At 41.3% G+C, this 72,089-nt stretch overlaps 2 protein-coding genes across 7 annotated transcripts in view; both read left to right on the top strand.

The window, feature by feature from the left end:
• The first annotated feature begins 33,755 nt into the window (after positions 1 to 33,755).
• GOLGA7 (golgin A7) lies at positions 33,756 to 49,799 on the top strand. Of its 3 annotated transcripts, none has more exons than XM_046648612.1 (6): positions 33,756 to 33,813; positions 34,030 to 34,162; positions 38,559 to 38,711; positions 44,779 to 44,880; positions 45,905 to 45,967; positions 48,387 to 49,799. In XM_046648612.1, exons 2-5 carry the CDS (start codon positions 34,052 to 34,054, stop codon positions 45,950 to 45,952), a joined length of 414 nt encoding a protein of 137 aa, XP_046504568.1. In that variant the 5' UTR covers positions 33,756 to 33,813; positions 34,030 to 34,051; the 3' UTR covers positions 45,953 to 45,967; positions 48,387 to 49,799. The 3 variants fall into 3 exon arrangements, with proteins under 3 accessions (XP_046504568.1, XP_046504567.1, XP_046504569.1); XM_046648611.1 differs by having other exon boundaries at positions 33,797 to 33,887; XM_046648613.1 differs by lacking the exon at positions 33,756 to 33,813 and having other exon boundaries at positions 33,927 to 34,162; positions 45,900 to 45,967.
• A 12,867-nt stretch (positions 49,800 to 62,666) lies between these two features.
• GINS4 (GINS complex subunit 4) overlaps positions 62,667 to 72,089 on the top strand; it is a 13,468-nt gene continuing 4,045 nt past the window's right edge. The window contains exons 1-6 of one of the 4 annotated variants that reach the window (XM_046648856.1): positions 62,667 to 62,861; positions 63,528 to 63,642; positions 68,316 to 68,402; positions 69,094 to 69,207; positions 71,639 to 71,736; positions 71,904 to 71,992. In XM_046648856.1, coding sequence (XP_046504812.1) covers positions 63,547 to 63,642; positions 68,316 to 68,402; positions 69,094 to 69,207; positions 71,639 to 71,736; positions 71,904 to 71,992 — 484 coding nt within the window. In that variant the 5' untranslated portion in view covers positions 62,667 to 62,861; positions 63,528 to 63,546. Of the gene's footprint in view, positions 62,862 to 63,527; positions 63,643 to 68,315; positions 68,403 to 68,534; positions 68,664 to 69,093; positions 69,208 to 71,638; positions 71,737 to 71,903; positions 71,993 to 72,089 lie in introns of those variants that run through there. The other 3 variants (XM_046648857.1, XM_046648855.1, XM_046648858.1) reach the window with 3 other exon arrangements.

Here is a 72,089-nt window from a genome sequence, read left to right as displayed (position 1 = left end):
TGCCCTGTGCCCTGGAGGAGTTTTCTTGAGAAAGCGTGAACATAAAAACTTTGGGAGACATTCATGCAGTTACACACCAATAAACACGGACCGCTCATCAGGTGTCCAAGGCCCCCGGCCCCTCCACGCTCCCGCGCCTGCATCGTATCCTCCCAGGCCTCCTCTCAGTTCCTCTAGTCCACCATGCTCCTCTTTTTTTCCGGGCTTTGGCACATGGTGCTCCCTCAGCCTAGAACACCCCCCCCCCCCCCTTCTTGTCCTGGATAATTCCTACTCCTCTTCTAGAACTCTGTTCAAACATCACTTCTTCAAGGATCCCTTCTCAGACTGGGTTGGCTCCCACAATATGGTCTGTAGCATCCTGTGCTTCCTCTTTATAGCTCTTGATCACAACCGAAATTTGTAAATTCCATAACTTGTTGTTTTCCATCTGCCCTCCAGACTGGAATGGAAGCCTCTTGTCCTCTGTCACATGTCCTGTGCTGAGCGCAGTGCCTTACATGTGGTAAGGACTACGAATACGTGCCCATAAACCATAACAGTCTACTACAACCTGTGCATGCGGAGAACCTCCGAAGTATCCCTGGTTTAAATCATCTGAAGAGATTTCAAATGTATCTTTGCCCAAGCCTCACCCCCAGAGAAACTCTTTTTAATCGGCCTGGTGAGGGCCTGTGCATGTGAAGCATCTGAACTTTCCCAGGTGTTTCTCGTACGCTGCCAAAGGTGAGAATCTACGACGAGTCTCAGTGATACGGGCTTGGTGAGCCCAGGAATCGACAGACAGATTTCTTGGACTCTCAAGGTCTGGAGGCAGTGCTCCTTTATTCAGAGAATAGCATGGAGTAGCATGGGGACAGGACCCATAGATAATAAAGAGCTGCAAGCATGGGGACAGGACCCATGGGCAGTGAAGGGCTGCAAGCATGGGCACAGGACCCATGGACAATGAAGGGCTGCAAGCGTGGGGACAGGATCCATGGACACTGAAGGGCTGCAGGCATGGGGACAGGACCCACGGGCAGTGAAGAGCTATAAGCATGGGGACAGGACCCATGGACACTGAAGGGCTGCAAGCATGGGGACAGGACCCTTGGGCAGTGAAGGGCTGCAAGCATGGGGACAGGACCCTTGGGCAGTGAAGGGCTGCAGGCATGGGGACAGGACCCTTGGGCAGTGAAGGGCTGCAGGCATGGGGACAGGACTCATGGGCAGTGAAGGGCTGCAGGCATGGGGACAGGACCCATGGGCAGTGAAGGGCTGCAGGCATGGGGACAGGACCCATGGACAGTGAAGGGCTGCAGGCATGGGGACAGGACCCATGGGCAGTGAAGAGCTGCAAACATGAGTTGAGGGTAGGGCTAAATTTACAAGGCATGGGTATGTGAATTATGGCTTTACAAGACAAAGACTATTTTAAAAAGTCGTTAAAATGGTATCATTGCAGGCGGGGTCTGGTTATCGCGTGGGCATACAACTTAGGATAAGGATCAGATGGGATCAGGTCAGGACATCCTATGCTTCCCGGAGGACGGTGTAGATCAGTGTATGCAGGGCAGGACGCCTTGGGCTTCTCTCCCTGGGGCAGCCTTGATCCTCATCATCGGAGCAGGTGAGCGTCTCTTCGCTCTGGGTAAGCGGACTCAGCGCAGAGCAGAAAGCCTTGGGCCTTGCGTGCCCCTCTGCTTCCTTCCCTGCCTGCCCTGTGTGACATGTGTAAATGCTTAGTGACAAATTTGACACAGCCCAGGCCCCAGGGCCAGGCTGAGGAGGGGTTTGTTTTTACAGTACCAACACTTGACAGATTAAAATCTAAAGTTGGAGACTGTTTACATCTTTTCTGCTGTTTTTCTGGTGTTTTGGTTTGCTGAAAGGCCGCTGGCCTTTTCAGAGGTCTTAAGGAGGCCATATTAACACTCGTTATACTAAACAGAAGCATTCCAGGGCCCCGGACGGAGCACACACAGGGCTGGCTGCTCACTTTCATTTAGTTAAACTGTTTTTAAATAATGTCATTAGATTCAGAGTCCATTTATCTGTAGCATACGGATTTTCCCAATATATAAACCATGTCCAAACTGAACCATCTCTCAGCAAAAGCTGTTTCCCGTTACTGATGTTGTTTCCACCTCAGTCCGGGACAGAGTGGAAATGTCCCGCCAAGGATAATGTCGGAGCTTGAGAAAGTGTTGTGAGGTCAGTGTGGTCCTTGGAACAGCAGCATTGACGTCACCTGGGAGCTCATCAGAAATGTGACCTGGGAGCTGGCCCTCAGACCCTGCCCCAGACCTCCTGAGTGGTCCTGCACTTTCATGAGATCCCCGCCGGTGAACCACAGGCACACTTAGAGCTGGGACACGCTGGGATCAAACTCACTGTGCACTGGAATCACAAAGAGATTTTTTTTAAACATTAATGCCTAAGCTCCACCCCAAGAGAGTTTGGTTTAGCTGATAGGAGATGTGGCCTGAGCAACAAGATTTGTAAGTTCTAATGTGAAGCAAAATGTGAGAATCTAAGCCAATCGCCTCTTTTTCTGCTGAACAAACTGAGGTCCAGGGAGATAAATGACTTGTCCAGGCTCCCAGTCAAGACTCAGTTGGGTGAGCACGTGACAGCAAGAGCTCTTAGGTCCACGGTAGAGACGCAGGCGCTAAACTGTGCGATATTTTTTGTTAGTGCCTGTAGCGGGTTGAATAGTGTCCCCCAAGAAGAAATGTCCAAGCGCTAACCTGTTGCCACATGTGAATGTGGCCTCATTTTGCACATCTCAAAATAAAATTCTCCTGGAATTAGGGTGGGCCCTAAATCCAATGATGAATGTCTTTATAAGAAGAAGAGGAGACACAGAGAAGAAGGCAATGTGAAGACGGAGGCAGAGATTGGAGCATGTCCACAAGCCAAGGAATGCCAAGAATTGCCAACAACCCCAGAAGCCAGGAGAGAAGCGTGGGTCCGTTCCCCTCTCAGCGCCTCCAGAAGGGATCAGCCCTGAGACGCCTTGGATTCAGAATCTGGCCTCTGAGCTGTGAGAGCATAAAGTTCTGTCGTGTAAGCCACCCGGCTCGCGGTGACTTGCTCCCGCAGCCCGAGGAAACTCGCAGAGCCCCCTTAAGCTTGTCAGCTCATCTGATGCCAATCTGGGCACTCCAAAAAGCTGTGTCGGCACCCAGCCCTGACCCAGTTCTTGCCAAACACGGCAGCCCAGAGAACACCCACTGCTCAGAACCGTTCAAGGGCTCTCGTTCAGAGTGACACTAATGAAGCCTGAGTTTCATGGCCTGGCATTTGCCAGGAGCCCTGGCAATTTTGTTTCCACAATTTTGTACTTTTTTCTTAGCGTGAGACCCTCAAATTTTATATGCTTCAAAAACCACAAAACCTGACTCTCCCTGCCTCTAGGGCAAAAGGTAAAGTTCTTAGCTGGACAAAGCACCCTGCCATCTAGGGTCAACCATCTTGCCAAACTCATCTCCTCCAGGTCGCCTACCCAAGGCCTCCCTTCGGCTCAGCTAGGCCTGCTCTGCATCCCGAACACGCTGGTGCCTTCCACCTTCAAAACCATGGTCCAGTCCGGTCATCTGCTTCTCTAAGTTTGTGCTTTCCACAAATCCTACTGCAAGCCCAGTTCTGCTTGGATACCATTTCCTGGCCCCTCTGGTCAGTGGAAATCAACTTTCTTCTGCAGAACTCTCTACTTTGCATTGCTATTACCTTTCCATATATTCATTTCTCCCATAAGTGGCCAGTTTGTGTCTGCGAACCTCCAAGCATTTGGGAAAAGAAAGGGGCCAGAAAAACAGACCTCCTAGGCGTGTCCCGCTCTGCACCTTATCTTTCTGCCTCTCCAAGAGCTATATAATTCCAAAGGCTCCTCCCACATGGCAATCCTGAAGCCCCCACAGAAGTCAGGCCGCTCACTTTCTTATTTCCTCTCCTGTTGCTGTCTTGGTGAGGTTCGCATCCTGGGCTGCAGGCAAACCTCAGTATCTATCTGCATGTCCCAGGGCTGTCTAGAATATCCCCAAAGGGCAGGGTCTGGGCATCCCAAATGGGACAGACCTTAAATCTGTCCTGCATATGAGGCGAGACATGAGGCTCCACCACAGCCACCTCTGCATCTCCAAACCAGACAGAGGACACCTGGACTCTGTAAAGGACACACCATCTCTGAATAACTTCAAAAGGAAAGATGGCTTGGATAGCTTCCCAAATGACATTTGCTTAATTAGCACCTTGGTTCCTGTAGGAACCTAAGAATTTCTTGTTGGCCACATCACTTTATTTGGATAATGAAGGAAAAGATGACCCTGGAAAGCTAGACTAACTGGGGACATTTGGGATGACCTAGGCAAAGATTCGTTTGCAGCCACCCATGAGCTAAACTATAAAGGCATAGAAAATAGGATGGAGATAGCTAGCTTACATTTCGCATTTCTTGTGGTTCTATAGTATTCCCTTAATGATTTTGATTAGAATGCCTTTCTTAGCCCATGTTTATCAAGGTGACAGTTTGCTTTTCCTCCCCACGTCAAACTCCTCACAGATATTCATACCGGATTCTTGCTAATTGTGCTCTTCTCTGTTGGAGAGATCCTGAGATGCTACAGTTCACCTTGGTGGAGAAGTATGAATGCCCCAGGAGGAACAAGTTTAAGGTATTATCATTCACTCATTTGTGCCCCCATACTGTGACAGCAAGAGGACACAGACTTTACTCTCAAGACACCTTGAAGAACCCATGGTCAAGTGGGGAAATCTCACACTGTTGCCATCATTTTGCATCCACATGTCTGAGCGCAATAACAGAGACATAAATCATATAACACAACATGACAGCAGCACAAAGGAGACAGCATCTCACATGTTCCCTGTGGGACAGGTTCAAACATTCACAGAGGGAAGGAAAGTGGCAGATACAAAAAACTATGGAAGAAACACATGATTTAGAGGTTGGATCAGTAGTGTGGCATGGGTTAAAGTTTATTTCAGAATGAGAGAGTTGTGTGAGAGAGTTCAATGGTTTCTAACCTTAGTCTTGGTTAGGATAATGAATGTTCTTGATATACGTGAGTAAAGGGATTATAGACTGTCACTCATATCTGAGCAGAGGGATTTTAATTACCAGGAGGTCACGGAGTTAGCGCGAGTACATGACTGAATGCCTGAGCAGTGACCCTGGACAATAAGGGAGTTGCCAGAGTGAGGGAAAGTGCGTACTCCACTCAGCAGAACTATGCTTGCAAGAAATAGAACCACTATGAGTCAATTTTTTTAAACATAAAAGCCAGTGTCTAAGATGTGGTTAGAATTCAAGGACACAGAATAGCAAAGACCCAAGCACCGAGAGAGAACACAGGACAAAAAAGAGGGTATGAATCGAAACGGCCCTGGACTGTAATTCCTGTGTGTAGTCCAACCCCCCCAAGGTAATTTTAATTGTAAGTACAAACTACAAGGTCTACAAATGACTGTCCTGGATAGTGTGAGTTTTTATGCAGAGTTTAATATTAAAAATTCTTTGTTCAGTTTTTGTTTGCTGATAATTATCCCAAAGCCTCTTCTATTCCATATTACGTTTTGCCTTAATTTTGACACACTAAGCACTTGAAGGAGGAAGCAAGCAGATGTTAGCTAAAGGATGCCAAAGGTTTGAAGGAGGAAAGTTGGGGCTCCCAGGAATCTACCCTGAGGACACAGGTCAACAAATACATGAATGACATGTATGCACATTTACTCATTATGAAGTTATTCGTAATAGCAAAAGGTCAGAAACACTACAAATGTCCATCCAAAAGAGACTGGTTAACTAAACTGTGGTGCATCTAGCCAGTGCAGGTTTGTGTAAGCTTAAAGAGACGACGATCTCTAATGAATGGGTATGGAATGATTTCCACGATCTTTACTAAAGAAAAAGTCTAGAATAATGTAAATTAGGACATAAAGTATACATCCTTGTATGAAAGAAGGAGAAAAATATGCACATTTTTGTTGCTGTTATTGTTGCTTCAAAAAGAAACACAGGAAATATAAACCAGAAACAAATGAAAGCGGCTGCTTCTGGGGTCAGGAGGTGCAGAATGGGGAGGCAGAGAGGAGATCAAGGATTTTCTAAGTTTAATTTTTATATTTTTGACCTTTAAACTTTATTAATATTTAACATACTCAAAAGCTAAAATTAAATCAAAAAGGGAAAAACCCAAAACCGTAAAAGGAATATAAACAGAAACAAATTAATCTAACTGGTTATCTAATTAATGATATAACTGTACTGTGAGAGATGCTATTTTTTTTTAATTTTTGGTGTGGGTGGGAGGAAGATTGGCACTGAGCTAACACCCATTTCCAATCGTCCTCTCTTTGCTTGAGGAAGACTGTCACTGAGCTCACATCTGCGCCAATCTTCCTCTATTCCATGTGGGATGCCACCACAGCGTGGCCTGACAAGCAGTGCTAGATCTGCGCCCAGGATCCGAACCTGCAAACCCCAGGCTGCCAAAACAGAGCACGTGAACCCAACCAGTACGTCACTGGGCTGGCCCTGAGAGATGCTATTATTTTGAGTAACTTTTGAATACTATACTCTGTACATCCTCAATGGTTCTATTCTCTCTGTATGACAATATTCTAAGGACAAAAAGTCCTGCAAAGAAACCTTAAATTTCATTTGGTAAATTTATTTTTAGTAGCAATATTATGATTATAATCATGAAACTATTTTGTGTATATTACAAGATAAAGAAAATGTTGTTCTCTAAACCAAGATTTGCAGAACAAGAGAGCAGAGATACCTATACAAAATTAAGAAACTAAAGAAAAAATCTGAAATGTTAGGTGACATTTGGAAATACCAATATATACTCAGTTTTTAAAACATTCCTTCCTAGCTCTGTCCACGGAAAGGACCTAGAAACTGTGACAGTAACAGTGAACACACCTACCTCGCACCTGGATCTTTAGTGGTTTCTTTTTCAATTGTGGTGAAGTACATGTAACGTAACATTTACCACCTTAACCATTGTTGAGTGTACAGAGCAGTACTGTTAAGTCAGATCTGGGCTTTTAATACCATTCCCCATTAAGAGAAATCAGGGTTTTCTAGAAATGGCTGATTCCCAGTCCGGGAGACTGAGACATCGTAATATGCCGGAAAGCACTCAAAGACCATTGAGGTCAGATCAGGACACAGGAGTCAAGTGGAAGGCACTCCCACTGCCTAAATTTTGGAAAATTTAAGCATCAAAAGTGACTGTAATTTATTGTAACATATTAAAAAAATAACATGCGTGAGTCCACAGTGTTCCTCAAAAAAAGGAGAGACAAGTGGAGGGAGGGTGGCCATGGAGGAAAGTTCTGCTCTACAGAAGGCCAAATAATACTGAAGAAATGCTATACTTAGAAAAGTACCACTCTGCAACCTCCAAAGTGATCAATGAGTCAGGTCAGGGTCGTCAAAAGATGCTAAAACTATTTGGTGAGATGTGGCTGGGAGCGGGAAATTCTCAGGGTGCCAAAGTATCACCCCTCAGATCGCAAGGGCAGGAATGGACCTTCCAGTTGCAGATCTCTCTGTCATCACCTTCAACCGAGTGACCATGCACATCACCCGCAGGGGACACGCTGCTACTGTGTGTCTCCTGATATAGTGCAATACGAGGGACACAGCATCACCGAAGAGTTATTCTTGTAAAAATGTTTAACCAGAGTCGAATCAGTCTAATCAATCTAATTTTCATTTTACAGGAAATGCAGGGGATAGAAGGACAGATTAAAAACATCCTGAAAAAACAAACAAATCCAGAATGTAGGCTATTCTATAAAATATCTCAACTGGCCTCCCGAGAAAGTCAGTGCCATGAAAAAAAGAGTAAGTGATGGACTGTTCTAGATTAAAAGGGACTATAAAGGCATAAAAAACAAAAGCAATGTGTAAATCTTGGTTCAAAAGTAACCAACGAAAGACATCGTTGGGACAATTAGGGGAAAATATGTGTCTGTATAAAATTTTTATGTATGTATGTAGATATACACACACACAGAAAGAGAAAGAATAAAATAAAACAGATAAACTGACTGCTTCAATGGATCTCTCTGACCGATCCAAAGCCACCTGAGAGGGGACTAAGGAGCTAGAGGATATGCCAGAGAGTGATGAGTCGGTGTCATCTGAGCTAAAATCATCAGTTCTCTGGAATGCAGCCTCCCTACTGACAGCAGCTTGGAGGCAGTCCCGTCATTTCTCAACTGCCCTTTTCAGAAAATTGAAATTAGAGCTGCGAGCCTCACAGAGGGACTCTCTGAGTCTTCACTAGTTAACATCTGTAAATATCACGGGGCTGAAAAGCATTATTAAAATCAGATGTGCAAATATCCACATCAACACGTGCCTGAGGTCTATAGGGAAACGAGGACCAGGCTTCGGCAAGTCAGGGTGTTAAAGGGACTTAATCAGAGTGGTGGCTCTTGTGAGGTTCTCTTTGGAACTCGCCCTTCCAAGGGTATGGCTGGGGAGCAGGACCCCTGCCAATGGCACCGCATTTCCACTCAGAGAGCAGTGAGGTAATGTGGGGAATGAACGTGGAATGACGGGCTCAGAAGACCTGCATGTGTGTTCTAACTCTGACGCATTTTTGGCCAGTAGCTGGTAGAGCAACCCATTTTCCCTGTCTTGGGTTGAGAGTCACTTCATTTTATCACAGGTCTTGGCTGAGCCTTAACCAAGCTGCATAGTTACATTAGATAGATATTAGCAAATGTGGTTAAAACCAACCGATTCATCTTTCTAGCCTTCCAAAGATCTGCACTGTGGCTCAGCCACGCTCCAGACCTCAGCCCCGTCTGGCCCTACCTCATTATTGTTACTATCCTAACTGTAAAATCGGAGACTGGTGAAAAAGATTTATACTTTTCAAGGCACCTTGATAACGAGGATCTCAGCTGGTCGTCCCAATAGTCCCATGAGATAGGCAGAGCGGAAAATAAATGAATTTTGCAAGTGAGTAAACTGAGGCTCAGACTATCCTGGCCAAGGCCCTGTAACTGGTACATTACAAAGCTGGCAAGAGAATTCAGTCCTTCAGTCCATGTGCCCCCATGGCCCTGGGCCTCACAGTGCCTTCCTTCCAGCACCACTTCTAGTCCTGACCCCTTTACCTAAAACCCAAACCAACCCCATTCTGTGGGCCACCAAAAGCCTGCAACCTCACCCCAAGCTCCCTCGCTGCCAGCTCCTCTCTCCACCCAGGCTGTCCGGTGAAGCTTCCAAACTTCCAGTGACCGGCAGGGAAATGTGCAGGCGATAAAATGGGGCCAAAATCAGGGTGTAATGGAGACAAAAAGATTCCATTGCCTATCTTTTTCCAGGTTCCAGCCTCTTTGTTGGAGGTTGGGGACAAAAAGCTTTTGCATGGAAGAACAGAATTCCAGGTCAAGAAAAAAAGCTTGGTGTTGATCTAATCCAGTGGTTCCTAAACCTGGCTTCCCATCAGAATCTGCTGGAAGGTCTGTTAAAATAAAGATTCCTGTGCACCACTTGCAATAGGTCTGCAGGTGGGCCTGAGAATCTGTATTTCTACAAAGCTCCCTGGGGGTCCCAGCTGCATGGGGTGCACTGAGCAGCAATGTGCAGCCACTGTCAGAGTATCGAGGGGACTCTCCAGCAACGAGACTGATTCCCAGAGTGGAAAGAGACTTGCCCAAGGTTGCACAGGTAGACAGTGATTTACAGCTTTATAATCAAATTCACACACATTATCACACTAGGGCCTCTTATCAGCCCTAGAATGTAAGTGAGAAGCTGCATGTCCTATTCCTTCTGGGAGAGGAAGAAGGGCCCCTTGTGCTCGCTAAGCCCCCTCTCCATATCAGTTTCCTAGGGCCGCTGTAATAAAGTACCATAGACTAGGCAGCTTAAACAAAGAGATTTATTCTCTCACGGTCCTAGAGGCTAGAAGTCTGAGATCAAGGTATTGGCAGGGCTTGTTTCTTCCAGGACCTCTCTCCTGGGCTTGTGGACAGCCACTTCTCCCCGTGTCCTCACATGGTCCTTCCTCAGTGTGTGTCTGTGTCCTAGTCTGCTCTTCCTATAAGGACACCAGTCCTATTGGATTAGGGCCCACTCCCATGAGCTCATTTTACCTTAATTACTTCTTTAAAGTCCCAGTCTCCAAATGCTAAGGTACTAGGGGTAGGACTGCAACACGTGAATTTTGCAGGAACACGATTCAGCCCATAGCAGTCTCCCTTCTCCAACGCGGTAAAATTGCTACTTGATTTAGACGAAAACCAAGTAAGTAGGAAATAAAAACTACGTTTCCAAATTTAATATTAATTAGGCATTTTTATTGCTTTTTAGGTCCAAAATATCTTTTGAGATATTAATGCAGAGAAGTTTCTAAGAAATGCTATTTTTAAGACTAAGGGCTTAAAATCTATGTTAAAATTTATCATCAAAGAATGCTTTAATTCACCAATAACTAATATTGCCTCTCTTTATAAAAATCTAATGGGTTTTAGGAGCTGGCCCAGAGACATAGTTGCTAAGTTGGCACGCTCCACTTTGGAGGCCCAGGGTTCGTGGGTTCTGATCTTGGGCATGGACCTACGCACCGCTCATCAAGCCGTGCTGTGGTGGAGTCCCACATACGGAATGGAGGAAGATTGGCACAGATATTAGCTCAGGGCCTATCTTCCCCACCAAAAAAACATCTGATGGGTTTTAACTTTAAAAAGGAAACCTCTAAAAATAGATGTAAGAAGTGGAATAAAACACAACATTTTGGAGCAGCTGAGTTGGTGGAATAACAACCATCTTAATGTTTCATTGAACAAAATAACCTTTGACCTTGCTTGTGTCTCTTGAAGGCAGGATTCCGGAGGTCAAGGGTTAATTGGCCTGGAAATGATAATATGTTTATCAGCAAAATAAACTGAGAAATAATGTGTGAGTTAAGGCTACTCTGTTCTCACTGTCTCAAATTCCCAGCAAAACACAATGAAATTGACAATCCATGCAGTCTTTGCACAAAAGAAGAATATTTATCCCTTTTTGTGGACTGAAGAGGACTGTGCCAACACAAACTTCTGCTTTTTATCTTCTGAGAGTCCAGAACAACAGTGCTATCTCTGCCCCAGGGACATGTTTTTAGAAGCATTGGATCCTCTTCACACAAAATTAATTGATGACGTGCTTTCAGTCTTTCCTAAGTGCCCCCCTCCCTGATGCTCCCAACCCTACATCCACCCGCAGCTTGCTAAATAAAGCAGTTCTGCAAAATCTGGCTATGCTGGGATACTGTAAAGGGCCACCCCATTAGAAGTCTGCAAAGCTAGGTTCTATGTCAAACTTACCACCTTCCATGCAATTTGGGGCAAATTAATTCAACTCTCTGGGCCTCAGTTTAACAATCTATAAAACTACAGCATGAGACTCAATGACCTCTTAAGTCTTTGCAAGGACTTTTGTATTCTTATTTTTTTTTAAGGGAAAAATATGAGACCTTGAAAAATGTACTCAAGTCTTAGCTGTCTGACAGAAGAGGAAGGAAGAGGAGAAGGAGGAGGAAGGAGGAGAAAACCAGCAGGAAATGACTGAACTTTCCTCCAAGCAAGCGTCGCTGCCCGGCGGTGGCTGGAGCCCCCTACAAAGGGAGCATTTGACAGGGGAGTCACTGCAACACACATCACAAGTGGAGAGGAGCCTGAGCTGATAGAAGCTGAACTGGGACTAGAACTCAGGTCTTCTGACACAAAGCACGGTGTTGTCGCTATCTAGCCGTGTGACCTTTGGAAAGTCACATAAACATCTCTGGCCCCGGTTTCTTCATCTACAAAAGGAGGGAGTTAGATGGCTTCTCTCTTCTCCAGGATTGCATTAGTGAGACAGCTGGTATTGTTAATTGATAAGGAAGTGGTTCAAAGAGGATCCATCTGTTTTTAATTAAATTCCATTTGCGACATCTTTATAAATGCTCTGGGTCCAGGAGATAACATATTAGGAGATGCTGAAAGCGTACATATTGAAGCCATATGGCAGTGCATAAAGGACAGACCCAATTAAACAGAGTTAAACCAGTGACTGGTGAGAACCAGGAAGCGTATGCTTTGAGAGATTTGGGGAGGGAGTTAAAGCTTATTGGGCATCAGAAAAGTTAGAGAGTATTTTCAGTGGAAATTGGATGTTAGCAGAAACATCATTATAGGAAATTGACACTCTGGACTCTGACAGACTAAAAGGAAGTAACGAAAATTGAAAAACAGAAGCCAGAAGTGAAATAGGAGAAATGGTTGGGAATGTCATCCCTGGGGATGTGCAGTGGGAGGGAGAGGCACAACCTGAAGCAGATGGCAATTCCCACACACAACTGACACTTACCCATGGGTTTTGTTTTTTGGGTTTTTTTTTTAATCCATAAACTTTATTTTTTAGAGCAGTTTTAGGTTCACAGCAAAATTGCGTGGAAAATACAGAGTTCTCACGTGCCCTCTACCCCTACGCATGTACACATCCTTCGCCAGAGTCCTGCAGAGCGTTGCAGTTGATGAAGCTACATAGACACTCCATTATCACCCATAGTTTACATTAGGGTCCACTCACGGTGTTGTACATTCTGTGAGTTTTTAACAAATATGTAATGACATATATCCACCACTGTAGTATCATCCATAATTGTTTCACTGCCCTAAAAGCCCTCTGTGCCCTGCCTATTCATCCCTCTCTGACCTTTCACCCCTGGCAGCCGCTGAGATTTGACTGTCTCCATGGTTTTGCCTTTTCCAGAAAGTCATACAGTTGGAATCATACAGTATGCAGCCTTTTCAAATGGGCTTCTCTGACTTAGTAATATGCACTTGTTTCCCCCATGTCTTTTCATGGCTTGATGGCTCATTTCTTTTTAGCGCTGACTAATATTCCATTGTCTGGATGGGCCACAGTTTATTGATCCACTCACCTGCTGAAGGACATCTTAGCTGCTTGCAAGTTTCGGCAATTAGGAATAAAGCTGCTATAAATATCCGTAGGCAGGTTTTTGTATGGATGCAAATTCTGAGTTCATTTGGGTAAATACCAAGGGGTATGATTGCTATCTGTGTGATACAGTTTGGTAAGAGTAAGTTTGGTTTTGTAAGAAACTTCCAAACTGTCTCCCAAAGTGGCTGTACCAGCAGCAATGAATGAGACTTCCTGTTACTCCACATTCTCTCCAGTGTTTGGTGTTGTCAGCGTTTTGGATTTTGGCCATTCTAATAGGTGTATAGCGGTAGCTCATTGTTGTTTTAATTTACAATTCCCTAATGACTTATCACATGCTTACTTTTAACGTGCTTACTTGCGATCTGTATATCTTCTTGGTGAGGTGTCTGTGAAGGTCTTTTGCCCATTTTTAAATCAAGTTGTTCATTTTCTTGTTATTGAGTTTTAAGAATTCTTTGTATATTTTGGATAACAGTCCTTTATAAGATGTGTCTTTTGCAAATATTTCTCCCAGTCTGTAGTTTGTCTTCTCATTCGCTAGACCATGTTTTTAAAATAGTCGACATCTGGTTAAAATGAACAAGGTCAACTTTGAAGGGGAAAATAAATGAGAAAGCTCGCCCCCTGAAGGGAGCACGGTGGAGGGGGGGCAGCAGAGGGAAGGGGAGGGTGGTGCACAGTGCAGTTCTGTCTCAGTATATGTGTTCCAGTGTATATACCCAAGATGTAGATAAAAGTACCAAAATAGCTTTCCCACATCGTACGGGAAACTCATTCCAGCGAGAACAGATAAGTGTCAGAGGGATGCTGGGAGGCTTAGCACCATGTGCCTTAGTTTTCCTCTCTTCTTCCCGCTCTTCATAGTTCATCTAAAACATTTTCTAGGAGGAGGGGGAAGCCCTTATTTCAGCAAGCTTATCTGTGGCTTCTTCCAGGAAGCTTTCTCTAGCCTTCCAATTTGATGGCCTGCCTTTGTATACTCTGTACTGTACTGATCAGAGGCTTCCCCGTCATCATTCTAATGGCCTGGACTCTTATCATAGCCCTCACTAGAACACAAGCTCCCTGAGGCAGGAGCCACCTGCCTTGTTTCCAGATATATCCCAAAATCAAGCACAGTACCTGGAACATTACCAACTCTCAACAAATATTGGTTGTGTGAATGAATGAAGTAAGTACTGGAACATGAGACACTCGTATTAATTCGCTAGGGCTGCCATAACAAAGTACCACAAACTGGGTGGCTTACACAACAGGAATTTATTGTCTTACAGCTCTAGAGGCTAGAAGTCTGAGATCAAGGTGTCAGCAGGGCCATGCTCCCCCTGAAGGTGCTAGGGAGGGATGTGTTCCAGGCCTCTCTCCCAGCTTCAGGTAGCTCCTTGGCTGTGGCAGCATGACTCTAATCTTCACACAGCAGTCTCCCTGTGTCTCTGTCACAAGCCTGTCTGTCTCTGTGTCCAATTTCCCCTTTTATGAGGACACCAGTCACGTTGGATTAGGGCCCACTCTGATGACTTTATTTCAACTTGATTACCTCTGTAAAGATCCAGTCTCCAAATAATGTCACATTCTGAGGTACTGGGGAGTTAGGACTCCAACATATCTTTTTTAGGAGGATGTAATTCAACCCGTGACACTCATCTAGGGACTTTGAAATTTATCATGTAGGCAGATAGGTCCTTTAAACAAGAGTGTGACACAATCAAATTTGCATCTTGCAGAGGTGTGAAAGGTGGACTAGAAGCATGCAAGACTGAAGAAGGAAGCCAAGGTACGTCCAGGGGAGAAGTGATGAGCCCCCAACAAAGGCAGTAGCATTGAGAATGGGTAGAGAACAGAGATTCAGAGATATTTTGGAGGTAGATAGGCAAAGGTGCAATGACTAATTGATGGTAACTAAGCAGAGAGGGGATGCCGGTCACTAATTTAGAGAATTTCAGAAAGTGGACCAAGTAAAAGAAGAGAATTAGCTCAGTTTGGGGCTTGCAGAGTTTGAGGTGTCTTTTACCCCAGTATCTGTGTCCTTGGATCTCTACCCAATCAGTGCAATGCAGGACAATTTATGATGCCCTCATCCCTAATGACAAAAAAGATAAATACCTGTGGATTGCTACTTAACAAATAGACCTTAGTATTTCTTAGAATTTTTTAACTTTTCATTTTGAAGTAATTATGTAAAAAGTTGTTTAAGAAAAAAGTCTTATATATCTTTTACCTACCTTCCCCAAATGTTACCATCTTACAGACCCATAGTGTAATTTTCAATCAGACTATTAATTAATTGTATGATTATCAATTAAAACTGTATTATTAGTTGATTGTATGATTAATGTTGGCATATAATATTAATTAATCCTCAGACAATCTGGACTATAGACTGTCTTCAAGGCAACAATTATTTAAAGAAATTCAGAACAAAGCCTGACATAGGAAGCATTCAATAAATACTTATGAATGAATGAATGATAAGTAATGTTAGAAAGGGAAGCAAACCAACATCCAGTGAGTTACCAGAAGCTCGGTTAAGAACTTTACCCGAGTTATCTCATTTCATCTTCATTACAACATGTGAGGCCAGCAATTGTCTCTGATTTCATACAAGGAAATTAATGATGTAGAGTTTTTGCCCATTAAAACATGCTGGATGGATTAAAAAAAAAGAAGAAGAAGAAGAAGAGAGACCAATCTCAAGGAATAAATGTAGCTTAGAGATGGACCACAGGGCAGGGCTCTCATCCTTAGAAGCGTGGGATGAAGAGCCCATTTTCCACAGGGACACATCTCACCTGGCAGGACATATGACATTCCAGAGAACACCTGGCTTTTAACGACTGCAAACCCAGTCATCCTCCTTGATTCCATTAAATCCTGAGGCAATTGGTTCTGACTGTCTGCTCACTTTTCAAAGGGACGTATCAGGTGGAGCAGAACTATGCAGGGAAAAGTAGGAAAAGTTTGTCCTAAGGGTTCCCCTCCCCCATTTCCCCTTCCCAAGTCCTCCCCCTAACTGCCAGATAGAGATGATCACATAAAAGCCTGCTCTACCTCAGACCTCTCCCTTCTTTCTCTGCCTGGTCCAGGCTCATCCAGCCTTTGTCCTGTTCTCCGTGGCCCTGCCTGGTGACTGACTAACCTGACAGCTACTAATGGGCGATGGAGAAAGGTAACTTTTCTGTAGATTCGACACAATATGGGGCTAACTTTTTGTTCTGGACTAGCTCTTAGTGAAATTGTGAATGTGTGATGACATCCCAGAGAAGCATCTACTACCACTTGCTCAGGCCCTTTCCCAGGCCCCCGATGCCTTTAGGCAGCCTCAGGACCCTCAGAAAACCCTCTGGGAGCTCCCGTGGGTTATTCTCTGTACCCCAACTATTTCTTTCCACACTTCTCCACAGAAAGAAAACTCGTTCACAACCTGTTGTACCCTCCAAGGCCCTCCAGGCTTCTAGGAAAAAGAGTCATCAGTCTAGACTAACATATTCATGAATATGAACATGTCTCAGAGAAGAAATTTGCATTTCATCAATTGTGGCTTCCTGGTTACAAGGTTTGAAATTAGAGAAGCAAATCTAATAACGGAGATGTATTTTGGGGTAGGAAGGCCTTGGGCCATTTCTTCAATTACATAATGATTTTTTTTTTTTTTTTTTTTACCTCTATTACTCAAGGACGCTGCATATTGGTGACTTAAATGATAGAGTAGAAACTCTGCTGGCTAAATATAGGGGATTCACTAAATTAGGCAAGACACAAATAGGACTGACTTTTAAGAGTAAGATGGAGTTTAACAGGGATATTATGCAAGTCCCATGTTAAAGAACTGAAAGCATACCATGGACAACGTGGAGGTCACATGGTTCAGCATCACCCAGCAGGAAAAGGTGTGAGGGGTTCAGAGGGCGAGTTGAGCATGCAGTGTTTCACACAGTGCAGGGTTCAATAACATGTGTGCATGGTGGGTTAGAATGCAGAGAGGATTCTAGAACATACCAAGCAGGGTTCTGAGCCTATGGCCACTAATGTGGCCTTCTCAGAAAACATCCTCTACAAGGCCTTCCATCTTCTCTTTTCTTTTTCAGGGGGCTCTTCCATTCGTTCATGCCTCTTGATCCTTTCATAGCCCTGAGTTGTTCAACTCCTTCCCTCTATAAATGAGTCTCCATGACCAAATGTTAAGAGGAGAGTAATTTTACTCCCCAAAAAAGCAAAGATCTAAGTGTGCATCCTTTCTTCAACACATCTAGTACTCAGGGGGAAAAAATTCTTAAATTTACGGTCTTAATTCCCATTTTGTCAATGTCCTGGAATGCATATTACTATGAAGATGGTATAGCGATTAATCCTTTGTGTTTGATGGATATTTCTCCTTTATAAGAAAACTAGTCGTAACTTGCAGTGGACTTGAAAGGACCTTCTGGGGGCAATTGCGAATTCTTCATCCTAGAAGTCACAAAGATAGTTTAAATAGTGCCCTACTCTAAGAAGGGTGCCTGGACCAAACACTTGCCAGGCCCTTCCAACTCTAAGGAGATACTATTCTAAGGGAGATTATTTTTCCTTTTCATTTTTACTTTTGTCAAAACTCACTTTGAATCAGGTTCCACAGAGACATGGAAGCTTAATCACCTATCCTACATGGTGATGGTGTGTTCCCAGAGCCCTTCTTAGTCTTCCCAGCCATGGCTAGCTACAAAATTTGTGAAGATCAATGCAAAATGAAAATGCGACCCCCATGTTCAAAAATTAAGAATTTCAAGATAACGACAGCAAAACAGTTAGCAAAGCACAGGGTCCTTGTAAGTACAGAGCCCTGTGCAACTGCACAGGCCGCAGGCTCGCAAAGCCAGCCTCGCTTCCAGCTCTATGACTTTAAACTGTGCCGGTGGAGAGAGAGTATGAAATCTCCAAACCCCCTGCCACCACCAGCCACTTCAGATCTAAGAAGCCTACAATATTAGCCCAAACAATAAGGGCAAAGGCCTCCTATTAATGACATTGTTCAATCTACTCTTCTCCCTCACAATGAAAGAAACAAAAATGCAGGCAAGAGCAGCTCTTTCAAGAAGAAAGTGTTCAGCACAACTGTTAGGCATCTGTTCAGCCTGTTTCATGAAACTGGAACACATGTCGCTTTGGATGGTGGGATTTTAATGGGAAGGAACAGATGCTGTCAACTCAGGTATGCTAATAAGTTTATCCCAAAATGCAATTAAGACCTGCAAGCTTCTAAAACAGAAGCTGACTTGAAATTACCAAAAAGTGCATGAAAACAAAGAGACAATGATCCTTAGAGTTCTGTCCACTCTGCAAGTGCACCCTAGAAGCAAGAAATGAGAACCAAGAAAATGGATCTAGTCTGTCCATATAGTTCTGCTACAATGCTTTAGAAAGAAACAACAAGAATGAAAAAAGCAATGTTTAGATGAAATGGGGGGCTTGTTTAGCAACATGAGCATGGCCAAGGAGAATAGTTTAAAATGCCTTTAGTATAAGTACAGCTTTCAATTCATTCAAATCTTTATGAAGGCCTTTGGAGGAAGTGGTTGGACACAAACAGAACAAAGCTCAGGAGGGATGATAGTTGAAGAGAAGAAGTAAATGGCAGTGTGGAAAGCTGTTTGTGAGCAAGGCTGAAAATGATCTCTGGGTCAAAAGTTGAACATGAGTCAGTGACACAGAATAGGACTCTGTATTGAAAAGGTAGCTTTGTTCTAATCAGAAAAAAACAGAATTTAAAATGAAAGGACTAAAGACCAGTCTCTGATAATGTTCAGCACAGATTAATGCTCTTTTTTGGAGTTCTGTATCTAGTTCTAAAGACCAGAAGTTCTGAGAGTCATACAAAATGACTGAAGATTTGGAAAAGAGATCCTACCATACATTACAAAGGAATTGGTTCATTTACCTTGAAGAAGAGACAATAGAGGGCCAGGTAAAAGGATGTAGGATTTTTATCACTCTCTCTCTCTTCCATAAAGATCTTTTACCCTCATCGCTACCTTGGCCTCACCCAAGCAAACACCAAATTCTGGTTACTCCAGGTGTGTTAGTCAGGGTTCTCCAGAGAAATAAAGCTTATATAGAAAGAAATACATATAAAAGGATTTATGATAAGGTATTGACATATGCAATTATGAAGGCTGAGAAGTTGCCATCTGCAAACTAGAGACCCAGGAAAGCTGGAGGTATAGTTTGAAGACCTGAGAGTCGGTGAGTCGATGGTATAGATTCCAGTCTGGATCTGAAGGCCTGAGAACCAGGAATGCTGAGAGGAGAACCAGATCAACGTTGCAGCTCAATCATTCAGGCGGAGAGCAAATTCAGCCTTTTTCCACTTTTTGTTCTCTTCAGATCCTGGATGGATTGGGTGGTGCCCACCCACATTGAGGAAGGCAATCTGCTTACTCATTCTACCAACTCAAATGCTAATCTCTTCCAGAAACACCCTCACAAACACATCCCAGAAATAATGTTTAACCAGCTGACTGGTCATCCGTTGGCCCAGTCAAGGTGACACACAAAATTAACCATCAATACCAGATATACTCATCATTTCCTGGACACAGGTGCTGGAATGTCCTCCTTCAAGCTGACCTACATGTTGTAGTCTCTCTCCTCCCTCCTGGTCCCACAAGAATGTAAGCTTTGATAGGACTTACTCCATGCTTTAGTCATCCTTTCATCCCCAGCTCTTATAAGTAAGTACTCAATAGATATTTGTTGAATGAATTCATGTTCAAAGCTTGAGAATCTGTCATGGACAAGGTAATATAATAGATAATATATAGGGCTCAAAAAACTTGACACAGAGAAAGCACTCATTTCAAAAAGGAGGAAAGAATGAATTTTCAAGACTCTAGACCAGTAGCTTGACTTCAGCCACTTAAAATATTAAAGGATTTTTTAAAACATGTAGAAGAATGAGGTGATCTTTTGGAGCTAGCATAGATTCATGGATCATAAATTACGTCTGATTCATATTATCACCTTAGTTTGACCAGAGTTACTAGATTAATAGATATAGTAGGAATTATATGAGACTATGAATATAAACTACTCAGCCTAGCTCCTGACACAGATAGCTCAACAAATAATGGCTATTGGTATTATCATGTTGATTTTAGCAAAGCATTTGACTATCTCTAATGATATAATCGTAATAATCATAAAAACAATAACTACCATTTATTGACTATTTATCATGTGCCAAACACATCCTAAGTGCTTTGCACAAAATATCACATTGAAGCCTCACAAGGTACGTATACTGGGTTGAATAGTGTCCCTGAAAATCCATGTCCACCAGGAACCTCAGAATGTGACCTTATTTGGAAATAGGGTCTTTGCAGATATAATCAAGTTAAGATAAGGTAATACTGGATTAAGGTGGGCCCTAAATCCAATGACTGGTGTCTTACAAGAAAAGAGAAATTTGAAGACACGGAGGAGATACAGGGAAGAAGTCTGTGTGAAGATGGAGATTTATGCTGCCGCAAGCCAAGAAATGCCAAGGTTTGCCAGCAATCACCAGAATGCAGAAAAGGCAAGAAAGGATTCTTCCTTAGAGCCTTCAAAGGGAGCACGGCCATGCCCACACCTTGACTTTGGACTTCTAGGCTCCAGAACTCTGAGAGAGTAAACTTGGGTTGTTTTAAACCACCCAATTTGTGGCACTTTGTTATGGTAACCTTAGGAAGCTAATATAGTAGGTATTATTATGCTCACTCACAGTGAAGAAACCGAGATGTAGAAAGGTTACACATCTATGCAAGGACACAAAGCTAGGAAGTTGTAGAACCCAGATTCCAGCTTAGGTCTGTCTAACTCCAAAGCCCCCACTCTTAACATGTAAACTGGTCCACAGATTCATGCCTGGCTTGTCTTTTGCCAACCAAGAATGCTATTCAATATATTTACATCAACCTGAAGAATTCTTTAATTATGTCCACTCATTCATTCATTCACTCATTCATTTTTGTAGAGGTGAGGAAGGGGCCTGTCCCAGACCCTGTTCACCTATTAGTGAATATTATCAAAAATAGCTAACATTTATGTAGCACTTACTATGTGCCAGGCACCATTTAAGCAGCTTATGTATATTAGCACATTTATTTCTCAAACAACTCCAAATGAGGCAATGTGAAGACTAATTACAAGAATTCTTCACCTTCACACCCCAATTCTTCGCCTCTCTCTATACCCATACCCCTGCAATGTGACTTTGAAGGTCCTCCCATGAAGAAGTGATGGCGCACCTTTCCCACCCTTTGAATAAGAGCTGGCCCTGTGACTTGCTTTGGCCAACTGAGCAGTGGAAGTGCCTGTGTGCCAGATGGGAGCCTCAACCTCAAGAGGACCTACATGCTTTCCCACTGCATGCCATGAAAGCACCCCAGGTTAGCCTGCTGGAGAAGGAGCTGAGGCATTTCAGCTAATGGTTAGCCCACCCCAAGAAGCAGAGCTGCTTACTTAACCTGCACCTGACCACAGACAAGCCTACCTCAGACCAGAAAAACTGACCAGCACAGTCAGTTCAAATAGCCAACCTGCAAATTATAAACTAAATAAATGATTATTGTCTTAAACCACTAAGTTTCAAGGTGGTTTGTCAACCAATGAACATAGGTAGTTACAATAATAATAGTGTATGATTCCTATTTTACTGAAGAAGCTGAGACACAGAGTTATTTAGAAATATCCCAAGGTTATAGCAAAAAAGTGTCAGGGCCAGAACTTCAACTCAAAGAAACTGGCTCCAGAATCCAATCTCTTCACCACCACAACATCCTGCCTCTCAAAGAGGGATTGTTTATAAGATTGGTCAATGACACCAAGCCAAGAAAGATGACTAATTACCATAGATGATAGAATCAAGATTCAGAATAATCTCTACAGGCATGACCCAAAATCTGCTGATCTATAAGATAAAACTTCACAGGAAAAAATATATAAAGTCCTGCATCTGAGTTTTTAAAAATACAGAAATGAAAAATAAGGGAGGTCTGATTTAAAGGAGGTCACATGAAAAATTAAGAGGGATTTTAAAGAAACAAAACTAAGAGTCAAGCATGTGATGCCCCGCATTAATGAGGGTGTGGTGCCCAGGCCTCAGGAAACACTAGTGCTGCTGCATGTGGTATGATTAGAGAGACATTGATAAACTGAGGTATAACAAGGTCAAACAAAAATTCTATTACATGAGAAAGCATGAGACTAGGGTGGGGAGATTGCACAAGTCTGTGAGCTCTTAAAGCACCTAAAGATTTGTCAAATGTTGAAGAGGAAGTGGATTGATTCTGTGACACACTGGGGAGAAGGTAGAGACCAGTGACTGGAAGTGTAGCAGTTTTATCAGGTGCTAACAGGAAATACTTTTATTTTTTCTCCCACTGCCCCTTCCAGCCTGCTCTCTGGACTTGTTCTTTCTCATCCCTCAATGAAATCTCCAGCAGCTCCCATAGCTTTCCTGGGTCTTTTCAGTCAACTGAAGTGTTTCACTTCAGTAATTAAAATATCCCTCCTGTATAACATCAACACTCCAAACTCATTTAAACTTAAGGCTTCTCTCCTCCCGAGGTTGGAAGCCTATAGAGGTTTGGGGAAGGAGGCATGGTTGGGTTAGTTTCTCTTCCTTGCTCCATCTCCCCCAAATTGTCAGTCACCATATTTGATCCTTTCATGGTCAAACCCAAAGAGAGAGGAGATTAGAGGAAAAGGGTAAAGAGGTAAATGTAGTTGCGATCTGGTGATAGTGCCCTCTTGGGGCCAGAAGCACAATTACATTTCTTCTGCAGGCTGTTGGGGGCTTCCTCCAGGAGTCTGGCTGGGCTCCCTTAACCGAAGCAATGCCTCTCCTCTCATGGGTAGCTTACAGGTTTCCCCTGGCTACCCATCCATCTATTTGGATCCTTTTTCCTCTCCAGGAGTTCCTCTTTCATAGAATCACTTTTACAAAGACCCAGACCAGCTCCTTTCTGCATGATCATTTGGTCCCTGTAAAACATGCACTTTTGCTGCACCATCAGAGAAAGCGCAGCTCCCTTCCAATGCAGTCTCTTTACTAGGTCACCAGCAGGGGCCATCTACAGACACAGCCTCAGCCTTCAAACATTTCAGGCACGAGTTCCTCAAACTCCAAGGAATTCACTAGAAGCTCTTAGAACAGTCATCTTGAATCCTTCTATACTTCTTTGAGGGGAAATGCCACAGCATTCCAACAATCCCTCGAAGAAAGAAGGTTCTCAAGGCTGGCAGAGAGACAAGGGTGATGGGGTGGTGCTGCTAGGACGGGTTTGACAATCTCCTCCCTGTGTCCTCAGAGCAGTCAGGCACTCAGCTGCAGCCAGTGTTCTCAGCACTTAGAGCCTTTGTGCAACTCCGAGAAAAATGCATTCCATTCTAACACGCCATCACAGAAGGTACAGGGAAGCAGATTTCCAGCTAATAGAAGGTTACCTTTCTAACAAAAAAGATGTGTCCAGATCATAAAGTTGTAGTCTACCAGTTTCTAAAATTAATTGTCAAACAGAGGTGATGGAAGGAATTTCTGCACAGAGTGGGAGGTAACATCTAACATATTCTTCCTTGCTCTAGAATTCTATTATTTCTATAACAGTGTCCATCTCTACACTTAAGAAATGTATATATTTTTTTAAAAAGTAATCCCAAGGGTCATGAAAGAGAGTGCATGATTATGTAGCACATATGGTATTCAGACTGCTCAGGAGAATTAAAAGGAAGGAAAGCTCTTGATAGGGTAGACTTTAGTTAGGGAAGATTTCTCTGCAATTGTAGTACTTATCCCATACTTTTAACAAAATTTGTTTTCTGGACAAGAGTGTCTTTGGGGAAGTCTAGGAGTCCAGCAGAGAAGTCCCAGCACACAGGTGAAGCAAAGAAAAAAATTGGGGATTGGATGCATTGAAGAGGGTAAGAGTAACAGCTTCACTTTACCTGAATCCGCTCCCCCAAGGTGCACAGAAAAGTGCAGAGAGAGACCTTCTTGGTCTGTAATTTCTTCTACTCGGGAAAGTGAAAAGAGTGAGCAGCCAGCTTCCCCAGATGTGTGAAATGTTACCAAAGAGGCCCACTTCTTTCTCACCCCATCCAGAGTACTGAACTTTATTAAGGGACAGCCAGAGCTCTCAGAGGGCATCAAAGGCACAGACTCCATCAAGAAGCCTGCCCACAAGTCACTGAGGACACCATGCCTGGGGATTCCCCTAGCTGGCCCACAGGTACCCCCAATGCGCCACATGCCTCACACACACACACACACACACCCCATGGCTGATCCCCTGTGCACGCCTCTGAGAGCAGTGAGTGTGAGCCTTTGCAGATGGCTATTGAGCACATGCAGAAAGCCAGCCTGAATGTGCAGGATTGGGAGAAAGAACAGAAACTTGAGCATTCAGCACCACCCTATGGAAGGCAAACAGGAGGCTGTCAGCACTCAGCCTTTCTTTGCAGGACTGAGAATTTTCCCTGAAGAAAGAATAAGAAATATGAAGCAAGCATATCCACAGAAGGTCTAAGAAAGCCTCAGAATCCCTGGCAGGGCTGATAGAAAGTAACTATCTCCTGAAGCCAGTCAGTAAAGCCTGCAGCAAGTCACTTCTTGAAATGCAAAGACAGCAACATAAAACTTCAAGAAACATGAAAAATCAAGGAATGATGCTACCACCACAGGAACACAATAATTCTCCAGTAACAACCCCAAAGAAATTGAGATCTTCAATTTTCCTAACAAAAAATTAAAAAATAGTTGTTTTAACTAAGCCCAGTGAACTACAAGAAAACACAGAAAAAAATCAGTGAAATCAGAAAAACAATATATGATAAAAATGAGAAGGTTAAGAGAGAGATAGAAATCACAAAAAAGAATCAAACAGAAATTCTACAGCTGAAGAATACAATAAATGAAATGAAAAATGCAATAGAGATCATCACATCAGACTTAATCAAGCAGAAGAAAGAATCAGCGAACTTGAAGACAAGTCATTTGAAATTATCCAGTCAGAGGAGGACAAAGAAACAAGTATTTAAGAGTGGATAAAACCTATGTGAATTATGGGATACCATCAAGTGAAACAATCTATGCCTTATTGGAGTTACAGAAGAAGAAGAGAGAGAAAAGGGGACAGAAAGCTTATTTAAAGAAGTAATGGCTAAGAACTTTCCAAATCTGGGGAGAGATTTGAACATCCAAGTTCATGAAGCTCATAGGTCCCCCAAAAGTTTCAACCCAAAAAGTTCTTCTCCAAGACCATTATAATAAAACAGTCTAAATCAAAGACAAAGAGAGAATTTTAAAGCAACAAGAAAAAAAATTCTTGCATACATGGGAACTCCCATTAGGCTATCAGACGACTTCTCAGCAGAAACCTTGCAGGCCAGGAAAGAGTAAGATAACATACTCGAAGTGCTGAAAGAAAAAACTGCCAACAAAGAATATTTTACAGGGCAAAGTTGTCCCTCAGAAATGAAGGACACATAAAGACTTTTCCAGAAAAACAAAAGCAGAAGGATTCATCACCACTAGACCTGCCTTACCAGAAATGATGAAAAGAATTCTTCCAACTGAAATGAAAGGAGACTAACTAGTAATATGAAATCATATGAAAATAAAAAACACACTAGCAATGATAAGAATATAATCAAATTCAAAATACTCCAATATTGTAATATGGTGTGTGAGTCACTTAACTTGAATAAAGGTTAAAGGGCAAAAGTATTAAAAATAACTATAACTACAATAATTTGTTAATGGCTACACAATATAAAAAGATGTAAATTATGACATCAGAAACATAAAATGTGGGTGAGAGTAAAGGGATTTTTGTATGTGATCAAAGTTAAGTTATCAACTTAAAATAGATTGTTATAACTATAAGATGTTTTATATAAGCTTCACCATAACCACAAAGCAAAAACCTACAGTAGACACACAAAAGATAAAGAGAAGGGAATCAAAGCATACCACTACAGAAAATCAACAATTTACAAAGGAAGACAGCATGAGAGGAAGAAAGGAACTACAAAACAGCCAGAAAACACTTAATAAAATTGCATCAGTAGGTCTTTATCTTTCAGTAATTACATTAAATGTAAATGGATTAAATTCTCCAAATAAAAGGCATAGAGTGGCTGGATGAATTTTTTTAGAAAAGACATAACTATATACTGCCTATAAGAGACTCACTTCAGCTTTAAGGACATACATAGGATCAAAGTGAAGGGATGAAAAGATATTCCAGGCAAATGGAAACCAAAAGAGAACAGACATAGCTATAGTTACATCAGACAAAATAGGCTTGAAGTAAAAAACTGTAACAAGAGCAAAAGAAGGTCAGTTTATGATGATAAAGGGGTCAATCCATCAACAGGATACAACAATCATAAATATATATGCACCCAACATCAGAGCACCTGAATATATTAAGCAAATACTAACAGATCTGAAGGGAAAAATAGATAGCAATATAATAATAGGAGGAGATTTCAATAGCCCACTTTCAACAATGGATAGATCATCCAGACAGAAAATCAATTGGAAAATCAGACTTGAAATATACTTTAGATCTGATGGTCTTAACAGGCATATAAGAACATTCCATCTGACAAAAGCAGAATGTACATTCTTCTCAAGCACACAGGAACTTTTTCCAGGATTGATTATACGTTTGAACACAAAACAAATCTTAACAAATTGTAGAAGATTGCAATCATATCAAGTACTTTTTCTGACCATAATGGTATGAAACTAGGAATCAGTAACAGAAGGAAAACTGGAAAAGTCACAAATATGTGGAAAATGAACAACACACTTCTGAACAACCAATGGGTCAAAAAAGAAATGAAAAGGAAAATCAAAAAATATCCTGAAACAAACAAAAAAATGAAAATACAACATATCAAAACTTATGGGATGCAGCAAAAGCAATTCTAAGAGGGAAGTTTATAGCAATAAACACCTACATTAAGAATAAAGATCTAAAATTTTTATTTTAGATAAATATTTGTTTATAGGTCTCTTTAACCTAACTTTATACCTCAAGAAACTAGAAAAGAGGAACAAACAAATCCCAAGGTTAGTAGAAGGAAAGAAATAACAAAGATCAGAGCAGAAATAAATGAAACAGAGACCAGAAAATAAATAGAAAAGATCAAGAAAATTAAGAGCTATATTTTTTAAAAGATAAGGAAAATTAACATCTTTAGCTAGAGAAACTAAGAAAAAAGACAGGACTCAAATAAATAAAATCAGAAATGAAAGAGGAGACATTACAAATTGACACCACAGAAATACAAAGGATCATAAGAGTCTACAATGAACAATTATATGCCAATAAATTGGATAATTTAGTGAAATAGATCAGTCCTAGAAACATACTACCTACCAGAGCTGAATCATGAAGAAATGGAAAATCTGAACAGACCAACAATGAGTAAGGACATTGAATCGGTAATCAAAAATCTCCTAACAAACGAAAGCCCAGGACCTGATGACTTCACAGCTGAATTTTATCAAACATTTAAAGAAGAGTTAATACCAATCCTTCTCAAACCCTTCCAAAAGATTGAAGAGGAGAGAACACTTTGAAATTTATTCTATGAGGCCAGCATTACCCTCATACCAAAGCCAGATAAGGACATTACAAGAAAAGAAAATTACAGACCAATATCTCTGATGAACATAGACGCAAAAATCCTCAACAAAATACAACCAAACCAAATTCAAGAGCACATTAAAAGGATCGTACACTATGATCAAGTGGGATTTATCCCTGGAATGCAAGGATGGTGCAACACATGCAAATCAATAAATGTGATACACTCCATTAAAGAATAAAGGATAAAGATCATATGATCATCTCAATAGATGCAGAAAAAGCATTTGACAAAATTCAACATTCTTTCATGACAAAAGTTCTCAACAAATTCAGTATAGAAGGAATGTATCTCAACATAATAAAGGATATATATGGCAAGCCCACAGCTAACATCATACTCAAAGGTGAAAAGTTGAGAGCTATTCCTCTAAAATCAGGAACAAGACTTGAATGTCCACCCTCACCACTTCTACTCAACATAGTAGTAGAAGTCCTAGTCAGAGGGATCAGGTAAGAAAAAGAAATAAAAGCACCAAATCAGAAAGAAAGAGGTAAAATTGTCTTTGTTTACAAATAACATGATATTATATATAGAAAACCCTAAAGACTCCACACAAAAAAATTGTTAGAACAAATAAATGAATTCAGTAAAGAAGGATACAAAATCAATATACAGAAGTTAGTTGCATTTTTATACGCTAACAATGAGCTATCAGAAAAAGAAATTAAGAAAATAATCCCATTTACAATTGCATGAAAAAGAATAAAATATCGAGGCTGGCCCAGTGGTGTAGAGGTTGGGTTCACATGCTCCACTTTGGCTGCCCAGGGTTCACAGGTTCAGATCCCAGGCATGGACCTATACACTGCTCATCAAGCCACACTGTGGCAGCGTCCCACATGCAAAATAGAGGAGGACTGGCACAGATGTTAGCTCAAGGACAATCTTCCTCAATTAAAAAAAAAGGGGGTGGAGGGAGATTGGCTACAGATGTTAGCCCAGAGCCAATCCTCCTCACACACACACAAAAAGAATAAAATACCTAGGAATAAATTTAACTAAGGAGGTGAAAGACCTGTAAACTGAAAACTATAAGACATTGCTGAAAGAAACTGAGGAAGACACAAATAAATGGAAAGATATCCTGTGTTCACAGATTGGAAGAAGTAATATTGTTAAAATATCCATACTACCCAAAGTGATCTACAGATTCAATGCAATCCCTATCAGTATTCCATTGACATTCTTCACAGAAATGGAAAAACAATCCTAAAATTCATATGGAGCTACAAAAGACCTCAAATAACCAAATCTTGAGACAGAATAACAAAGCTAAAGGCATCACACTCCCTGATTTCAAACTATTTCACAGAGCTATAGTATATAAAGCAGTATGATATTGGCATAAAAACAGACACATAGATCAATGGAACAGAATAGAGAGCTCAGAAATAAACCCATGCATATACAGTCAAATAATCATTGAAAAAGGCACCAAGAACACACGATGGGAAAGGATAGTCTCTTCAATAAGTGGTGTTGGTAAAACTGGACAGCCACATGCAAAAGAATGAAAGCAGACTCCTATCTTACACCATTCACAAACATTAACTGGAAATGGACTGAGGACGTTAATACCTGAAACAGTAAAACTCCTAGAAGAAAACATAGAGGAAAAGCTCCTCGCCATTGATGTTGGCAATGATTTCTTGAATTTGACACCAAAAGCACAGGCAAGAAAAGAAAAAATAAACAAGCATAACTACATCAAACTAAAAAACTTCAACACAGCAAAGGAATCAATCAATAAACTGAAAAGGCAACCTACAGAATGGGAGAAAATATTTGCAAAACCATATATATGATAAGGGGTTAATATGCAAAATATATAAATAATTCATACAGCTCAATAGCAAAAAAACAAATAATCTGATTTTAAAATGGGCAGAGGACCTGAATAGACATTTTTCCAAAGAAGACATACAATGGTCAACATGTACATGAAAAGGTACCCTACGCTAAGCGAAATCAACCAGACAGAGACAAATACTGTATGATCTCACTTATACATGTAATCTAAGAAAAAAAAATGTCTAACTCACAGAAACAGAGAGTAGAATGGTGGTTACCAGAGGCTGGAAGGTTGGGGAAATGGGGAGATGCTGGTCAAAAAGTACAAGCCTTCAGTTATAAGATGAATAAACTCTGGGGATCTAACATACATCACGGTGACTATAGTTACTAATTACATGTTGTGTACTTGAAATTCGCTGAGAGTAGACCTAAAACATTCTCACCACACACAAAAAAGGTAACTATGTAAGGTGATAAATGTATTAATTAACCTGATTGTAGTAATCATTTCACACAGTGTATGTATATCAAATCATCACATTGTACACTTCAAATATATACAATTTTATTTGTCAGTTATCCCTCAATAAAGCTCAAAAAAAAAGATCTGGTGAGTGAATGAATAAATGAATGATCTAATGAATGACTGAAATGTAAATGGAAAGACCAGAATTTGGTTTAGGCCAAGAACGTGTGAAAGGTCACTCTAAGAGAGAGAACAGATAAGTGAAGCTGTGGTGGCAGAAACAAACAGGAGAGGGTTACAGAGAGGTCAGTAAACACAGCAGCCTGAATAAAAATGAAGGGGCTGTGTGAGAAAACAAGACAGCCATGTGGTTAAATTAGGTAAAAATCAGTAGGTTTAACCAGTTAGATCCAACAGACGTTAGGAAAATGTTCTAGTCTCCCAAGCAGGGGACCAATGCTATGAGACTGGAATTGTAGAAGGATTAATCTTTAGAGATAAACAGACAATTGACTCTCCCAGCTAAAGATGGGCCAAGGGAAATGGTTTAAGTTAGAGTAAGGAAACTAGATTAGATATAAAAGGTCATTATGTGGAAAGTCTGTGAAATCCTTCCTGGAATCCTTAGAAATCTGTTGTTAGAGTTTCTGCTACTAGTCAGGGAATGGTTTAGAAAATTTTTCAAGGGCATTTCTATGCCATGTTTATAAGTTTCTTTGATAACTAAAATTGAACATGTATTAGTCGTACAGAATTCCAAAATATGCTCAAATGCATAGCATAGGTTGGGGTCATTCTAAACCACTCAATACCACTAACAGTACACCAACTGTAAAAGGAAGAAGAGAGGGAGGAAAGAAAGAAGGAAGAGAAAAAGTAGGGGAAAGAGGAGGAGAATGAAGACTGAAGAAATTCCAATGTTTTAGCTATACCATAGGCCTTGACCTAAGCACATCTACAAAAGTGTTTCATCAATGTATTGTCATCCATCAGGTGTATCAAGGCAGAAAGACAGCTGGGGAGCCATTGGGTAAAGCTAAATCACTGATCCAGTCTCAACCACTCTCTCCTGGAGACAAGCAATTCTATAGTCACACTTCTATCTCCCTCAGTAATTAGGCAGAACCTCAACCCCCATCACCAGTCCCTAAACAAACATAAGTGCAGGAGAGAGGCCACCACACTCAGCTAACTGCTGGTCATTTGGAAGACCAGATTTCACATCTTTGGAGCTAACTTCCCAGATGTGGGTTGTAAGAGGCGAAATTTATAGGCTGTGATAAGTGGGCTAAAGAAATATAACTTTATTTTCTCTTTATTCTCTTTATTCCTAGTTTGTAGCAAGGGAGGAAAAGAATCTTAAATTTGAGCATTCAAGAAAACTTTCCTCCAAACCTTCTTTTTACCTGGGTTACGTTTTAAGCTCAGTCAATTCTGAGTTTCTCTTCTCCTGGAAGGAGAAGTATGAGTGTGTTGGGCAGGGGGTAGGTGATGACACAATATAATTTACTGTCCTTCAGTTCCTCTTTCTCCCAGCTCCCTCTTCCCAAGTATCAAGAATTGAGCTGTACCTTCTCTCCTGTTTCCTGGAGTGAAAAAAAATTTTTGTTTCACCACCTAGTCTTAGTGGCCAATGTCTGCCTGGAAAACTCCAAATTAAAGACAAAAGGAAAAGTACACTGAAAAATATTTCCAAAAATATTACCCTTTCTGCTCAATGTATGAAAATTGTCTGTTTTCTTTGTCTACTCCACTAGACTGACAGCTGGAGGGTAGTGACTGCTTTACCTGTTTGAGAGTGTTCTCAACTGCAAGTATTGAATACACAGGAAAACAACTCCTATGAGATCTTACTGAGTCAGTAAGGAAGCATCAACTGCAGACACAAAGACTAGTAGACATTTAATGCAAAACAGGATCAGACGAGGGAAAAGAATGGAAATTCCAGAAATAACCATATACACACACATACACATACAAACAAGTGATTTTCGACAAAGGTACAAAGGCAATACAGTCCAGAAAGCAGAGTCTTTTCAACAAATAGTGCTGGAACAATTGGATAATTATATGGCAGGGAAAATGAACTTCAATCCATAACTGTGGTGAGCAGAATAATGCCCTCCCCAAGATATTCAAACCTTTATTCCCCAAACTCATGAATATGTTAAGAGAGTGAAAAGACAAGCCACGGACTAGGAAAAAAATGTTTGTGAATCATATATCTGATATAGGACTTTTCTTTAGAATATATAAAGAAATAGAGAGAGAGAGAATAGATTAAAAAACTCTTAGGAAAACAAACACAAATTTAAAAACGGCAAAAGATTTGAACAGACACTTCACCTAAGAAGGCAGATGTTCAAAATCATTAGCCGTAGAAAGGTGAAAAATGAAAATTACAACCACAAGGAGACAGCATAACACAAGTGTTGACAAAGATATGAAGCAACTGGAATTCTCTGGTTCTGGAACTGCTGGTGGGAATGTAACACGGTACAGCCATTTTCTCTAGAAACAGTCTGGCAGTTTCCTAAAAAGTTAAACATACTTATCCTCGGATCCAGCCATTCTACTCCTAGGTATTGACCCAAGAAAAATGAAAAGCTTTGTCCATACAAAGATTTGTAACTGAATGTCCAAAGCAGCTTTATTTGTAATAGCCCATAACCGGAAGAAACTCAAATGTCCATCAATAAGTGAATGAGTAAACGAACTGTGGGATACCCATACATATCCAGGTACAAAAAGAAATGAAGTCTTATAGCACGACAACAAATGAAACTCAAAATAGTCTATGTGAAAAAAGCCAGACAAAAAGAGTACACACTGTGTGATTCATTTTTTATAAAATTCAAGGGAATAGAAACCAACGTATAATGACAGACAGCAGATCAGTGCCTGGAGAAAGGGGCTGGGGAGGAGCGGGAAGGCGTGATTACAAAGCAGCATGAGGAGCCTTCTGAGAGTGATAAATGATCTTGATTGAGACGATAGTTTCGTGGTTGCATACATATGTCAGAATTTATCAATTTTTTCCATTTTAAATATGTTCAGTTTATCGTATGCTACTTATACCTCCATAAAGCTGTTTTTAAAATACAATAGTAGAACACTTTAAAAATATATAAAAGGTGGTGCTATCAAGTTATATTAGCCAGGCACCACCAGATAAAGGTGAGGTGGGGTTCTTTGGCTGCCTTGCAAAAGTATGCTGAGTTAAGTGAGGGCACCAGTGACCTTGAATAAGAGAAGAGCTGCTTGTCCTCTCAGGTCACCAGAGGGGTGTCGGCTGGAGGTGCTGGATGATCATCTTTGGGGTAGGAGGAAAGACAACACCTCAGAGAAGAGTTGGAGGAGCGAGGGTTGACAATGAGCCCAAGCAGGTTCTTCGTCCTCCCTTCCTCCCTCGCTGTTGCCAAACGGATCCCCAGCAGCCTGCTTTCTATTTCTAAATTTATGTGAGCGTTTGTTTAGTATAGAGTCGAGTATCTCACGTGTAAGCTGAGCCGCCCAATCAAGAGTGAAAACAACCCCTACAATCAGTGATCCGAAACTACCGCGCCACGATCAAACCGGAACTGATGCAACCGGGAAACGCGACTCTCAAACCCCGCAACTTCCCGGGGGCTCGGGTCTCCCCGGGCCGCCCCGCCCTCCAGCCCTGCCGGCCTTCTCCTTCCGGATTGACTCCTCCGGGTGGGGCGGGGCAGGAGCGGAGTCGGCCCGGGGAGGCCGCAGCGCGCAGTCTCAGTAGAGACGCTTTACGGCCGGAGGAGAGGGTGGTTCCTAGACTTGAGGCAGGAGGCCGAGCTGAGGGGCGGGGAAAGAGGCGTTTTGCGGCAGGGACGTAAGTGACGGCGCAGGCGGCGCGACAGCAGCTGGAGGGCATAGGAGGCGGGTTCGTGTTTCCCGGGCGGAACCCGGCTGTGGGGGGCGCGGGGCCTGCGCCGGAGTGGTGGCCAAAGGCCCGCGGTGACAGCATGGGTGAAGGGGAGGGGGGCGGGGGAGGCCCTGAGCTGCCTTGGGCGGTGGGTGGGTCTGAGGGGCTGGCGGGCTGGCGTGCTGGGTCCAGGCCGGGGATCTGACGCGTGGTTGGTGTCCCCCGACCCCACAGCGCGGCCCGTCCTGTCCTCGCCATGAGGCCGCAGCAGGCGCCGGTGTCCGGGAAGGTGTTCATTCAGCGCGACTACAGCAGTGGCACACGCTGCCAGTTCCAGACCAAGTTTCCCGCGGAGCTGGAGAACCGGGTAGGCAGCCTGGCTCCCCGCACCTGCTCTGGGCGAGGGAGGGAGACTCCCCAGGGGCGGGAGGGGTATGGGCTGACGCCTGGCCCATGAGTGTCTCGCGGCTCTGGGAGGGGCAGGCAAAGAGGGGCCTTGGCCAGAGGTTACGAAGAGGGCCGCTAAGCAAGACCTGGTGTTTGGAGGAGGAGGAAGAAGGCCAAGCGGCCGAGTGTGGTGACCTCATAGAAGTCTGATGCCCGGTGCCGGGAGTCTGTACCCCGCTGTCCCCCGCCCCACCCCCGGGTTATTGACGAGAGAATGAGGACCTACTTCCTGAGGCTCCAGGCCACCTAACTGAGCATGCTGGAAGCGATCTCCTCCTGCCTCGCCACGCAAGGGGAATCATCATCGTTCTTGTGACTGGCGTTTGTGGCCGCTGTGCTGGTCGCGCTGCTCGGCAGAAAGCGTTTATGAAGTGCCATACCAGGCGGTGCAGACAGGCCTTCTTGGAGCCTGCAAAACGTAGAGAATTAGATGGGCCTGGACAGAGAAATAGCTCAGAACAAGGCCTTAAACTTCTCACTCCCTCTTATGGTAACTGGAAACCACCTGTGTTATGTTGGCTTGCATCTCAAAATTGTCGTCAGGATATAGGTCCTTTGGGCAACTTTGCATACAGAGATGAAGAGTGGGATGTGTTTCCCCTTTCTTCAGACTTAGCAAAAAAAAAGTATCGTATTTTAAAGGTACAATGAAATGAGTATATGTGAGTGCGTGTGTTTTCTTGTGTCCACGTGGGTTCACCCACCCAAAGAGAGACCCTTGGTATTGAGCCATGTTACCTTACATTCAGTTTCCTTTTCAGAGGTCAATTTCTGGTTAGATGGGAGCAGGTTTTGTGGCTCTTTCCTTGTCACAAGGAGGGTGAAGGGCTAAGAGGTGATTAGGCATGCTGTGGGTGTGGGGCTAAGAAATGCTGGTCATGGAATAAGTGGGTGTAGATGAGTCTGTACTGGAGAAATGTGTAGCAGTCATTTAAAATTAGCTTTTATCCAGGTAGGTTGTTCTGCCTGATTGCCAAGGTTGGAAAATCAACAATGATCAATTATAGTGTCCTTCAGCTTGATTTATAACCGTGGGCAGGTTAGTGGCCCAAGTATGTTTCTTTAAATGCAATTAAAGATCAAACGTGTCTTATAAAGATGGTTTGTAAATTAGGTTGTTTGTGAAATGCCGTATAAATGCTGCAGTTTGTTGTCACGGTGTTATGAGTTAACTCAGCCTGACACTAGGTGGACGTTTCCACAGTGGTTGGAAGAGGTAGAAATTGAGCAAGTTAGCTATTGGCTAAAGCTACCGAATGTTGTTTTTAAAGTAGTTTAACATGGAAGTTAACTTGTCTTACATGGTAGGACTTCTATGAAATAGATCAAATGTTTTATTTTTAAGTTTATTATAGAAACTCTGACTTATGCTATCTCTGTACTTTCAGGTCAGAACATAAACTATTCTTTTTCACCACACTTATTTGGATGTTACAAGATTCTTTTGTTTAAAGGTTTTAAAGTTAAACTTCCAACTCCTACTTGAACCAAATGTATGTATGCAGAATCAGCCATTAATCTTCCACTCTGTGTGTGGCAGAGCCTTTATTTTATAGTTGGAATACAGAAATAGAGTGTCGTCACAGTACTTACTGGTTCTTACAGGAAGTTGATGTTTCTGAATTCTGGAGTCCTTTTACTTCTTTGACTTCATCAAGCCCAGAACTGCCTGTGATTCTGAGCACTACACGGAATGGTATACGGTGCTATTCAATTGTGCCTTTGAAATTTTTTTTCTTTTTAAATGTTTGGGTGAAAACACTAGCTTATACTTTAAACTGTTTGGGAAAGCTTTGATTTTTTTTTCTGCGTCGAGATTAAATTTAAATTACAGGTTTAAATTTTCCTTGCTTTGTTTGATGGGAAATTGAAAGGTTTCTTTCTTTGTTTCTCTACTACTTACCCCAGAAATTGCACTGATTGCTCTGCCGCTGGGGCTGATTTTCCTGGTGAGAGAACATCACACTTGGCAACTTAATAGAGGAAGAAACTAATAGACAAATGTTTTGTGTTACTTAAAGCATTAAACACAGACACATTTGTACTCTTTAATTTGGGAGTGAGGACAAGTTCTGTCTGTTAACAAGTTTACTTTCTCCACTGCCTGTGAGAATGTGATACTTTGATGCCTAAGAGCTTTGTTGCCAGGACGGCTCTTGAAAAGAAGCTTTATTCTCACTTCAGCCAAAATACAGACATCATAGACACCCTTGGTCTGTGGAGAAGAGAAGAGGTGAACTATAATTGAGGCGTTTGTTCCCCTGCGTACCTTCAGAAATATGTGTCTACGTCTGGTCAGTAGAAATTACCTTTGACTTGTGATCACTTTAAGCTTAGCCCCACGCTTTCTACCATGTAGTTCAAAAAGAAACAAATTCTGAGAAAACAAGCTTGATTCCTGTTTCCATTCTGACTTTCACTGTTTATGGGTCCAAATCTGTATTGGGCTCCAGCTTCAGGTGTCTCCAGGTTTTGGTACAGCTCCCGTACCAGTGTCCAGGTACCTGGGGGGAACACCAACAGCTGTTCTGCACGCGCCTGGAGGGCGTGAGAGAGACGCCCATGTAGGTTCTCTTGGGCCCTGTGCGTTAAGTGCATCTTCTGCCTTTATTATTGCTTCCTATCATGCTTTTTACCCTTTTTAATAATCTTTCAAAGAAATTCTTGGGTTTTTCTTTTTTTAGCTTTTGTTCCTTTTCTCCTTTTTATTAAGCTTTTTTTAAAGTCCTTCACCTTAGTTTTGGGGGGATTTTTTGTTTGTTTAGGTGATGATAACAATTTAACATTAATATTTGTTCACTGGGCTGTTTTTCTAAGTCTGTTTTCAGGGAATGAGAACTCTGACATAGGTTCCCCAGATGACCATTCTTGACATACCACATTTTCAAGTGGTGGCTCAGTGAAGGAACGCTGCCCGGGTCTCAGCACCATCTCCACCTACCCAGCTCTTGTCAGCAACTCTCATATTCTGTGAAATTAAAAGTAGTCCCTTTTTAAGAACAGGTAGAGCCGCCACCACTTTAAAGTTTACATACCATTGTAAAGTTTTTTTCATGCCGTTGACTTATTGAGTCCTCAGAGTTTTCCACACGAAGGACAAAACGATGATTACAACTGCCTCTAGCCTAAAGCATTTTAATAGCTTAAGGGTGATGAGCGTAAATTGTTTTATACTTTAAAAAATTATGTTCTTGAGAATATTTTGTCTCAAACTGTATATTGAGGTTCTTTGATTTTTTTCTGAGTCTATTTCTATATAAAGACTAAGTAGAGGAGAGAATTCTTAGTAGTTATTAGGTTTAGGAATAAGGGAGATAATTTGTGAGAGAAAGCCTGGAGTAAGGACAGATAAATTGCGCTTTGTTACCAAGAATGATAATATTGGGTGAAATTCTCTACTAATGGATCTTGAAAGTTCTAAGGTGAAGTATTGAGATTTGAAATCTACAAAGTATTGTTAGAAGAAAATAAAGTGATATTGGAAGAAGAAAGTAAAAGCAGATGATTAGAATGAAAAATGGATGACAGTAGTATTAGTGTAAATGTAAGATAATGGTGTCACTTAATAGAAAGAAGTAATAGGAATGACTTGGTATGAAGAGTTGTATGGTAGTTTGAGATTTTGCCTTGTTCACTGTGAACTTTTCCTAAGCAAATAGTTACTTTAAAAGAGATGGGAGATTGAGTAAACAGAATACAGAACTTACAAACTTGCACGTTTTGATCCTTCTGCTTAAAATGTCCTTTCCGTTTTTGCCTAGTAAATTCTAGTATTTAGGGACTCAATTTAAGATCACCCGCTCTTTCCAGATAGAGGGAACATCTCCCTCCTTTTGTGCCCCCACTGTACTTTATATATGCCTTTATTACAGAATTCTGTCAATTTATTGCATTTTTATGTTTACATATCTGTTCTGCTTGCAAGACCTTAAACTCCTTGAGGACTGAGACAGTGTCTTATTCATTTTTCTCTAGGGTCTGTCATAACATCTTATGGTAGGTGCTCAGTAAATGTGAATATAAGTGAATGGAAAGATGGAAGGATTGTATAATTTAATTAAGTTACTTGAACTTCAACATAAAGAATAAAGAAGCACCATGTTGAGCATGAAGATACCCAGTATCCATAAGAAGGATAAAATTAAACGCTAAGCAATTCCAGTAACTTAGGTCGAGATTTAATCAGCTGAAAATTGTTTGTGGACTGTTAGATAAGAATGTTGACAAAATAGCAAAGTAAATTAGTGATGGCAAGCTTTAGTGAGTTGCTGATCTTTTTTTCCAAAACTTATTTTTAAATTCTTTCTTCCATACAGATTGATAGGCAGCAGTTTGAAGAGACAGTTAGAACTCTCAATAATCTTTATGCAGAAGCAGAGAAGCTTGGGGGCCAATCATATCTTGAAGGCTGTTTGGCTTGTTTAACAGCATACACCATCTTCTTATGCATGGAAACTCATTATGAGAAGGTAAGGCTGCCTTTGTTTTCACAAAATCTCTTGAAATCGGAAAGAAGGTGAGTTTATTACATGTTTGTGTTTATGTGATGACAATTGCCATAAACTTTAAACAGGCATTTATAAATAATAATAATTCAAATTTTATTATTATTCCTATGTGTGTTCCAACTTGGAGTTGACATCAGTGTTCGAATTTACTTGCACTTAGGAAGAATGTAGAAAATCTGTGTTCTCATTCTACCCAGCTTTCTGAGAATCGTTTCACTGTATTTCCCCAAATTTCTCTCTTCACGCTTGTCCTCCCACCTCTCTTTCCAATTGCCTTCCAGATGCAGAGTTGCTGGTTTCTCAGCTTAGATGTCTAAAAGTCAAACCACATACCTCCCCATTTTGTTTAATAGCGCCCTGTCTTTTTTAGTACAATCTTTAGACGTGGGGGATGAAGAAGAGGGAAAAATGTATCAATTGTCCAAGGCTGAAATATTTCCCATTTTCCCATTCATTAACTTTTCATGATTTCTTCTGCGACTATCCTAGTTTATGCCTGTATTACCTCTCTCCTAAACTGATGAAATAGTCTCCTGACAAGTCTCATTCTGGTCTTTTACTTTTCCAAACTGTCTGCTGCTGTCTTCAGAAAACACAGCCTTAGTTCCGCCGCCACTCCTCCTAAGTCAGAGGCCTTTCCTGGCTTTCCATTTATTGCCACTGAGTAGAGTTCAAGCGCCTTCTCAAGCTGACCTCCAGCTTACCTCTCCAAGTCTATCCCTCACCCCTTTATCTGTCAGCCAAACTTGATTATCGTTTGTCACTAACGTTACCCTCCGAAGTTCTCCTCCAACTACAGCACCATTCTTCCCATGGCCAGATCTCACCAGTGCTAACGCCCACTTCATCTAACTTGTCCCTACTCTTCCAGTTGAATTGTTTCTCTGTAGCTCCACAACATTTTGTTTGTCTCTGTTTTCCGGCACTTACCGCTGTCTACTTTGGAATGTAGCAGTTTACATTCTCATCTTATTTGCCCTTCAAGTGTGTATTTTTCTTGAGGTCAAGGACAGTGCCTTAACCATTTTGTATGGTCACCTCTTCATGCCTGACACCATGACTTGGGTTTATTAGGCACTCGTTGAATGTGTGTTAAATGAATGACTTTAAGTTAATCACAGCAAACCCCTAATATCTCATTAAATTCTGACCATGTTTAGAAAATGAAATGCTGTAAGAATATCTATTTAATACCCTACCTGGTAGAGGTGTCCTTGTGATTGTCGTGCACTCTGTAGTGGAGAGCAGAGACAGTTGCAACCGAAATATTTTGAGTTATTTGCTGGAAATGCTGCCATATTCTTCATTAGCATCCTGACATGAATTCCCTTAGTGGTATCATAAAACTGTATCATGTAAAAGGGTATATTTAGATAGCTAAATTAGTAGTTTGTATCCTTCTATACATCACACAGAGAAGCAGCTTTCATTCCTGTTTAACATTCAAAATCAGCAGTTATAAAGGACCAGTATCCTCTTTCAGGCTATGTTTTGTCTTAGCAGCCTCTCTTCAGTATTGCATTTGGTGGGTAAAGGAACAGGGGATTCATTCATTTGATAAATGTTTTCTGGAAGCCTACTATGTGCTAAGCAATGTGCAGAGAATATAACTGAATAGAGCAGACATGATTGCTGACCTTGTGGAGTTTATAATTTAGTAGTAATAACTGATAATCAGGAAACAAAACCAACAAAATTGTGCATTGTGATAAGTGCCTTGAAGAAAACAGACTTTCCTATGAAGGAATATAATACGAAAGACGTAATTTAGGTTGTGTGGGCAGAAAAGCCCTCTGAAATGGTGACATTTAAGCTCCTCCAAGAAAGATGAAAAGCTTGAGGCCATTTGGGCAAAGAGATCAATGTACGCAAAGGCCAGTTTGCATACATTGCAAATCAGTGTATGCAAACTGGCCTTTGAAGGAGGGCCAGTGTGGGAGGAGAGGAGTAGGGAGAGAAGGGCTAGAGATGAGTTTGAAGAGGTGAGGAACATCTGTATCCTGTAAGGAGTGTGTAGTCCAGGGAGAGAAGTTTAGACTTTATTTTCAGTGCAGTGGGAAGCTGCTCAAAGGTTTTAAGCAGGAGAGTGATATGATCAGATTTTCATTTTAAAGAGCTCTCTTTGCCTTGTGGGGAAAAAGGTATAAAAGTAGAAGTAGGGAAACTGGTTAGGACACTCCACAGAAGTCTAGGCAAGAGATGATGATAGCCCAGACCGGGAGTGGAGCATTGGAGACGAAAGGAAGGGAGCAATTCCAGGGATTGCTGATGGTAGAACCAAGGAGCTGAATGTAGGAGGGCAGGGTAAGGCTGAATTCATGTGGGTAAAAACTTGGTCTCCCAGGGATTGTCATTTAAAGAATATATAATATTGCCAATTTAAGGTAGAAATACATCCTCCAGAGTATTTTATTCATGCTTAGTGGAGTATTAGAAGCTTCAGTTGTCATTTCACTATACCTCCTAAATTTGTTAATAAGATTTTAATTAACCTTTATTTCTCAGTGTACACTTGTTGAAATAGATGTCGATACCTCCTTCTGACATCAGTTGTAAAAAGGAAATTGATAATTGGATACCAGCCAAGTCGGTTACTATTTATGTGATCATGGACAAGTTAATCTCTAAGTTCTCTCAACTGCAAAATAGGTCTTAGAGTTAATAAATTGCTTTGCATATGCTAGATGCTTAATAAAGAGTGTTTTCTTAAGTTAGATTTTAAAACTAAGTTAGCATGTATATATGTTTTAATTAGATATTTCTGAACTCACGTATGCAATTTTTTATTTCAAGCATAAGTAGTTTTTTTTTAGCAGCAGCTAGTTTATTTAGCTGCTAAAACATTTAGCAGCTCTTAATTAAATCCTTTTGATTTATTAATCTTGGAAGGCAGTTCTCAGGATTAGAAATACAATGGAAATTGATTGATCCCAATAGATGTTTTAACTTGGGTTCATCGGCAATATATAAGATACTCCAAGTGAAATTAATCAAGACATCAAAATTTAAGGCATGGTCACATTTTTTAAATAGGTGATTTTATTTTAGAAACTGGGCATGAATAACTAGATAATACAAAGTGACTAATTTATAAATGGTCATGTAACCTGCCTATACTTTTAAAAGAAAACTCTTCAAATGTTTATTTATATTTCTGATAAAATAATAAAAGTATAAGAACAACCTTCCCCTCTCCTTCTCTCCAATTTATCCCTTAGGAATTTCTTTATAAGAAGACAGGATTGAGTCATTTAGCCTTTATTGTTTTAAACATTAAAATTTCTAGTCTGTAAACAATAAGCCGAATATGATAGTGCTTACACTTTGTCATGTGGGTTAAATTTTTTGAAATTGTAAATAGGCCTTTTAAAACTCACTAGAACAATCATGCATTTTTTTCCCTATAAAGTGCTAATTATTGATTTAAAATGAAGATAAAGACTTCAGTGTTATTTCTTCTTTGTTGCTGCCCATTATAATTAGGGAACAAATGGGCTTGTAGAAGGTTCTCTTCTCAGTGGCTGTCTGCCTTGTTCATCAACTAGAAAACATCTCTCCTGCTATGTGCTGTAATCTGTAAAAGGAACATACTTAGAAGGAACTTAGATATTTTCTGAAAATAAGATAATCGTGTTCTTACTTATTCTCACTTATTTTTTCTTTTTTTTATTCGCCCTGAGCTGACGTCTTTGGCCAGTCTTCCTCTATTTTGTACATGGGTTGCTGCCACAGCACGGTTGATGAGTGGTGTAGGTCCATGCTCAGGATCCAAAACTGCAAACCCAGGCTGCCAAGGTGGAGCGCACAAACATAACCACTACGCCACCGGGCCGGCCCCCAGGATATTTTTTCTTGAGGGTCTCGTACGCTTTCTCCAGTTGAATATCTCAAGAAGGTTAATAGTCTTTCCTGAGGATTGATTGTGTTTAGCGTTGTAAATATTGTACATATTGACATTTTATTGAGGATTTGAGAATAACAGAGAGAATTTTGTTCAGTATTATGGTTTGTTTTGACATTGATTTTACCAAAAATAAATTATGAGTAAAACGTCAACACATGGTTTCTTGGGGGTGAGAATGGTGCTCTGTCCTGTCTGGGATGCAGTATGAGTTTCCTCGTAACAATGCCTTCCTATTGCTGAAGAGACTGAGAGTTTAGCAGCATCTTGTTTAGGAAAGTGCTGCCTTCACCAAAGGTAGTGTAAGAGGATTTGGAACTTAGACAAAAAGAAAACTGATCATTTTCTTTCTGAACTGATAGCCAAGTGCACATGAATGTTATTAAAGTTTAAATAAAAGCCTTGCACAACAAAGTTGTGCTTTGAATCAAATAAAGGAATGCTCTTTCTTTCCTGGTAACCTGTACCCAGGGACAGAGGGAGGAAAGCTGTTCTGAAGGAACCCTGTCTTCGAAACAGCCAGGCAGGCTTTTTTCTGAGTGTCGCCTAGTACAGGTGGACTGGGGCGAGGGGAGACTGGCTCTCCAGTTTCCAGTTCCGGCAGGGGAGCCAAGAAGGAATGGGAGAGAAGATGGAGAGTCCTGAGTGGGGCACTGTTATGGGCCATTGCATTCTGTTCATATTTTAGCAGGATTGACAAACTCTGACAGAAAGACAGTGTGCCTAAGATTTTTTTTTTTTGCTCATAAAAACCAAGTACAACTCAAAATCTTTGATAGCTTGAAAATAGGAGAATGATACTTGTGTTACTTCAGGTAATAGGTGAAAAGAATCTTTTCTTTAGAAATAGTATTAATTTACTACATAAAGAACCCTGCAGATTGCTCTTTTAATATCATACTTTTTTAAAAAAAGCGTAAAACATTAGATCGTATTATTCCCAAAGATGTCACCTGAATAAACTGTTTAAATTATTTTCCTTCAATAAGAAAATGTGTTATACAAACCACACAGAATTTTCAATTCTAAATCGATTTGTACCAAAGCACATAAATTGTAACATTCTAATTTGTTAGTTTGGCCTGATATGCCCACACTAAATCATTTCTTAATTTTCAGCTTTATTTTCATATAGTTCTTTTTTCCCAATATGTTGTGATCCCATTTATCTGTGAGTTTATCATATGCTGGTAGTGTGAATTTAAGAAAATACATAGTAACTAAAGAACTGGATCAAAGCCTCTTTGAACATTAGAGCCAGGAAAGGGTTATGATGACTTTGAATCTGAAATAAAACATGTAGCTCTTTGATTTTGGATATATAGCTATTAAGATTTATTTTCTTCTAGCTTATCTGTCTCAGAATTGCCCTTATTAAAGCTGGAGATTTGGTGATTTCCAGAAGTTCCTTTATATCCTATCTGGTTTTTGTCTACGTTTGCTTTGACTTTTACAACCTTAATACTAAACTTATAAAGTGAGGTTCCCTCTGCGACACAAGAGCAGACTACAGAGTAGCCTCTGTGAGTTGTGGAAGTGATGGAAGATGCTTGTGGTCATCAGGAGCTCCCTAGCAGCCAATGACCGTGGGCTTTACAAAGGAAACACACTTTTCAGTTTTAAACTAACTGGGCTGCCTTTTGTTATTGGCTAACTTTGTATCATTACTTAAACTTGTGAAAACATACAAAGGAGAGAAGAAGCAGTTCTTCGGTGTTAAAGGTGAAATGCCCAGAACTATCCTTGGTGTTGGAAGATGTCACGTTAACAACAGTGTATGAGTAGGGACAGAGAAAAGCATAACCATTGTGTATAATCATCTGTTTCTCTGTATCTAGGATTGAGGTGACTAGGAGGTAAGGAGGGGGAGGATTGTCCTCATGCTTTTGTATGCGTTTGTGCTCACACTGCGTTGAATATGCTTGTCATTTGAAGAGTCCATGATGCTGTGCTATCTATTGTGTGCAACTGGTGTGAGCCAGATAATCAGAGCTGTATCCCTCCGTATGAATAGCTGTGACTTGCTTTGTACACTAATTCCATTGCCTGAATATTTTGATATCCAGGTGGTACTTAAAGGGAAATCTGATGAAATTTGTAAAAAGCTGTGGTATTTCCTTCTGTCAGGTTCTGAAGAAAGTCTCCAAATACATTCAAGAGCAGAATGAGAAGATATATGCTCCCCAAGGCCTCCTCCTGACAGATCCTATCGAGAGAGGACTTCGAGTTGTATCTTTTTAGTCCAGATCATAAGGTCTAAATATCTATAAAAAGAAAATTTTGGTGGTACTCTTTGGCATTGGCTAGAGAGAATTTAACTGTCTTGTATTTGCCTTAGGAATCGTCTCTGTGAATTACATACCTACCATAAGCCTATCTCCAACATTTTTTCTGAAACAGGTCTCTCCTTCCTTTGCATTGCAGGTCTCTGGATTGTTCAGTATTCTGGTTCTTTCTTGGTGGTTCTGAGGGCATCTTGTAGTAATAATGGGGGTGGTATGAGTAATGCATTTCAGCTGCAGAAACTCTGAACCTAAAGCCCCTTTGAAATGCGTAAACTCATGATGTTTGGTGAGACTTGTCATCCAAATGAATTGCAGGTCCATGGGTTCATCTGACGAGTTGAAATCAGTTACAGCTGCCAGATGTATAATTTCATTACCTTTGACATACTGTGCATATTTTAAGAGGCAGTAAGCTTTGAAAATCACTAAGTGAATTTGGTAAATAAAATTGCAAAGAACTAATTTAGCCTGATAACGGGAGTAATGGGTAAAATAAATTTTTTTTAAAGCCTAGGTCAGATAGTCCCAGGCCTTCCGGCTGATAATAATTTCAGCAGTTTTATTATACTCTACGGCAATGGTTCTTAAACTTTTAGAGGTCGTAAACCTTCTCCCAAGAAAAAGTTTTCATATAATTTCAGGGCGTTTTGAACCCCTGAATTCCTTACCTTCATGGATTCTCAGTTAAGAACCCCCTAGTTCTACAATGAAGCATCTTTTTTCAGAATTTTTTAAAAAAATAAATAATCAGTGTTTGGGGAGGAAATACATGTGGACTACTACAAGGATTTCAATTTTCAGCAAGGTAGAGAAAGCATCATGTTTAACTTAGGTAGGAGAAATTTTTAATAATTTAAAAATAAGTAAAGCAAATAGAAAAGTCTGTGCAGATCATACTCATCATCTTGCCGTAGTCCCCTTTTATGTTATGTTCTGTAGTGTGTTTTCTTAACAGCCATGCTGTTTAGATTGAAATTACCATTTATGAAGACAGAGGCATGAGCAGTGGAAGATAAACCATAGAATTAAAGGTAAATATGAAATTATATGATTCATATGCAGTTTTTTAATTTAAAGGATGCATGAATTTTCTTTCCTACTTGATAAATAAATCGTAAATAGTGCCATATTCTCTATATTGGCCTGATATTTAAAATGTGTATTTAATCCTAGTTCTATTTGGTGATATAGAATTTAATCCTGATTCTTTCTCCCCATATTTTTTTCAGACTGGTTTTGTTGTTACTTTGTTTTTTGGATCTTTTTGGGAGGGAAGTTGTCTTGTTTTATTTTAATATTTCAAAACTATCCTGGTCATTTAAATAGTTAGGTTTTGCATATAAGAATCAGTTCAGAGATTTCCCTGCCTATATGACAAATGGTTTTAATAACCAAAGAAACATTTCAGAGTAGAGTGGGGGATGTTCTGAATATAGCCCTGTAGAAGAAACTTACCTCTAGTAGGTAGAACCGTAAATTTAATTCTTTCATTTAAAGTGTTTGTATTCCTAGATATCCATGTAATTACCTTGAATAAATAAGAAACAAGTTGTTAATACTGATAGGAATCTCCAGGCAGAAGCATGTAAGAGGCAAAGTACATGAGCATAGCCTTCTAAGTGACAGAAAATCCTACTTCACTGTTTCTGCCAATTTCAGTCATTTTCTCTTTCAACAAATAGTGTTCTGCTGCTGTACATTCCTAATCGACTTCGTTTGCAGTATCTCTCAACAGGTAGCACAGAGACAGAATCCACCAAAGCAGAAATATTCCTTCCCAGGACACCTGTAATAGTAATAGTACCGTTTTGAGGGCACCTGCTATGTGCCGGGTATTATACAAATGGTATTTCTAATTCTCACAAGTATTCTGCACAGTATTTCCCCAGTTTTACAGATGAGCATTCCAAGGTACAATTAGATTAAATGATGTTCTCAAAGTCATACAGCTAACAAATATCGGGATATGAACCCAAGTCTGATTGACCATAAAACCCCTGTTTTTTACACCAAACTTCCTCTGAGTACTTGGAGCAGCAGGAACTTGAGAAGGGAAGGAGTTCATTAGATTGCTCTAAGTGTTTTCTTTTCTTTTTCAGTACTTTTTTTAAAATACATTTTGTCTCTTCCTGTACAATTTATTGAATCCTACAAACCAACCTACATTCCACAGCTGCCTTCTTTTAGCACTAGTGAATGTGTCACCTGAATTCTTGAAAGTCAGGGGCCTAAGTAATGATATCCTCTGCCATACGTTTTATTTCTGTAAAAAGGCCTTGTTTTGGCACATTTACTGTTACTTGTCCATGCACTTTCTCATGTACAATTTCCAAACTGATATTTCTCAAACGAGCAGTTGGGAACTTCATGTGTGGCTTTTGTTACATGCCATTGGAGGAAGTTTGTTTTATCAATTGCAGCTGCGTTGACTTGGCGCAACCCATTTGTCATGACTCATTTTGCAGCTATTATTGCTAAATATAATGTTTTTCTGAGGTGGTGTGGTATTTTGAGCAGTTACACACCAGACTAATCTATCAATATTCAAACAACTGTGAAATTTTGAAATGGGAAAGATTTACATTAGGAAACTTCTAGATAGTTTCATGAATGCAAATATTTTTGTGCAACACAATTTACTTTTCAGAGCTATGGTTCCTCAGGCCCAGGATCCAGTGTAGGCTGAGGTCTTGGAGGAGGGGGTAAAAACAATAAGAATAATTAATTCACTTCTACCATTTTTCATAAGTCTACAAGGTGTCTGCAGGATGAAGCATTATATGGGAATTAAATTAATGATTTAACAAAAGAGTACACAAATCATGGAGATAGGCTTTATTTTAAAAATCTTTAAACAAAAATATTTTGCTCTTTTTCAGCTTAATTTTTTTAATGTCTGTCTTATTAGATAGACTGATGGTGTTTTCTCTTTGGATTAAGATTGTCTTTATTTAAAAAATGGAATATATCATTATTCAGTCACAATAAATGAATGATAATAAAAGTATCTAACATTTATTGGCACTTATTATGTGCCTGCATTGTTCTAAATACTTGATTTGAGTCATCACAACAATCCTACGACATAGATACTCTTACCCCAGTTTTTCAGATGAGGAAACTCAGGCATGGAGAACTTAGGTGACTTGTCGTCCAAGGCTGAAAGCCAGTAGGTAGAAATCTAGGCAGCCTGGCCCCAGATGCTCTCTTAGCCCTGTGCCGTGCTGTGATGTGATTGCTCAGAGATGGAAATAGACAGGGCTTGCATGTCTCGGTTATTGAGCTATGCGCTCACTTAGGCAAGTGGTACAGAGCCAGGTATTCTATTAGAACCCTGGCTTAATAGAACATAGCCCACATATTAGGACCGCATATCAGTTGGTGTAAGAGAGATGTTTCACTGGTTATTTTTGGCATCCTTTTCTAAAGCATTTACTTTTCTAATTATAGATCCCACCTCCAGCTGGGACCCTCATCTATCCACTGGCCGATCGCAGAGTGTCCCCTACCTCCTCTCCAGAGCATCATTCCTTTGTATCTGCTGCCAGAGCCACGGTGCCATTTACTCCAAGGACTAACTTTCTAAAATTCCACACCTGGAGTGACCTCTAGTCGCTCAGCATCCACTTTGTGTCTCCAAATTGTGTAAGACTCTGTAATCTTTTGATTAGTTTCTGAGAAAACACAATGAAGCATTTCACTTTTTTTATTCAAAGCCATTAAGAAAATATGCAGTTGGTCAGCCCAACACGAAGTTTATTTCTTATCTGCCACCAGTACCACTGGTTCTCTTCATTCCTTGGGCCAGCTTCCCAGATGGCCCTAGACTTCAACAAGTCATATCTTAGCCAGTGTTCAGTCTTATTCCCCCAAATTGATGAAATGCTTTTCTCCAGGATTTTGGTGAAGGGTAGGCTGTCTGTGGTTTTGCTAACGCATCTCCCAGATTTCAAAGAACTACCAGGTTTACCATGACTCAAATCTTAAAGATCTATCTCTGCTGTTCAGTTTCTCAAACTGAAGCTCATTGGAAAAATAATGTATAATGTTATTTGTTTTATTATAGCAATTATTCCTAATTAAAGCAGTATTTAATGCAATTTCCAGTTATTTTTCTTTGGAGAATTTTGTTATTATTGCATTACCTTGAATGTTGGGAAGATGTGGTATGTGTTGCTTGTTCCTTACAAAAATAAGTAAGCACAATAAAGTGGATGCTAAACCATCAGACACATAAATGTCCCTGCTGTGTCCCTGAATGTGTAATGAGCAAGTGTAATAAATATTTTAATTATAGTTTTGTTATAAATATAACTTATGAGAAAACAATTTGATAGGAATCATACTGTATATTGCTAATTTTTAACTGTCCCTACTGGCGAACCTTGGGATCCATGGTCCCCCTCACGCACGGTACTCACTGCGGAGGGACCTTACCGTCGGTTCAGGTGCGGTAGGTTAAGCGATTTCCAAGGAAAACTCTCAAGTCGGAGTCAGTATTTCTAGATCTTCTTTTGGGTGTATGTTCTTAGCATCAAGGCTTCTTATGCCCTTCATTCATTTTTGGGGTTTGAGAGCACTGTATTTGGGAGAAGGTTAAGAAATGCACTAGGAGAAAGTGAAACAGTTCAAAGTTTTGCTTTCAGAGATATTGTAGGTGCTAAAACTGGATTTAATCTTTCAGATTTAATTTCTTTTTTGGATCTGTTATTCAGTAAATCCCATAGGTCTATGTAATATTTTAATTGTATAAAACACTTTTGTTACTTTATAGCCTATAATAGTGTGTCTGTCTGCCTTTTAAACCCGTTGCAATAACTTTGCTGAAATATTAACACATTAGTAAAACTTTTCTTAAACAGATTGTCTCTGTGTCATATTTGGTGTGATTTGATAAACTGCTAAATGATATGGCATAAAATTTGGCAGATAGACATTACTACTCGAATCACTGTTACAGTGTGGCTTGGGAGTTTTAAACAAACATCTTACATTTGTGTAGTTTGTCACACTTTTCAGCTTTTTACATGCTTTATGTCATAAGAGTAGATGTTAGCTAAATAGCTAAAAAACCAGAATAGTCCCTAATAGTCAAAAATGTATTCAATTAAAGAAATAAGAGGTTAGAATGTTTCATTAGAAAAATGTGTCCCAGTTATTGTTACTATCTTGGCTTATCTGATGACTCCGTTTTTTAAAATGAAGTGCTTTTATAGAGAGTAACAGCTTATAAAATATAGTCTATATTCTTTTGTGAAATAATTTTTCTTTATACGATTTTCCCTTTCTCTTCCTTATCCAATTAATTGAATAGCAAATAATGCTGATATGTAGCTGGTAGTCAAAAAAGCGATCAGATAAAGAGTTGTCTTTCTAAAGAACTGAATACTTTTGAAGTTATTAAGTTCCTCATAAGTGAGGAGCTGCACTTACAGAAGAAACTCCACTTGGAGACTCAGCCTCACCCAGGTAGTGAATGTATTACAGTCAAGCTAGGAAACAGGAACGAAGCTCTAAGCTGCACTGAGTTGTGAATGCTCATGCAGTCTTGCTGTTTCATGTCCACACATGATGCTCCAGAGCATCCTGGGCATTCACTTATCACACATTTGCCCATCCACCCCCCCCAAAATTCCCACCAATCTTTGGTACTCTATTTTGTCTTGGTTTCTTGGATTTCCTTGGGTTGGAATGCTGCAATAAACATCTATTTAGTTGGAAAAAAAAAAAAAAAAAAGCGATCAGAAAACCTGAATTAAGTTTCTTCCATATTCCACGTGGCCCTGGCTCCTAGCATGAGCTGAAATCATAGTTTCTCAAGAGTGAGCTGCTTTGTTGTTTTTATTTCACATAAAGGAAGTCAGGGTATCTGCGTATTTGCTTTATACACTCATCTCCCCCTCCCCTTGCCATGCCTCTGCTTCCCAACAATGGGGAGTGTCGGTTCCAGGAGAGCTGAGGTGGTTTCTGCTTATTCTTGCATCTGTTCACAACTCCAAGCATCAACACACACAAAGCTACATAGACTTAGCACTCACATACCTGTGGAGTGAATAAATGAATGAGATAGAGGGTGACAGGTCATTAACAGAGTTCCTTTACAACATCTTGATTAGTGAGGTGTTTCTCTGACTTGATAAGATGGGGACTTGTATACTCCCCTTGTAAAGTCTTGTTCCAGGACTGGAAAGATGTTATCTGTGCCTTAAACTCCATTGGGGTGGGCATTGGTGCAGAGATGGCTACTCTTGAGGATTTGAGTGACCTTTCACTTCTAGATCAGGAATTCCCAGGGAAAGGAGAGGAGTTGCATTCAAAACCTCTGAAGTAGGTGGATAGTGTAAATAATGAATAAGCCGCCTACTCATACTTTGTCGTTTTATTATTCTGCATATCATTGACATTGCCAGTGTCTAATGTTGAATCTAGCTATGGTTAAAGCTAGGAAACATTTTTTAAGTATATTTCTCCTTAATTCTTTTAACTTCTATTTAATCTTCTGGTAAAGGTTCACTTTTAAAAAGTTTCCACTTTTCAAAGTTCTCTAGGACCTAACAAAGCATGAATTTTGTATTCGAGTCCTTACTACTATATTTCTTCATGTAAAAGTTAGAAGAAACTGTATGAAAAATGTGCTTATCCCTCATTTGACAGCTGAGATGAATCAAATAGGCCTCTAATAGCACCAGAGACTCTTCCATGGTGCAAATTCTAAGGGAAATAGCCAAAGTGATCCCCATCCTTGGCTGGAGGACAAACATCAATAGATGTACCCATTGTACAGTGACTAACTTTAATCTACAGAGATGTAAGTTACAAAGAATTTTATTCTTCCCACGAGAGCTGGAATAAATGGTTTTATAATGGCCCTCTGCCGTACTCAAAACTTGGAAAGGTGTAGGGGAGAGCAAATGTCTGAATAATGCCTTTGTATGAATTGTGGTGAATGTTAAAATGTAGGTTCTGGACCACCTAAGCTCTCGGATACTTTATGAGGCCAGCAGTACATGTATTCTGTTCCAAATGAGTAGACAGAATTACGTGACCACAGTGAATGCTATGGCTCTTCTCCTGAGTTCTTCCATAGACCTCAAATGGTGCAGATGTGCAGTTTTGTGAAATTCTGCCTAAAACTTACAGGAACTTAATGCCTACTTGAAAATTTTTTAAGACTCCATTTTGCAAAAAGAAGTAATTTTATAAATCAGGCACAACCAAGGATTTTTGGCTAAGGGGCGTTGTCAAGTTAAAACAAGTTTATGCCAGCAGAATTTTCTGATTTTTTTTTTTAATAGGATCTGAGCAATATAAGTACTTATTGACCTTGGAAGGACATATTTAACTTTGTCCTGTCACTTTTTACCTTGGTAGTGAAATCGTTAATCTTCAGGTTACTAAATCACCTTGTTTCTGAAGAATTTCTTTTTGTTTTACTTACAGAGAGTTGTTTTTTTAAAAAGGCGATGGGGGCGGGGGGCTGCCTAGATCTGTCCTTGATCTTGATGTTTCTGCTCGTGTATGTATTCTCTCATCTCATATTTTCACAGACGAGTTTATTGCCAGGAAATGAACATCATAATTTGTATTCAAAAATGTTTTGGCAGTTAGTCTTCTGGGAACAACCAAATGCCAAACAGCATAACTGTAGAAGCTCAGATTCTGTGACACACAAGGACTTGAAACACAATGTAATGTGACCTTTCCTTCCCAATTAAAAGACTAGCGTGAACAACCTTTGCACATCCGTGCATCTCGTACAACGTACAAATGTTTTATTTTGTCCAGTTCCTAATCTCTTAGATGTTTGAAGGATTGTGTGCTTGAAAAAGCAACATTATTGTAGATGTTACTAATTTTAAAATGAGTGCTCCTAAACAATTAGCAAAGGAAAGGCCCAACAGCATGTTTGGGGCATTTTTAATACTGCAGAAAAAGATCTTCGCTTAGTAGCTAATGATATGGAGAGACTACGTCAGGAAAGGAAAATCATCTCTTAAATAACCAGAATTCCCAACTGCAACCATATTGACTATAGAAACTACAAACACCTGCCAGCAAGAGCTATAAATAAAAAATAACCAGATCCCTGGTAGAGACTCTGAAAGAATTCTGAGGAAAAAAGAAAAGTCCTTGTGTACATTGTTTTCTCTTCCCAAATGCTATGTTTTTAAAGCGACCACAATTTTTCTGTTTACCAAGGAAATGTGTGGTGTCAGAATAATATGCAGCTGCATATTAACTACATGCAACAGTTAAAGGCAGGAAATAAAAATCCTCTGAGACTGGAGGAGGCATTTAGGCTCACTGGGTAAAATTTAGTCTAATCAGTTCATTTAACAGACAAGCTTGTTAAGAACTTAAAAACTTATTCACAGGGCTGGCCACGTGGCCATGTGGTTAAAGTTCCACACTCAGCTTCGGTCGCCCTGGTTTGTGGGTTCGGATCCTGGACGCGGTCCTACTCCACTCATCAGTCATGCTGTGGAGCCATCCCACGTACAAAATAGAGGAAGATGGCACAGATATTAGCTCAGGGTGAATCTTCCTCACCAAAAAAAAAAAAAACTATTTGCCTGACAAAGTCCCAATAAGGTTTTGTGTGGAGCTTGACATACTGATTCTAGAAAAAGGGGAGAGACATGCCCTACAACTAGCAGGACAGATTGAGCTGTAGTGCTTCATATGTGTGGCATTGGCGCAAGGATAGGCTCACAGAACAATGGAACAGAAAGAGACTGAGGCGCAGACGCAGGCATGTCTGTTGGGCTGGGTAGCCTCCTTTTGCCCCTCCAGATCCTTTCTCCTTCTGCGTGCTCCTTTATAGCCTAGAAAACTGATCTGTGCAACTGCATCAACCTGGCTCTCTTGCCCTGAGGCTTCCAGTAGGGTCTGGCCAATGGGAGAGATGAGCAGGAGATCTGAGCATGGTTCACTGATTCATGGAAGTGGCTGACTAGTTGGCCAGCCGCTTAGGGGCCTGGGAGATAAACCTGGAAGGCTTGGTGAGGAGGAGTCAAGGAGCACTCTGTGGAAGGACCTCTACGAATGGACTCAGAGTGTGAAGAAATTCATGTGCCATGTAAATGCCCACCAGATGGCATCCACTGCAGAGAGGTTCTCACTGAGGAAGTGGAAAGCCTTTTGATTTCAGGCAGCCTCTTCCTAGCTCCCTGGTGCTCGTTCAGTGGGACCATGTAAAATGATCGTGGCCACAAGGATAGAGGCTACATGTGGCTCAACAGCATGGGCTTCCTCTCATTACGTCTGACCTGGCTACTGCCACTGCTGAGTGCCCCATCGGCCAGTGGAGGCCAACACAACCCCGCAGTATGGCACCTTTCTCCAGAGGGGGTTTTGCTTATAACAAGACTGGGCATTTTAATTACTGTATTGGGACTGTGTTTTGTGACTGAGAGAGATCATGGGACTTTTTTTTTCAACCAAAGATTGACAAGAGTTGTCATGGATCTTCCTCAATTTTCATCAAGGGACAGAGGAAGAACTATACCCAACAAATATTTGTAAAGGGGCAAAAATAAAATCAGAGACAAAAATAAAGTTGCTTTATGATTACATTCCGTGAGTTATCCTAATTGATACACATATACACACAATTCATATATTATTCCCATATTACTTTTGGATACATACATATGTGGCAAAATATGTAAATATGCCTAGGAACAATAAACACCAAGTTGGGGTTACCTCTAGAGAGGGAGGAAGAGGAATGAGTCAGAAAGAGGAATGCAGGGCTGCGATTGAATTTGTAATGTTAAGCGGCTTATTATTTTCCATACTTTTTCAAATCCCTCAAAAGTTTTTATTACAAAAACAACCACACGTATTTGTCAATATAAATTACCATATCCTAAATATTATGCACGCCAGGTAAGATCATCAGTATCAATATGGGCTTTGAGGATTTGGACACAACACCCACCTCCTGGGACCGCACCCAGGTCTCCAGTGTCCATATCCTCTAAGCCTTCAGGCCTGTTCGTCTCGTTGGTCTCCTTCACTCAAGAGGCACTACCTCTGAATTCTGCTAGTTCTAATTATACCAAAAAAATGGTGAAAAATATGGACAAATGTCTTTTTTCTGCTTATACGTATGTGAGTAGACCTCTAAAATAAATGAGTTAAACTTCTAGCCTAGAAGCAGCACATAGCCAAGGGTAAAGTTCAGGGTCAAGCTGAATTTCTTAAAGTAGATATGTCTAAGATGAAACAGAGAGAGGATGACTGAGAAACCTATGATGTCACTTCCCCACAAACAGTGAAAAGTCCAAAGTAATTTCAGCCTTCACAGGCTCCACGGCTCACATCCACATCTTACTGACCCTAACAAGTGAGCAGCTCACAGAATGACAGCTGCTCTCAGCAAGATAGCCAGGATGGGCCAAATGACCCAAGGCTGCTTCTTGCTCCAAAAACTACCAACAATTAACACAATTTCATGACCAGATTTCAGTATTTTCAGCTGAAAATATTTTTGTAACTGAACTGAACATAACAAACTGAAAAATGTAATAGTTTCTATCACTTTGGGATACTCTAAAGGTGGAATTATTATATTATGTGTTCTAGCTAATTTGATAGTAAAATACCCAGATAACATTATATGACATGGAACATAATTAATCATCCCATTCTTTAGCCTTCTGATAGAGGGTGAATATTGAATTCAATTAAGATGTTTAGTTTCACCAGTGAGAAACCTGTAAGAAGTGTTTAAATGAAGAAACCTAGACGTAATGAGAGAAGTTTTTAAGGTGTCACAAATTTTTAAATTTCACTAACCCAGCTCTCTTATTCCTTATCATTTTAAGTACTGACATCTCAAGATATGTATAATTTATAGATGCTCCATGTAGAAATGAAAATATAATGTAACAATTACAATACAACTCCATCTTTGTAACTTTAATTAGAAAGTTTGGAACTTAAGAAAATTTTAAAATAAATCTTACCATGTCTTGTCACCTCAGGGTTATCATTACCTATACGCAGATAAACTCGATTATATTATAAGAGTTATCCCTACACAGAAAAATTTCAATAAACTTTAGTCCGAAGTGGGATGAGCCATTTCATTAGTTATGTGAAGTTCTCAACATGGTGCCATGTCTATGATCCACTAACACAAAGAGAAGTAAGGCATTAATATGAAAAGCAATGGATGGAATTTTGACACGGGTACACTCTTGAGCAATGCTACCCTTTAGCCTTTTCCTATGGCTACATAGTTAAAAACAAAAAAGAGCATTGCCCCAAGCTGTGAGCATTTAGAGATACTGAGTTTGGCCCAGTATTCATTTAGACCTAAAGAGTGAATTACATATACCCTAATAAACATGAAGACCTGCCCAGCCCTTAGACTAGGAGCTTTTCATCAGCTGCCCATGACATAAAAGCACATGAATTTTTTGATGGAAAGGTACCTTTCTCTTTGCTTGACCCTTATCCAGAAAATCATTAAGAAAATCATTTTACTTAACCTGATAAATACTATATTGGCCATAGTTTTTCAGAAGATAATCTAATTAAAAAAAGAAAAGGAAAATCCATGGTCATTGTATATTCTGCAATGAGCAAATGACAGTACAGTTTCTGTATCTCCTCACAGTGTTTCACATCCATCTCTCTTGGAACTTATTCCTTCTTCCTGCGAACTATGCTCACATGTCACCTCCTCAGGGAGGCTCTATAGGTTGAACGTCTGTGTCCCCCCAAAATTCATATATTGAAATCCTACCCCCCAAGGTGATGGTATTAGGAGATGGGGCCTTTGGGAGGTGATTAAGTCTTGAGGGCAGAGCCTTCATGGATGAGATTAGTGCCCTTATAAAAGCAGGCCAGGGGCCGACCCCCTGGTGCAGTGGTCAAGTTCGTGCGCTCTGCTTCGGCGGCCTGGGGTTTCCACCGTTGGGAACCTGGGCGCAGACATGGCATCACTCATCAGGCCATGCTGAGGTGGTGCCCCATGTAGCACGGCCAGAGGCACTCACAACTAGGATATACAACTATGTACTGGGGGGGTTGGGGAGAAGGAAAAAAAAAAAGATTGGCAACAGTTGTTAGCTCAAGTGCCAATCTTTTTTTTTTTTAAAAGATTTTATTTTTCCTTTTTCTCCCCAAAGCCCCCCGGGTACCTAGTTGTGTATTCTCAGTTGTGAGTGCCTCTGGTTGTGCTATATGGGACGCTGCCTCAGCATGGCCTGACAAACGGTGCCATGTCCACACCCAGGTTCCGAACCTGAGAAACCCTGGGCCGCCAAAGCGGAGTGCGCAAACTTAACCACTCTGCCACGGGGCTGGCCCCCTCAGGTGCCAATCTTTCAAAGCAGGCCAGAAAGCTCCCTTGCTTCCTTACACCCTGTGAGGTTACAGTGAAAAGACAGCCATAAGGGAGGTGGTCCCTCACCAGACACTGACTCAGTCGGTGCCCTGATCTTGAACATCCCAGCACCCAGAATTGTGAGAAAGATTTCTGTTGTTGATAAGCCACCTAATCTACAGCATCTGTTATTCACAGCCCAAATGGACTGAGATGGATGCTTCCCCACCATCTAAGATGTCCCCACCTTCAATGTTCTCTGTCTGTTACTCAGCTTTATTTTATCACCGCCTGACAAATAACTCGTATTAGTTTATTGTCTGTCTCCATCACAAGGTCTGTGTTTCCTATTCCCTGCTTTGTCCCTAGAGCCCACACAGGGCCTGGCAGCAGATTCTCAAATATCACTAGATGCTCCAGAAATATTTGTTGAATGAAGAATTGATGCATGAATGAATGATAGGCCTGTGGTAGATTTGGGGGGTACCTTCAGGGAATTCACAATCTAATAGGAAAAACAGACATGTCAAAACTGCAATATAGCATAATATATGTTATATCAGAATAGTATAAGGTACATGCTGTCCTAAAGAAGGAGTGGATGTGTTAGGGAGGGTTTCACAGAGGAAGAGATACTTTGGCTGAGTCTTGAAGTATGCGTAGGAGTTCATTAGGTGGTGAAATGGAAAGACAGAATCCTAGAAAGAGGGAACAGCATGTGCGAAGAAGGGAGACAAAATCTCTCCCATTCTACTTCGGACATGACTGGAGCAAAAAGGGTATAAGGGAGGAAGCCCTAAACTACAAGAAAACCAGCAGCACTGTTTTCAGAGCGAGTGACTGAGGTCACACTAGAGCCTGACAGCCTCCTGCTTCTCTCAAGTGAACTTACTGCACCCTCCAACGGCCTGTTTCAGCGCGGTTGTCTAAGCCTAAGGGCGGTGAGGTGCTGGCCTCCAGGTGTTCTGGTCACCATCCTCCGAGGAAAATTTCAAGAGTGTAAAATGGCAATGCTGGGATGAGAGAACATCCACTTAGTCTTTGCTTGAGGAGGCAGCAGCCTTCAGCAGATATCAATCAATGCCTCTGTCAATGCCAGCGGCAATCCTTATTGACAAAGTTCAGGTAAAGGGGGAGATGGCATCTACAGGTCTTTGCACAGGCTTGGGAGCATTTGTTAGAGCCGACATTTGAAACCAGATGTTCTATTTCCTGGGTCAGATGGTCTATTTCCTGGGTCCCCTCCATAGCAAACTGACTCTTTTTTGTTATTCTTAAGGCTGAGAATGCTTATTCTTAAGAATATTCTTAAGTCATGAAAAAAAAGCATCTTCCTATTAAGCAAGAGAAAACAAAATACATAAGCAGAGGTAGGGTTTATGTGTCTGTGCCGGAAACTAGAACTGCATTAAGACCAAACTAAGAGGAGGGTCATCCCATGTTCCTACAACGGAGCTGGTAGAGAAAATAGACAACATAGCATTAGAGATTTGTACACCCATTTTTAGCTAAACAATATTACAAAGCCACGTAATTCACCTTGATCTGTTAAAACTCTTAAAACTGTGATCTCAAAACTTAGAAGAGATTTGAAAAGTTTATATCTTTATTGGGGACATACATGGGTTAATTTAAACTGCTTGAACTCAAGATGGGACTTGAGTAAGGGTGAGGAGCTGAAAGTCTGAAGGGGAAAGGAATTAGGAAGACCATGAATTGCCCGGATCTTACATTTGTCAGGGAGCTCCATGCCTGGCCCTGGCCTCCTGAGTTCCCCAGCATCTCAGCCATATAAGCAGGTACGGTGTTTCACCATCAAAAATACTTGCAAATTCACCAGTCAACAGCTTTCCTTGTGAGGCTAAAATGAAACATGAATTTTTCTGCCCTCCTTAAAAAAGCAAGTTTCTTTCTTACTTTCCTATCCTTAGTCCAAATCTTCATTGGAGGTTAAACTTTGCTTAACTAATACATTCTCCAAAACTTAGTGCTTCGTGTCTTAGGATAGTGAGACCAAGAATGTGATGGAATTCAGAGGAAGGAAACAGTGAGAAACAGCTGGACCAAATGAGCAAGGGCAGTGATGACAGAAGAACAACAATGATGGTATTATCTTGTATTTCGAAAGCATCTTTATCCAAAAAGGCTCCCAGTACTGTATAGATATGTGTATTTTGTCTTTTTCCCTTGGTGATTGAAAAAAAATTAGATTCACTCTTATTAATGCATATTTTCATAGCTATCCACAAACATTTGGCTGTTTCTATTTGCTGTGTCCATAAACACAATTAATTTCTTCATTGAGCACCATCTGGAAATTGCATTGACTGCTCACTTTCTTCCATTGTTTAGAGTCCTATTTTCTGTATCCTGTCCAACTTTGGGCAGTAGCTTTTGCCTTCTTTTGCCATGTTTGTAGCATCATGTTTTACTTGTCTGAATTCACGTTGGCATGTTCATCTTACTCTTTTAATCATCAGAGCTTGCCTACGAATTGTGTCCTGCAGTTTCACGCATCACCATCAGGCTTCATCCCCCTGCTTTCATAACCTATGTAATTCTGTTTTTTGCGTGATCATTTTAATGAATGGCATTCCATTTATATGGCTACGTAATTATTTTTTAAAACTCCCTGGCAGTGGGCGCACATCAACCAGGTGTTCCTGATTTTTCTCTTCATTGTCTATAATGTAATTAAGACATGTCTTTTCTCCCACCTTCCTGGACTTTACCATTTGACCAACAGTTTCACCAAAAGTTTGTGCTGCTTCCCCCCGGGTAACTCTATATATTCTTTTTTGACATCTCTTTAAATTCTCCTTCTTGGGGCCACCCCGGTGGCGCAGCAGTTAAGTGCGCACATTCCGCTTCCATGGCTCAGGGTTCGCCAGTTCGCATCCCGGGTGTGGACATGGCACCGCTTGGCAAGCCATGCTGTAGTAGGCGTCCCACATATAAAACAGAGGAAGATGGGCATGGATGTTAGCTCAGGGCCAGTCTTCCTCAGGAAAAAAAAGAGGAGGATTTGCAGCAGTTAGCTCAGGGCTAATCTTCCTAAAAATTTATAAGTAAAATAAAAATTTTAAAAAATTTTAAAAAACCAAATTCTCCTTTACATAGTAGAAATCTTTCCCTGCAAACTCATTTTATTCTAAAGTGGATTTATCTGGTGAATATTAGTTGAAATCAAAGATCTCAGAAGTGAAAGGGGTGCCCCAAGTTTTTGATCTATCCCTCTGCCTTCAGGAAGACACATACTGTTTTCACTTAACAGGCGGTGCACCTGAATCCCAGAGAAGTGACTTGTTTAAGGTCACACCTCTATTAAGTAAGGAAGCAGAAGCTGGACTCCAGCTCCCCAACTGAGGAGCAGTGGGAGATTGGAGAAGGAGTTGGCACCAGAGAAGTGTAGTCTCTGAGTCAGTAAACTAAGTAATTGGTACTTGGGTGGAGAAGTTATTGATGTTTGGACTCAAATCCATAACACTTAAGGAATATTAATAAAGACCATTGAAAAGCTATGTAGTAATGAGAACTATGGAAGAATGGAATTGTGCTCTAACACTAATGTTCTAGTCACCTAGTGCTGCATAACAAACTACCCCGAAACTTAAGGGCTTAAAGCAACAATATGTATTTTACTCAAAATCTGCAGCTGGGCAGAGTTCTGCAGGGACAGCTCATCACTGCTCCCTCCATGTTAGCTGGGATTGCTCAAAGTCTGAGAGCTAGAATCATCTGAAGGTTCATTCAACTCTGGCATCTGGAGGACGGAACAGCTGGGGCTGCTGGGTTCCTTGGACATCGCTCTCTATCTCTGCCCTTCCCACGGGGACCTTTCAGCACAGCAACTGCAAGGTAGCCAGACTTCTTACCCATCGGCCCACTGCTCCCAAGGACTGTGGCTCAAGAAAGAGAACAACGTGGAAGCTGCACTACCAGTCATGACTTAGCTCCGGAAGCCATGCAGGATCCATTCTGCCACATTCTCTCGGTCCAGGCAGCTACGAAGGCCTCCCCAGATTTAAAACACATGCACATAGACCCCACCTCTCCATGGAGGAGTGTCAACAGCATATTGTAAGAAGACTGGGTCGGATGAGATGTATATCAGAGCACTTGTCTTTGGAAAACAAACTCCGCCGCAACTGAAAACCACTGGATTACCAAACCACCGAAACAGAGTTGAAATGGACCTTGAAAAGCCCATTCCTTTGTCATTAACAAAACTCATTCTGCAAGACAGCTCAAACGCCCCTCCTTTTGGAATCCCTCTTTGATGTCCCCCAGCTTCCATAGCCCTTTGTAAACATGCACCCTCTCACTCACCATATTCTATTGTAATTATTTTTATAACGTGATTGTAATCAGACAGGTACTATCAACCTGTCAATTAGCCAAAGTTATTTTTTCCAATCAATCAATGTGGCATAGGAAACATCACCAAAGAAAGCAGTCTTCAGAATGATGGAGAGGAGAGGAGCCAGGGGAGCGAGGGGAGCCAGAAGTGACACTTCTAACGGAAAACAAAGGAAAGCAGCTGGAAAAACATCAGCAATTTAGAGATGAAAAACTGACATCACACAAAGAAAAACAAAAAATATATATCTTCATGTTTAACTTGTCTGAATCCATGTCAGCATGAATATACATATACACATGCTTATATATATATATATGCTTTTGTGTGCATATATATGCAAAATACATATATATGTATATATATATACATATATATATATATATGCTTTTGTCCTAATTAAAGGTAGATGGCATAAGCAGATGTCTAAATATCCTAGAGTCAAGCAGCTGAGACGGAAGCATCGCCTAAAGCCCTGGTTCTCCACCTCCCCTGCATCAGACGCCCCGAGGTTCTGATTCAGCAGGGTGGGGCGGGCCTGAGAATCTGCATTCTCACGGGTTGCCAGACGACCTTGCTGCTGGTGGTCCAGCACCACAGCCCAAAGGTTTTCACAACCGGAAGTAGAGGCCATAGCTGAATCCCCAGCACAGAGGAAAGAACCGGAAGGGCCACAAGAGCCGGGGTGAGAGGACGACCCAAAACACGGAGGTGGCCTGATCTAGACAGAGCCCATTTCTCCGTTGCCCCTGACCTGCCAGGGCACACTCAGGCGACTGCACCCCGGAGGCCGGAGGGCCGACACCGCCGGGCGTCCTCAGCTGCGGTGGCGAGGCGCCCCCTCCCGACCAGCCCGGGCTCTGCCGGCCGGGACCGCACCGCGGCGCGGCGGGCGAGGGGGCGGGGCTAACGCAGGCCCGCCTCCCTTCAGGAGGGCGCTAGGAGGGCGAGCCGCGGAGACGCAAGCCCCGCCCCCTGGGTGGGGCGCAGCCACTGGGCGGTGATTGGTCAGCGCCGCCCGTGCGCGGTGACGTTGTGCCTGGGCGGAAAGTTTCTGAGAGGAGCGCGGGAGCCGAGAACGGGAGGGCTCCGTACGTCCCGGGAAGGCCTCGAAAGGGTAGTTCCGCGGCCAGGTGCTAGTTGGGGGAGCCGGGGCGCTTCCCCACGCGCTTCCGCTCCTAGCCGCGTGCTACCTCGGAGTGCTTCTCTGCCTCCGGGCACCCGGGTGAGCATCCGCCTGGGACCTCTGGGGGGGCGGGGGAGGGTGGGGGCGTGTGTGTGTGTGTGTGTGTGTGTTGAGGGGAGGGGGTGGGAGCCTGTGTGTGTGTGTGTGTGTGTGTGTGTGTGTGTGTTGGGGGGGGCGGTGAGAGCGCACCTGAGGCTCTCGGCACTTCCCTGTCCCCCACCACCTGCCTCCTTAAGCTTTAAGATCACTGACCCGTCTCATGTCGCTGGGCCTCGTGGCTCTAGAAAGTTAGGCGTTAATTAGTTCTCCCAACAATTTTAAGTGCCTGCTGTGAGTTAAGCGCTGAGCTAAGCGCAGAGCCTACGCAGATAATGATGTCCCCGTACTCAGAAGTGCCAGGCACAGAGCAGATGCGTGGTTCGTGTTTGAAAGGACCTGTGCCGGAAAGACAGACAAATGACTATTCCATGATGTGACAGGTGCTCGATTCGAGGTGTACGTGGAAAACACTTGTAAGGGGTGACCTCTGTGAGAGACTAGTACTTGTGCTAAGGTTTGAAGGAAGAGGCAAGGAATTACAAAATCAAATTGTATGCATTCTGTAGCGGCTGCCAGTGAGCCTCTACAGCCCCAGTTGTAGGGATGTAGCTGCTCCTTCTTCCAAATAAATGGAAAACGGGTTATTGGTTCTTTTATTCTCATTAGGCTCCTGGTTTCAGAGAATATGGCAGAGGAGCTGGATCTCATGGGACAGGACTCTGATGGGGGCAGTGAGGAGGTGGTCCTCACTCCTGCAGAGCTCATTGAAAGGCTGGAGCAGGTAAGCACCCCAGAGAGAATCCCCTTGCTCCATTCTTAGCCTTTTTATTTAGTCCAGCTATGCAAATGTCAGGAATCAGAAAATGAGGAAGTGGAATTCAAGGCTTATTTCAAGAGAAGAGGGACTGGATTTTACCATTTACACGGAAATAGGAAGTAGAGGGGACAGCCTCTGTTAGAAACTTTGTAATGTCAAACACAAAATCGTGAAGTGGGGCCAGTAAGGGACAACTTTGGGCGCATTTAATAAAACGGTTCACAGAACAAGGATCTGCTTGGTGTTTGCGGGGACTGCAGAGGTGTTGTGGTGGAAACTTGTAGGTTCTAACCCTTAGTCCCTGGAGCATCTGCTGTTGCCCTGTAGAAAGCTGGGGTAGCCAGAAAGGGCTGCAACACCTGCCTCAGTAGAAGGCGCGTCGAATTTTTCCTTTTCCTCCCATGTACTTTCTTTTGTCAGCTGTTCTCTATATTTCCACTGCTTATCTAAAATCATTTCTGGGATATTTCTCCTTTTAGTCGTAATGGCTATGGTTTACTGAGTATTTCTCGAGTGCTAGTAACTGTAAGTTACTTGCAATTACTTCTCATGAAGCTCTGGGAGATAGGAGTTGAGACTATCTGTGTTTAAACCCCTCCATGCCACTAGCCTATTATGTGACCTTAGGCAAGTGTTGTAGCTTGTCTCAAGCAGTTCCTTGACTGTAAAATGGAGCTAATAATAGTGGCTACCTCACAGAGTTGCTGTGAGGATTAAACGAGATAATATATGTCAAGTGCTTAGCAGATTGTCTGACCCGTGATAAGCACTCACTGAGTGTTAGCTGTGAGTAGTAATAATCATTACAACCCAGTGAGGTAGGGGTTATTGTTATGTCCATTTTACAGATGAGGAAACTGGAGCTTAGAGATGTCAAGTAGCTTGCCCAAGGTCACACAGCAGCAACAGAGCCAGGATACGACCCAGGTCTCTTTGACTGCAGAACATGTGCTCTTAATCCACTACGCCTGCTGCCTTATTCTCGTCTTCTCTCTTTAACTGCCCCTTTCCAGAACTCTCTCATGTTCGTTACTTTAGCATTCTTCATTCTTTCCTACCAAACATGCTGTCATGAGTGACAAAACTGAAGGAAGATGTTTTTAAAATTGTCTCTTATATGATAATCCTTACTATGGAGCAGTGAGTCTTAATTTGTTTTTGTATCACAGACGTTTTTGAAAATCTGGTGAAAATTCTGGCCCTTCTTCCCAGCATAATACACATATACACCTATGCAGAATTCTGGGTATAATTTTAGGAGGTTCGTAGACACCCTGAAGTCTGCCCACCTAGCCTGTGGACCCCAGTTTAAGAGCCCCTGCTTTATTAAGAAAGGATTCTTTGAACAAAAAGCACAAACCATAAAGGAAAACACTGATACATTCAACTACATGAAAATTAAAAACTTGTTTTTACACCTTGGTAAGAGTAAAAAGACATGCCACAAATCTGGGGGAAGATATTTGCAAAATATATAACTGGCAAAAGGATAGTATCCACAATACATACACTTTACAAACTGCCCCATAGAAAAATGAAGTCTTAACAGGCATCTCCCAGAAGCAGAGACCAGAATGGCCAATAATCGTATGAAAAAGATATTCAACCTTTTTAGTAATCAGGAAAGTGAAAATTTAAATCCCAATGAGATATTACTTCATACCCATCAGAGTGGTGGAAATGAAAAAAGTGAATAATATAAAGTATTGGCAAGGATTAGAGCAATTGGCACGTTCGTATACTGCAACAGACATGCAAATGGATCACTCTGGAAAATAATTAGTTGTTATTTAGTCAAGTTGAAGGTGCACATACCTTGTGGCCGAGTCATTCTACTCCCAGTTGCATACCTTAGAGAAAATCACCAGCAGACGTGCACAAAATGTTCACAGCATTGCTTGCAATAGTTAAAAACTGAGGGGCCGGCCCTCTGGCCGAGTGGTTAAGTTCGCGCACTCTGCTTCGGCAGCCCAGGGTTTCACCAGTTCAAATCCTGGGCACGGACATGGCACCGCTTGTCAGGCTATGCTGAGGAGGCACCCCATATGCCACAGCTAGAAGGACCCACAACTGAAAATGCACGACTGTGTTTCGGGGGGCTTTGGGGAGAAAAAGGAAAAAATAAAATCTTTAAAAAAAAAACTGAAATAACACAGGTACCCATCACCACTAGAACGGTTAAAAAATTATGGCATAGACACGCAACGGGGAAAAACAGCAACAGAATCAGTAAAATCCATGCTTCTGCAACAGCATGGATAACTCTCAGGAACATCAAGTAGAACAATAGAAAGTAAGTTACTGAAGAAACGTAAGTGTATGTAAAGTGCAAACACTTGAAAACTGTTGTTCAAGGCACAGCTTGCCAGCCTGCCTGACGTGGCACACGCTGGTGTGCGGCAGATGCCTCCTGTTGTCCTCCACCCTGGGACAGCCGGAGCCCCCAGGCTGGTGGCCTCTTGTGGTATCATCAGGGGCCCGTTGGAAGGCAGCCTGAGGATAGCGGGATCTGACAGCACAGCCTCAGGTGGGCAGTGGGTGAGCATGAATTACATCTTGGGCCTGATGCTCTGTCGCAATGCCCTGAGTGCAGCCAGGAGTTGGTCCACTGCCTGGACAGCTGCTGCAGCTGGCCACAGCCTCTGAGGCTGCGTGGCATTGCCTGAGGAGCACCCTGACAGGACCACCGGATAGGGTCACTGATAAACACAGTTCCAGGAGCATATATAGGATACTCTTGAATGCCTGAAAAAAGTGATTTAAAACTTATTACCTACAGTGCAAAGTTTCTCATTTTAATGATTGTATTAGTTTGCTAAGGCTGCATAACAAAGTAGCCACACTGGGTGGTTTAAACAACAGAAACTTATTTTCTCAACTCTGGAGGCTGGAAGTCTGAAATCAAGGTGCCAGCTCGGTTGGTTTCTTCTGAGGCCTCTTTCCTGAGCTTGTAAGGGAAGCTTTGTGTGTCTGTGTTTAAATTTCCTCCTGTCATAAGGACACCAGTCATATTGGACTAGGGCCCACCTAATGACCTCGTTCTAACTCAGTTACCTGTTTGAAGACCCTGTCTCCAAATGCAGTCACATTCTGAGGTCCTGAGAGTTAGGTGTTCAACATATGATTTAGGGGTAGAGAGGGACATGATTTAGCCCATAACAGTGATGAACAGAGTGTCATTAAAAATTTTGGTTATGAACCAGATGTAGCCATCTCAAACATAGAATTGACTATTGAAAAAAGACCAGGGATTTGAACACAAATTTCTCACTAGAAATTTTGAAAAGATTTTATTTGAAAAATTTGTACTAATATAAATTTTCCCGTAACAGTTTATATTTTATTATGATTTCAAAATGTAAATGAGAAATCTCCCCGAAATCTGCTCTGTTTTACCCCAGTGTACCATACAAGCGTTATCAAATACGCTGAAACTATATAGAAAATTAAATGCTAAATTCAGGCAGATTACCTCTGAGGAAGGAGGGACACATGGGGACTTTTAAAATAATGATAATCTTCTTTAATGAAGTTAAGTGCCCAGAGGTGTTTATATCACTATTCTTCACGTTCATATATTTCATAAATATTTTTGTACCAATTCAGTATTTAGTGAAATCAGTTAAAAAGAAAAACTCCTACTTTATAAGTCCTCTGTGACAATTTGATCTTTTCTCATTGATTATCCTACTTGAAAATACAGGTTGTCTTTCTAGTTAATTTAAAATATCCGTAACACTAGTACAGAAGCTTGAGCACCTGAGAAGATTTTTCTGATACTAGTAGTACCCAGTATTTAATAATGTGTCTTGATGGTGATCATTGGAGAAGTAGAGACTCAAGGATGTCAAAAGGAGTAAATTGAGCCTGACTGGCATGTAATTCTGAACTATGCTAAAACTGAATTTCCTGGAATTGAAAGATAAGTATAGTTTTCCTCAGTCACCTGTGGAAATTTCAGTTCTCTAAGCCTTGGTAACTTCTGAAATGTACCGAGCGTCTGGGCCTGAGTCAAAATGAGGGATTTAACCCCTTGTTGCAAAACTTTAATAGATGAATATCCATTTCTATTATGATACTGTCTACTCTTGAATGGATAGTGGATAACTTAATCTGTTTTCTTGTCAATAGGTAAAGATAGCTATGTCCATTTCCTCTCAGATATTATAATGATGGATGAAAAGTATTTGTAAAGTACCCTGAGCTTCAGGAAAGAAGAGAGGTGTGGATTTGTGTGAGGTTACTTCCTCTCTCAAAATAGCAAGGTGGTGGTGCCCCCTGGTGGGCAACAGCAGGTGAGGAAGTAGAAACACGTTGATGCTACTTGGTCAGAGACACTGTTTGAACACCAGGTGGCGTCACTCTCAGCATTGGTATCCTACTGACGCCACTTTTGAAGTGAACAGTGTTTTGTAATGTTAGTTAGATAAAAGGTTGTGAACACAGCGCTCCCACTAAAAGAAATAGAAAATCCACCATTAAACATAGCTTGTCTTCAAAGCATTTCCAGTATTTCCAGCTGGTAGGCAAACAGTTTTCTTTGCCTGAGATAGCTGTGATTTTCAGGGATTATGTACTGACTCCCAGGGTTTTTGTGCTCTATTGTTAGTAATGCTTTATTTGGCATTGTTTTTTAGGCCTGGATGAATGAAAAGTTTGCCCCTGAGCTGCTGGAAAGCAAGTGTGAGATTGTAGAATGTGTCATGGAGCAGCTGGAGCACATGGTAAGAGCTGCTTGTCTCAGGGTGACAAAGGACAAGAACGCTAAAGGGTCCATCGGCATGGGGGGGCAGTGGTCTGATAGCAAATCGGCTTTGTTTGGCCCAGCCTGGGTTTGTTGGTTTTTTAAAATTTTGAGTTAGTTATCTGCATTTACAAAGCATGAGATTCCTGTGAATATCTGGATATCAGCTTCCCATGAACAGTCTAAAAACATGTCATCACTGGCTCCGCATTTCTTCAGGAGAGCAACTGACCAGAGCAGGGTAAGGGCCCCCCCTTTCGGTGTGCTCTCCAGGTCCCCACAGTCCCCAGCTGCCCACCTTTCTCATAGGCCTTAACTGCCTGGCCCCCATAGATATTTGAGTGTGTGGCCCTTGGCTTAGATGGGTTAGGCTTAAGTCATTAGCAGCCTCAGGTAACTTTGAAACATTGCTATTTTACAATTTCATAACTGCTGTTTTAACACTACTTTTTAGACTCTTTAGACATTTTTTCTGTCTGCTATATTATCTCCTTTGCAGTTGGGTTGGAGTACTTCTGGGCCCTTCTGACCAACCCATATTCAGAATGTGGTTTTTGAGTCCTCAACATTGCCAGAGATGATGGTCCTTGTGGGCAATGTGCAGATTAAACAAAAAAGGACTTAGTCTTTGAATATCATGTTTCTTATAAACTTCATTTTCTCTTTACTAGGAAGAAAATCTCAGGAGAGCCAGGAAGGGGGATCTGAAGGTCAGTATCCATCACATGGAGATGGAGAGAATCCGCTACGTCCTTAGCAGCTACTTGCGGTGTCGGCTCATGAAGGTTTGACGTGGAGATTCGTGGAGGCATTAAGGCAGTGCAGTCTGTGATGTGCACTGAGCGTCCTGGGGAGAAGTTGGGCTGGGGCCAGGGCCAGAAGATGCTGCTGAGGCCCAATATCAGGGTAGCTAAAGAGTAAGGAGGGTAAGAGATTGTTCTAGAGAAGCATAGATGGAACGTGTGTTGCACACCTCCAGGGACACATTTTTAGCCTATTTATCTCTGTGTGAGTGGTGCCCCCTGGAGTTACGTCATGGCAGTGCTGACGTTAGGCTTGTTTGCATCGGTGGAATGGGGAATACTGACGGGGAGAGCTAGTTTTACAAATTATTTTGCATCTGTCATACAGTCACTGTCAAATGGACCATGATAACTTGACGTTCAACTGTAGCTCTTTGGCCACCTGACTTATAAAAATGAAATTGCAAAACAGTGTTATTTTGTATGATGTCTGTTTCAACTCTGGAAAGTTCTTCCTTCCTTGAAGTTAGGTCTCCTTTCGTTCCACTTGTCCCCTGAGTTATTACAAAACAAATTCATTCTCTCTTCTACATGAGAGTGCTTCAGATATCTGAAGACAGCTCGCAAGTCACATCGAAGTCCGTTCAGCTAAACGTTTCAACCGTTTATTTCCATTTACTCTCCTGGTCTCTTACCGAAAAAGGTTCTAGATTGTCAATATTCGTCTTAAATTATACCACCTGAACTGAATACAGTATTCCATTTGGTCACTTTTGTGAAAACAATACGATCACTTCCCTTATTCTGGATATTTAAACTGGTAGTTTTGCCACCCAGTATCACATTAGCATATCTGGCACACCATGCTAAGTTCATTCTGTACTCACCATGAAATCTAACCTCTTCTGAAGTTTTTAGTATTATCCCATCTTGTCACCATCCTGTATTTGTATGGCTTGATTTTTGACCCCTAAGTGTAGGGCTTGATTCTTATCCCACTTTAAACTTCATCTTACTAAATTGGGCCACATCCCTGGTCTCTGGATCCTGATCTTGTCACCTAATGTATTAGGTATCTCTTAACACTTTATGACATCGGCAGGTTTGATAAGAACGTCATCAAAGGTCTTATCTGATTCGTTAATAGGACTGGGCCAGTAATAGAATATTCCACCAGAGACTTCCCTACAGAGTGACACCTGTCCCATTGAATCATTTGTCCAGCCCTTTTTTGAGTCTCTCAATCTATATTGTCACCCAGCCCCAGGCTTACAGTGTGTCCACAAAGGTGTCATAAAGATGTTATCACATGTTTTGAAAAAATTGAGACACACAGTATACCTCTCCACCCACCCTCAACTCCCAGGCCACTCACTTTGTTGTTGTTGTTGTTGTTGGGATAAATCCTCTTCATGTTATTAACCACTTTTCTTTGAGTTCACAAACCATCTTTTAAATTATCTATTCTAGCATAGTACCACATATCAATGTTAAGGACACTAATCTGTATTTGAAGATTCCCCACCTTTGTATTTTTGAAAATCAGGAAATTTGCCTATCTCTGATCTTTCACACCTCTTCTGAACTTAGTGATTCTTCTGAGCTTATAAAACTACTTATATTTTTGTATCACTTACAATTACAGTAAGTGATACTGTAACAGTAACAATTTGCATATTACAGGAGAAAAAGCTTCATATACTTATTACTCTCCATACAAATTTTAGTTAATTTATTCTGGAATATATTGATCCAAGCCAAAAATCTTAAACTCCTTTGAATAGATAAGTGCTTCTTTGTCTTGGCCTTCACTTCCTCCTTACTGTTGTCATTTCCCTTTGTTCAAGGAACATTTCCTTCCACAGAGATAACCACAACAGCACTGACTCCAAACAACACACAAATCCCTTCCCAGCTCCTGACCACACACCTTTTTGAAGCTTTTAGCTTTGTGTGTGTGTGTGTGTGTGTGTGTGTGTGTGTGTTTTCCAGGTAGTTATTAGCATTTTTTTTGGAGCCTCATCTCATTTTGGGCTTTATCCTTGCTGGTTCTCTTGTTGGAATTGTGTCACTCACTATTCCATCTACTCGTGTCTTCTGTGTGTGTCTTTCCAGCTTTTGTATGTGTTTCATCTCACGGAAGAATGCCCTGTACATTTATATAAAATGTTAAATGATATCCTCGTCTCTTCCTCTTAAATGTCCTTTAAAATTGTATTTTTGGATTTTCCTTTGTGAAGGCCTCTCAGCCTTTTTTAAAGTGTCTTCCTTTTTAGAGTCCTTTTCTTTCCTCCGAATTCTTCGGAACTGCCTTGAAGTCCAGAATGTAGGCCTCATTAGAAAGAGTCTTGACCAGGAAGACTTGCCATTTTTAAAGTCAGTTTCTGGATTAACCTTAGCCTATTTCAGAAATCTGGTATGTTTGACATGTGAATCTTGACAGATGTTTTCATCATGATTTTTATCTTCACAGATAGAGAAGTTTTTCCCTCATGTCCTTGAAAAGGAGAAAACACGCCGTGAGGGGGAGTCTTCTAGCCTTTCTCCAGAAGAGTTTGCCTTTGCCAAAGAGTGAGTAAGCAGTACGTGTGGGACCCACCTTACTTTCCCTGGCTTGTGAGTGTGAGTTTTGGTGGTAGTATACATGAAGCCGATCTCAGAGCCATGTTGTCTGTCTGATAGCCCTGGTGGCTCCGTCCAGTCGAGTTGTCACAGCAATTTGAAGTTCTGTATTTCAGGTACATGGCTAACACGGAGACCTATCTAAAGAACGTTGCCTTAAAGCATATGCCTCCTAACTTACAGAAGGTGGACCTCTTGCGGTCGGGTAAGCAGAACATTCTCTTTCAGATGTCCCAGGGGCCGTAGGTTACACCCCAAGTGTTTCCAGGTGCCTTGGAATAGGATCTTCATCTTCATTCTTT

The sequence above is a fragment of the Equus quagga genome, chromosome 22, assembly GCF_021613505.1.
Source record: "Equus quagga isolate Etosha38 chromosome 22, UCLA_HA_Equagga_1.0, whole genome shotgun sequence".
In the NCBI taxonomy this organism is placed as follows: Eukaryota; Metazoa; Chordata; class Mammalia; order Perissodactyla; family Equidae; genus Equus; species Equus quagga.
The sequence above is the reverse complement of the archived record's forward strand: the minus strand, read 5'-3'. Positions and strand labels throughout refer to the sequence as shown.

Excerpts from the sequence above, each read along its gene's own strand:
- GOLGA7 (XM_046648612.1), top strand. The coding sequence starts at position 34,052 with ATGAGGCCGCAGCAGGCGCCGGTGTCCGGGAAGGTGTTCATTCAGCGC. Across the intron at positions 34,163-38,558 it reads CCGCGGAGCTGGAGAACCGG|ATTGATAGGCAGCAGTTTGA; the intron begins GTAGGCAGCCTG and ends TCTTCCATACAG. Across the intron at positions 38,712-44,778 it reads TGGAAACTCATTATGAGAAG|GTTCTGAAGAAAGTCTCCAA; the intron begins GTAAGGCTGCCT and ends TCCTTCTGTCAG.